Source organism: Melozone crissalis, unplaced genomic scaffold, assembly GCF_028551555.1.
Source record: "Melozone crissalis strain CALT ecotype California unplaced genomic scaffold, PUWL_Pcris_2 ptg000023l_1, whole genome shotgun sequence".
Lineage (NCBI taxonomy): Eukaryota > Metazoa > Chordata > Aves > Passeriformes > Passerellidae > Melozone > Melozone crissalis.
This window is the reverse complement of record NW_026535801.1, coordinates 33030115-33101341: the sequence shown is the minus strand read 5'-3', so window position 1 is coordinate 33101341 and position 71227 is coordinate 33030115. Positions and strand designations below refer to the sequence as shown.

The 71227-nt window shown below is 40.6% G+C and overlaps 3 protein-coding genes and 1 long non-coding RNA gene across 5 annotated transcripts in view; 3 read left to right on the top strand and 1 right to left on the bottom strand.

The window, feature by feature from the left end:
* DDX18 (DEAD-box helicase 18) overlaps nt 1-6872 on the top strand; it is a 9189-nt gene extending 2317 nt beyond the window's left edge. For both annotated transcript variants that reach the window (XM_054277895.1, XM_054277896.1), the window contains 10 exons: nt 258-358; nt 454-653; nt 741-855; nt 1705-1844; nt 2044-2205; nt 3103-3255; nt 3903-4016; nt 4495-4551; nt 5537-5714; nt 6729-6872. In XM_054277895.1, coding sequence (XP_054133870.1) covers nt 258-358; nt 454-653; nt 741-855; nt 1705-1844; nt 2044-2205; nt 3103-3255; nt 3903-4016; nt 4495-4551; nt 5537-5714; nt 6729-6871 — 1363 coding nt within the window. In that variant the 3' untranslated portion in view covers nt 6872. The remainder of the gene's footprint in view (nt 1-257; nt 359-453; nt 654-740; nt 856-1704; nt 1845-2043; nt 2206-3102; nt 3256-3902; nt 4017-4494; nt 4552-5536; nt 5715-6728) is intronic.
* Nucleotides 6873-13043: 6171 nt separating this feature from the next.
* On the top strand, nt 13044-21128 carry LOC128938271 (5-hydroxytryptamine receptor 5B-like). The gene is made up of 2 exons (XM_054278419.1): nt 13044-13955; nt 20763-21128. The coding sequence occupies exons 1-2, from the start codon at nt 13182-13184 to the stop codon at nt 21093-21095; spliced, it is 1107 nt and encodes a 368-aa protein (XP_054134394.1). The 5' UTR covers nt 13044-13181; the 3' UTR covers nt 21096-21128.
* Nucleotides 21129-25697: 4569 nt separating this feature from the next.
* On the top strand, nt 25698-27312 carry LOC128937826 (uncharacterized). Its single transcript, XR_008483109.1, has 2 exons — nt 25698-26383; nt 26941-27312. It is a non-coding gene; the product is annotated as an uncharacterized LOC128937826 (long non-coding RNA).
* CCDC93 (coiled-coil domain containing 93) lies at nt 26377-57981 on the bottom strand. Its single transcript, XM_054277671.1, has 23 exons — nt 57897-57981; nt 56772-56885; nt 55024-55118; nt 52411-52522; nt 49900-49998; nt 48827-48883; nt 47114-47214; nt 46205-46244; nt 44744-44836; nt 44206-44256; nt 43154-43240; nt 40019-40135; nt 38535-38597; nt 38280-38353; nt 37644-37725; nt 37211-37282; nt 36004-36075; nt 35620-35728; nt 33027-33109; nt 29966-30003; nt 28975-29059; nt 28204-28317; nt 26377-27004 (listed from the first exon to the last, which is right to left on the bottom strand). Exons 1-23 carry the CDS (start codon nt 57936-57938, stop codon nt 26951-26953), a joined length of 1854 nt encoding a protein of 617 aa, XP_054133646.1. The 5' UTR covers nt 57939-57981; the 3' UTR covers nt 26377-26950.
* Nucleotides 57982-71227: the final 13246 nt, after the last annotated feature.

Below are 71227 nucleotides of genomic sequence, written 5' to 3'. Positions count from 1 at the left end.
TTTGCTGGCAAGCTACATACATGAATCATAAAATCAAATCGTGGTATCATTAAGGTTGGAAAAGACCTCCATGGTCATTGAGGGCCTTTCACTGGCTGATTGCTGTGACCTGCCTCTGCCAGCAAGCTCCTACTACCAACTCCACTGGTCTTCTTAAAGCCATGTTAGTTTTTTACATTGTCAGCATGGATCAGAGTGAGATTGCTCTTCTCTTGGTATGGTCAACTAAAAACTTCTTTTTCTATTGCTGCTTACAGGGATATTTTAGCAGCTGCAAAAACAGGCAGTGGAAAAACACTCGCGTTTCTCATTCCTGCAGTAGAGCTCATCTACAAGCTGAAATTCATGCCTAGGAATGGTAAGACTTCATTTCACAGCTGAATTTTACTGCAAAGCAGCCATTTAGGGGGTTGGATGAGTTGTGAGTGACTCTCTGGTTGGTGTGTTTTTTAGGAACAGGTGTTATTATTCTTTCTCCTACCCGAGAGCTGGCTATGCAGACCTATGGAGTTCTTAAGGAACTCATGAATCATCATGTCCATACCTATGGTCTGATAATGGGAGGCAGTAACAGATCAGCAGAAGCACAGAAGCTTGGAAATGGAATCAATATCATTGTAGCCACACCAGGAAGACTGCTGGATCATATGCAGGTAGATACAATATTGATGTTTAATCTGGTTGTTAAAACAGGATAAAATTCCTTTCCCTGTGTGACTGTGAGTTTGTTAATCTTTTAGAACACTCCAGGTTTCATGTACAAGAACTTGCAGTGTTTGGTAATTGATGAGGCAGATCGAATCTTGGAGGTTGGATTTGAAGAAGAAATGAAACAGATCATAAAACTTTTACCAAGTAAGAAAAAATAATCTTTCTTTCCTGGAAATCACTTGACTAACATTATGTCTTCTTTCTGACTCTATTATTATAGGAGAAGTTATTAATTTTTATGGTTCTGTAAATGAACTTCATAGTGGTTTTCTTACTCTATTCTTTTGTTCTGCTAGCCAGTATATATTACTTATTCAACATCATTTATCTGAAGAACAGAGTTTTCAAATGCTCCTCAGAGATATAATTCTGTTCATATAAAATCCTTTAAGTTTAATATTTCCATTTTCTCATTCATCTTCCTTTGCCTGTTTATTTCCTGCAATTCATTATTTCCTAATAAGGTTTAAATTCAAGGAAAAAGGGCTTCTGACTTACAGTTCAATCTTTTTTGATACCTCCAAGACCAGTATCTGGAGGAAGTTTTAAGTATTTACCTTAAATTTTTCTTTTCCTAATTTTTCATTTCCTGATTTTTCATTCAACTATTCCTTGTAATTGATGTATTAAACACAATTTGAATCGTTTTTTCAAGCAAAAATATTGTAGTATTCGTGGAAATTAATTTAGAATTAGAAGTTTGATCTCGGGGGGTTTTTTGTGTCTGAATTAGATTGCAAATGATTATTAACATTTTTACAGAGAAAGAACACCGTGTTTTGATAGCAGTTAGGATTTTGGGGGTGGGGACAGATGAAATAAGCATGGTGTACACCCCATAATACAACCACACCTCTTTCTTTGTCAGTAGCAGTATGTTTGAATTAGAATTTAGTTGGAAGATTTACCCAGGGAAGTTTGCAGTCAGATTTTACAGAATCACTATTTGAATTATTCTTTAAAAAGTGAGGCTGCCTTTCAAATGTTTTCCAGAGCGCAGACAGACGATGCTTTTCTCTGCCACACAAACCAGAAAGGTGGAAGATCTGGCCAAGATCTCTCTGAAGAAAGAGCCCCTGTATGTTGGAGTTGATGATAACAAGGAGACAGCAACTGTAGATGGTCTGGAGCAGGTAAGACAAACAGTGAGAGGCTTCAGATCTCTGAACACACCAACCAACCTCTGTGGTTTTTTTACCTGGGATGTTTCAGATGTGTAACTGTTTGGTGAGGTTTTTTTCACAAAGTAGCCCTTCCCTGATGTAACTGTGTTCCTAAAACACAAGCTTGCTCCTTACTACTTTTATTTAACGATGTTTACAATTTTTGCAGGGTTATGTGGTCTGTCCATCTGAAAAAAGATTCCTTTTGCTCTTCACATTTCTCAAGAAGAACCGGAAGAAGAAACTGATGGTGTTTTTTTCTTCATGTATGTCAGTGAAGTACCACTATGAATTACTCAACTACATTGATCTGCCTGTTTTGGCCATTCATGTAAGTGTCTTATTCATTGATTTATTTTGAAGTATTCTGATAACATCTGTAAGCTGTTACTGGCTTTACATTTGCTGGTTTATTTCAGTCCAGTTTCTAATAAACAGCCTGCTCATAAAACTGATGATAGTGTTGATTAGTCTGTAGATGAAGGAGATGAAGCAAAGATTATATAATAACACTTCAGTAATCAGACTTGCTATTTTTTGAATCAGTGCTGAACACTAATACTAATTTATGCTCTCTGTGTAGCAACATTTTTGTTTCCTTCCGAGAAGTTACCTTTCACAAACACTAAAATTCAGTGTGTGGAGTGAATTCCTTGTCAGAGCAATCCAGAGTCTGATGCCTGAAGTGTTTGATGCTTTTTATAAGGCTGGGGTTATGTTTGCATTTATTATGCCAGTTCTTACCATTTGGATGAGCATTGTAAATTTTTTGTCAAAACCACAAAATGCACAGTTTAGAACAAAGAATTGACTGAAAGTCTATGAAACAGTTGCAACTATTTCAACTAATTTGTGATTACAAATGTCCTTCTTTATTTTGTTTTAGGGGGAAATGTCTTGCTATTCTTTGATAGAACTGTGACAAGTGTCAGTTTTGTTTGGTTGTTTGCTTTTATAACCTGTAATCTGTCTAACATAGTGCTAGACTTGCAAATGTCCTTTTTCTGAACTTGAAACATGCATGTTGTGCTCATGAGAATAATGTTTATACAATTTTTAATGTTTTGGGAGATACGTTGTAACCTCTGAAGGATGCCGGTTTATTTTTTTCTTTGTTTCTTCACTGCAAACGGTCCTGCTTGGTCTGTACAAAAGTATGGTTTGGAAAGATGTCTCAAATTACTTTTTGAGTTGATATTTCATCCCCAGTGTGTTTGTTTCCTTTCAGGGCAAGCAGAAACAGACCAAACGTACGACAACGTTTTTCCAGTTCTGTAATGCAGAGTCTGGGATACTGCTGTGCACTGATGTGGCTGCCAGAGGATTGGACATTCCTGAGGTTGACTGGATTGTCCAGTATGACCCTCCAGATGATCCAAAGGTAGGTTAGGGCAATAGGCAAGTGGCACAGCAAGAAATCAAATTCTGACTACAAACTTAGTCAGAGAAGAGCTGAACCTGCTGCTTGACAGAGGGCAGGATTCAGCCGTGGCCATATCCAGCTGCTGGTTTCTTTCACTGCCCTACACCAGCTCCTAGGAAATGCTGCTCCTAGCCAGGACCTTGGTTGCCTTCTTAAGAATTGCATTTTAAAATATTTGTGCTGTGAAATTAAAATCTAGTCAGCTAAAGAGCCAAACACTTCTCAATAGGAGGATGAGTTTACATATGCATCCTTGAGCTTTTCCAGTTGAAATTTGCTTGTTGTTTAAAATATTCTTACTTGAATAAAAGTCTACTGTAAACAAAGGAAATTCAAACATCTCTAAAATCAAGGATTAATTTTCAGTTACTGTGGACTAAGATTTTTTTTTCTTCAGTAAAAGACAAAATGCTTTAGTCAGGGGCTCTGCCTCATCCTGATGTTGCACCTTCAGCATTTATTTTCCCATATCCATGTGTCAGTGCCAAGAAAAAGTCTTACCAAATAGTGAATGCTGCATTACATTATATTGAGGTTAACTCTGGTGGTTTTTTTGTTGATGATTAGGACTGCCTGACCTTGTTGTCTGTCACTCTTTCCCAAAGGAATATATCCATCGTGTTGGTAGGACTGCCAGAGGGATAAATGGGAGAGGACACGCTCTGCTCATCTTGAGACCAGAAGAACTGGGCTTCCTTCGTTACCTGAAACAAGCCAGGGTAAACTTCTGACAATTTTTAAAGGCAAAACTTGCTGAACTTGCTGGTTTTTGTTTGGTTTGGGTTTGGTTTGGGTTTGGTTTGGTTTGGTTTGGTTTGGTTTTTCAACGATCAGTTTCATTGTGTTTAATTCCAAAAGAAGAGCAGTCTTCTTTTAAAGGTAATCATTTTAACACAACTGCACAGAGCTGCTTCACTGCTCTCCTTATGGACTTGTTTTGTGACTTTAATTAAAGTGATTTAACTTCTAAAGCAAAAGTGGTAAAGAATGGTGTCATACTGAGTGTCTCTATTACTCTGGCTTAAAGGAAGTGATAATACTGTCATATTGATGTAAAGGCACTTTCCAGATACAGCTGTGGTATTAAAAAATCTGTTATCTAGCAGATTGTTTTCTATTTGTCCTTGGTCTTAAAACACATTCACTGTATTTACACAGTGTAAATAATGTTGATACTTCATTTCTTCTGTTTTTAAGGTACCACTAAGTGAATTTGAATTTTCTTGGTCAAAAATCTCAGACATTCAGTCTCAGGTATGACATGTTTTTATACTTCAGCTACTTTGAATATCTTTATTATAATTTGCATGGAGAATGTTGCAGCCTATAATGACTACAAATCAAAAATATGTGTGCTTCTTTAAGAATGTTAGTATATAAGCCTATGTGTATTTTTAATTATCTGGTGTTAATAAAGCCCAACATCAGCTAAAATTATTTTGTGCTCTGAGCTACAAAAATAGCCAAAGAACACAAAGTGAGGGGAATAGCATAGATAATTCTGAAGAAGTGAGTTTCTATTGTTGACTACTTCTGTGAATCATTCTTTTGATAAGAGTCCTGTAAAATTTCTTTGTAGTAACTTGAATTTAAAATAGCAAGTACAGGAAGCAGTGAAAGCAGTCCTTACAGAGAGAGGTTCCTAATTAAGCATAATCAGGAAGAAGTGGTGCCTAATGTAACTTAGTTTTAGAATGCTGAGTTAATGTACATTAAACATCAAATGAAACACTGGGATCTAGTGAGCATTGGGAACTTGGTCCACAGCAAATAAAATGATAGTTTACCTGGTGTATCTGCATTTTTGGTTTAGAATTAATACTGCTGATTTCACAATGTATTGGCACCATGATAGATCAGACTGTACATGGAATTGCATGGAATGACACAATTCGGATGTCAGGCTGGCAGTTCTCATACACAGGGTTTTGTGGTGTGGCTGCAGGTGTATTGTCCTTGATTCACTTGTTTGGGACTACCCAGTTTAATATTTCTGTAAATTTTCATATTGCTGAGGCTTTGTTTGTACTCTACTTCAGGATTTTTTTTGTCCCTCTATTTGTTTATAAAAGCATTTTTACTCCTGAATATGCACTTTGATGTCACAGGGCAATTTTGCTGAAGTGAGGAGTGAATGTCATTGGCACTAATACTGTTTAAAATAGTCTGAATATAATGTATAGACTTTTAACAGCTACAATTGTTTATGTCTCTTATGGTTTTATTTTCCCCTCACCAGCTGGAAAAACTGATAGAGAAGAACTACTTCCTTCACAAGTCAGCCCAGGAGGCTTACAAAGCTTACATCAGAGCTTATGACTCCCATTCTCTGAAGCAGATCTACGATGTCAATAACTTGGATCTTCCCAAAGTCTGCCTTTCCTTTGGTTTTAAAGTTCCTCCGTTTGTTGACCTCAGTATCCTTTCACTGCAGTGTTTCAAAGCTGAGTTTCTGGGTTATAAATGTTCAGTGCCACTTGCTGAATTCCTGTGGTACCTCAAGTGTCGCAGACACTTTTTCACAGAAATCCTTTCTTTGGGATTTGTGCATCTTCTGGGAAGCAAAGGCCCCAGAAGAAGAATGTAAACAATGATTATCAGCTGCTGTGGAATGCAATAGGATGCACCTGTGATTGGTTCATGTTCCATGTGTACAATTAAGGGCCAATCACAGGGCAAGCTCTCTGGAAGACAGTGACAGAGAACTCTCTTGTTTTTAGATTCTTTTCTATTCTATTCTTAGCTTAGCAGCTCTGCAACTTCTCTTCTTATTCTTTTTAGTATAATTATAATGTGTTATATATCATATATCAATAAATCCAGCCTTCTGATCATCAAACAAGATTCTCATCCTTCTCTCACCCCAGCAACCTCCTCAGGTTGTTGTAATACTCAAGTTCTGCTGTTGTATTGTTGGGGTTGGAGTTTTTCTGCTAATAACCATAAAAATGCATCATGCTCCAGCAGCACTTTCTCAAAGAAAATGTAAATATTAACTGCAAAAATGCCTACAAGCATCTCTTTTAGCACATGTTCATGCTGTACAGGCTTTAATTGCTGTTGGGCAGACTGGAATGCATCCATGTTCCAAAGTATTGTTCTTCTCCATGAAAAATAATTTTCATTGAAATATACTTGCTTAAGTTTCTTAGTCATGGAATATTGGCATAGAGGGGCAAGAGCAGGAACTAGAAGACTGAATCTAAATTAAAAGTTGACAGTGGATGGAATTTGAAGCAGTAGTACATTGGACAGCTTAATTGGGCAGTTGGAGGAGTATTTAGAACCACAGGCACAAAGTTCTGGCTTTCTCTGTAATTAGGCAGCTCTACTTTTTCTCTGTTTTTTCTCACATCAATAACCCTTAGTAAACCCAAAATGCAATATTTCAAATAACTCCGTTTTAAATTCTTTAACCAATGAAATTTCAGATGTGAACAGCAACCATGGCAGAAGACTACAGAAGAGAGGTGGAGGTGGGGGATTTGGCTACCAGAAATCAAAGAGTGTCCACAAAGCAAAAATCTTCAAACACATCAGCAAGAAATCCGACAATCGGCAATTTTCTCGTTAATTCTGGTTATTAAATGCCTTGGGGTAGCCTACCTTGATCAAAACCATCTGCCAGTTACTTCTAATTTAAACAGCTCCTTTCCCATTTTTAGGTCTCTTTAAGGATTTTTTTCTTTTCTTGGAACATCTTTTATTTTTCCCTTCAGGAAGACTCTTCAGAACTGTGGCTAAAGGAGAATATGGCCAGAGAATTTTGCCATGCTGGTTGTAAGGAAGAAGATCATTTAAATTACCTGAGGTCAATACTACAGAGATTTTTATTAAAGAAACAGAGAATACCTTTAGGTTTTATAGAAGAATTTGCTTTACATTTACCCTTCTTTGTATGCATACCTCTGAAAATTGTTAAGAGTGGACAACATGAGGACATTGTGAGGTAAAAAGGTTTTGCTCACATGAATCATTGCAAGGGATTTTAATGCTACAGAACTCTGCTTTGGCCATCAAATATGCTGAAGAATATGGATTACTGAACCATGGATGAATAATTAAGGCTGTATGAGCTTGTGAATAATTTCAGACATGGTATCTGTATAACAACTACAGTGTCCAAAATAAAACAAATCTCTTACATCAGTTCTGATACATGATTAATACTGGTTAAATGTGATCTAATGGTAACACTGTACTGAAATACTTGGTTTTCCTTCATGTTTACATCTGAATTTATTAATCTGGGGATGTCTAGTGTACTCTGCAAATAATTAAGGAAAGCAGATAAATTTAAGCTCTCAACTGAGGTAGTTTTTTAAAGATGCTTCATAACCTTGATGCAGTGAGAAGTTCTGCAGTTGTGTCTTGTAAATTACAAAAGTGAATTGCTTTCAAGTCTTAGTATCAGATCAGCAATGAGCAAAGTCAAAGATACTGCCACAGGACTGGGGGGTGGAGACATTCAGTAAGTGAAAAAGTGCAATGGGGTATAAATATTCTAGAAGGGTATTTTGAAGGAGGAATACAAAAACTGAAATGGAAGAGGGTGGAATACACATTGCAGACAGGAAAATGTGGAGGCTTCAGTACAAGAATACATAAGTTGGGTAAAAAAGTAATTGTATTACAGATATTATTTCCATCTCTGCCATTTTAGCAGTGGTAACTGCTCTTAGAGGCTACAGTGGTGTTGAGAAGTGTTTAAAAAGTGTTCATGTGTCAAGGAAGGACTAAAATGTCACAAGATCCAGAAATGTGGGCTGTCTGTGATAACAGTAAAACGGCTTTTAATTACATTTTAAATGTAACCCAGGAGCAGTTACAAATACAAAGCATAAGTAGTTATTCCAGTATAAATTGGACTGTTATTTCTTAGGTCTTCAGAGGTAGCATGTCAGATTTAAAACTGATACATGCATTGAAGTAATTTTTAAAAAAAATCAGTGAACTTTCTTTTCATCCTTGGGGAAAGCAGATGGGGAGAAATATCAGGACTATTCTGTTTCTAATGCTTCCACCATTCAGAACTGAGCATTGTCTGGTTTTCCCTCTCTTGAAATGGCTGACTTTAGACCCTAATGGGCTTTTAAGATTTTTTATGTCAAAATAATTCTGTTACTAGAATTTGAATGTCTTGTGCTTCTAGGCTTGCAATGAAATAGCAAAATCTTCTCTGAAGTGTAAGCAGTGCTAAATATGATGCCTGTCTCATTGAGTTCTAATCTTTGATTCTGGGTTTTCTTAAAAATTTATAAATAATAGATGTCCAACTAATTTCCATGTCATTAATTTAATTTTATTTTCATTGTTTGCACATCCTAGGAGTTCTCTCTGAGACCTACATCATGATACAGTTTAAGGCTTCTGTTTATACCTGCCAGCTGTGCAGTTACTGTGTGGGAATTACCTTTCATTAAATCAAAAGAAACGCTGAGGGACTCATTAGATGAACTGCAAAATTAATTACTGGGAAAGAGATGTAAGCAAAGCTGCAGTAAACCAGTGTGAAGATCAGAGTGTGGTTATGTGGGTGTGAGCAGTGGCTGCAGTAGTGGAGTATTGGTTTGGAATAGGAAAAACTTGGGATATGGAGTCAGTGACCACCTCTGACCACACGCTCATGGCCAGAACTGGTTGGGCCTAAAAGTGCATCAAAATTCTGCCACTTGTAAAGTCAGGTACATGGAAAACTGAGAAAGAGCTTGCACAACTCCTCCCTGTGATACTTGGGTTGTATTTTCCTAATTTTCTAACACAAAGAAATCTTTGAAACAAGCTTCTGTAGGAGATGGAAGGGCTGGATGTTATTGCTCTAGAGTAATAGTAGCTTACACTGAAGGAGAAAAAAGCTAACACTGTTACTGAACACAGAGGTGTAATGCTACCCTGCCTGTAGTAGCTACTAAGTCATCTCTATTTTCCTGATAACAGAAATTCATGAGCTGACACTTAATGGGAATCAAAAGCTTCCTGTCCAGTGCAGCTGCAATTACCTTTTGGTTTGTTTATGAAATCGTAAATGACAAACAGTTTCTGATGAAATATCTGTGTACTGGGCAGCATCTGTTCCACCATGGTATTGCAAGAAGTGCAAAAGATTGTCAAACTGGCATTCTAAGGTTTCCTTTGCAGCTTCCCCTGTTATCAGTCTTGTGTGCAGTTAATAGACCTCAGCCCTCAGGCTCTCAAGGCTTGGCTCATAGCAGTGACCAATGGCTCAGGGACTGAGAAATTGCTTTCTTCCTCTGAGAACCTTGACAAAGAAATTGGGCTCTTTCAACCACTTAAGGGGGTGATCAAAACTCTGCTGCTTGAACTGGAAGATGTTTCTGACAGTTCCTGGAACAGGCCCATAAAGGAGCACTCTGCCACCGAGTTACTGCTCATAATTGTGAAAAATCTTGTCATGAGCTGAGTTTCCTGTGCCATAAAGCTGCAGAGTGACAGACAAGCACAATGCTGGTCAGAAAGGGTTGCCATCAAATTTGTCAGGGTGAATGTCACAGGTAGAAGGCACCTTTATTGACACTGCAGAGCAAGAGTAGTTGAGAATTCAGTAAGATATCTACTGAGGTCTGCTGTAAATAAGAATTGTGTTTATATTTTTGCAGTAATCAGCCTTTGTGATTGATGTATGACTTGACAACTCAATTTAAGTAAGCTACCAAAGCTCTGATGATTTGCTTTCAACCAGGGAAAGCAACTCACAGGAAGGGTGAAAAGGCCTGTGTGATTTAAAAAATAATATTCTAGTGGAAGTCCCACAGTGAAGGAAGACATGGTGCTGACAGGATACTGCACAGGTCTGTGACTTTGGGTTTTAGTTCTACCACTGCCCTGCTTGGGAGATCACTGTCCAGTCACTTCAAGTGCCCAAAACTTAGAAGGGATTTTACAGAGCCCTGAAAACAGCCAGAAAAGAGCCAGTTGTTAGCCCTTGAAAGGTGGGTTGGTTGCTGGGTTTGGTTGCTGGGTTTGGGTTTTTAATTTTTTCAAATTTAAAGTAATGCTGAAAGAAGCCTGTAATCAAGGGGCTAAGCATACAGAATAAAGTCTCTCACTGCTCCTGGCTTTTGCTCTATTGGCTTGATTTTCTCAGGATTTTAGAATTCATGCAATGCTTACTGAGGCTTTTGTTTGTCTGATGCTTTTAGATTTATAGAAGGTGTTAAACCCTGACAATGAGAATCCAGCCTCTTGAGCTGGAATGCTCTTAGCTGCTAAAAAATGTGCTGGCTTGCATCAAAGTCATAAATACCATGATGTTGCTTCTGTCAAATCTCTTTATTGCACAGCCATGTGGGGAAGAGATTGCTTTTGGCTTTTCCTCTTAGCCACCACGATAAACTTTTGATATGGAGTTGTGAGGAGAGGTGGAGGAAAGATGCCATTAGGAGAAGGGAAGACAAATGGAAAATCAGGGTCCTGTCTGGAAACACATTCACTTTGCTATATGGGTGTCATCCAGCTTAAGAACTGCATCCACTTTTCAAAAACAACCCCAAAACCTTAGCATACTCCTCAAGAGCAGTCCATCTTCCAGACTGTGCAACACTGAAAACATAACCATCTACTATTTTTTCCCAGTTGGTCAGAATTTAAAGAAAAAAAAAAGGAAAATTGTAGGCTCTGCAAAATCTTGTATAACAGTTACAAAACTTGCAAATTCTCCTCTCTATTGTGGCTGTCAGCTAAAGATGCTGAGACACCCAGGGCTTTGTGGGCTCCTTTGTGAGTGGCTGCAATCACCTATGAATGTTTTCATTATTAATAAAATCAATACTGCCTGGCATCTATGTGACATCTAGATTCTCCATCACATTTTCAATCGTGAAAGTATGGAACCAACCATCAAAGGACTTTGGAAGGCTTGTTTTTTGTCTTGAGCTGAAATTTTCTGTAGATTTCTCAAATCAATTGCAGGATTTATATAACTGACTTTTCTTAAAAATGCTTTAGAAAGGGGGCTGATTTTCTACTAAAGAGGATGGAATAAAACTGCATCTGCTAAAACCTTTTTTAGCACTTCTGAATCTAAAACAAAAAATGGAAAATATGTAAAGAGTCAAGTTCAGTGCAGTCCCTTTATAATGGTCTAAAAATAATCTGCCTGTAATGGATAAAAACAGACTTCTGGAAAATGTAACATTAAATTTTATATATTTGCTAAAAATAGAGCATCACTTCACAAAATGGGCTGGAATTCTGTTATCTCTGGATGAATCATCACCCTCCAGAGCTGTTACTAAGCTGTGTGCTGTCCTTGGAAGTGCTTGGAAATGATGTGACAGTGCTGGCCTGGGCAGCTGCTCCCTGGGGAGCACAGACACCTCCTCACACAGCTCAGCACAGGGGAGCTTGGACACGAATTACAAGGATGCAGGGAGGGCTAAGCCAAGTTAAGAACTTTCAGACTGACAGAAAGAAATATTATGACAAGACTGAGTCCAAAAAGATTCAGTTAAAGATTGAGTCCTGAAGTGATGTTTGGTGAAGTGATGAGGACTAGGAAATATGTTTTACAATTCCTCCCCTTCTGTCACAAGTCCTTATCTCATCAATTCTCAGGTCAACAGGGAAAAGTGAGAACAGATGCAAAGGAAGATGTGAAATATTTAGACTTACAAGAGATTGCTATTTTCCATCCTTTTGTGTTTTGCATCCCTCAGACTTCTCAAAAGCGCCACAAAGCACCAAACATCCAGAAAGGAAATATGACATTCCCTTGTATTCACTGCTAATTCTATTGTCCATCTCCAAGCTCTTGGTCACATATTTGATTGTTTATTTTAAGAGCAATGAAATGGTTGGTGGGAGCACTGAGGGAACATGGCAGGAAAGGGCTGTGAAGAGAAGAGGGTGTCCTGTAGCCTCATGGGGTCCATGGGGAGAAGGGGATGTCCTGTCACCACCTGGGGCTGTGGGGACACAGACTATTGCTGTCAGCTTGGTCCTGGTGAGGCCACATCTGAGCACTGTGTCCAAATCAGGGCTCCTCTGTACAAGAAAGGCAAGGAGCTACTGGAGAGGGTCCAGCAGAGGCCACAAAGGTCATGGGGAGGTCTGGAGCATCTCTTTTAAGAGGAGAGACTGTGAGAGCTGGGCCTGGTTAGTGTGGAGAAGACAGGACAGAGAGGGGATCTCATTAATGCACATTAGGATCTCAAGGGCAGGTGCAAAGAGCATGGTGCCAGACTCTTTTCAGTGGTGCCCAGCGACACCACTGAAAAACTAAAACACAAGAAGTTAAACCTCAACATGAGGAAGAACTTCTTCACACTGAGGGTGGCAGCGCACTAAAAGCTGCCCGGGGAGGGCGTGGAGTCTCCCTCTCCGGAGACATCCCAAACCCACCTGGATGCGTTCCTGCCTGAAGTGACCTTGCCCGGGCAGGGCGGTGGGACGGGGTGATCCCCAGAGGTTCCTTCCAGCCCCGGCAGCTCGGATATCCCGGGAGCAGCGCGCGTTTCAGCCCTCACGGGGCCGCGGGCAGCAGCCGGGGACGCGCCGCCTCCCGCCCCACACGGCCCGGCCGCGCCGCCGCCCCTGAGGCGGCCGCTGGGGCGGGGCGGCAGCGGTGGTGCCGCCTGCGCGCCCGCCCGCGCTGCCCATGCCGGAGCCTCGCCGTGCTTCCGTCCCTTCTCCAGCCTCCCTCCCTTTCCAGCCTCCCTCCCTTCTCCAGTCGCCCGGGATGGGCGTGCGGGGCGGCGGGCGCGGGCGGGAGCCGCAGGCAGCGCTGGTGCGGCGGCACATGTGGGGCGGCCGCTGAGCGGAGGCGCGTCCCGGTGTGGGGCTCCCGCTCTCCGGCAGCGGGGCTGGGGACGGTACCGGCGGCTTGGGAAGGGGCAGCGGTGAGGGGTCGAGCCCTGATCCCGGGCATGGCGGAGTCCCTGAGCCCCTGCTCCCCACGGGGCCAGTGCCAGCCCAGCATGGGCGCCAATACCTCGTCTGCCAACGTTGACGCCAACGCCTCCTCCTCGGTGGTGGGCGGCAGCGCGTGGAGGGGCCGGGAGCCCTTCTCCATCTTCACCGTCCTCATCCTCACCCTGCTGGTGCTCCTGACAGTGGCCACCTTCCTCTGGAACCTGCTCGTGCTGGCGACCATCCTGCGAGTGAAGGCCTTCCACCGGGTGCCCCACAACCTGGTGGCCTCCACGGCGGTGTCGGACGTGCTGGTGGCGGCCCTGGTGATGCCGCTGAGCCTGGTGAAGGAGCTGTCGGCCGAGCGGCGCTGGCGGCTGGGCCGGGAGCTGTGCCTCGTGTGGGTGTGCTTCGACATGCTGTGCTGCACGGCCAGCATCTGGAACGTGACGGCCATCGCCCTGGACCGCTACTGGTCCGTCACCCGGCAGCTGCAGTACACGCTGCTCGCCCGCCGCCGCATCTCCAACGTGATGATCGCTCTCACCTGGCTGCTGTCCGCCGCCATCTCCCTTGCCCCGCTGCTGGGCTGGGGCGAGACCTACAGCCCCGAGCAGGAGCGCTGCCAGCTCAGCCAGGAGCCGTCCTACACCATCGTCTCCACGGGCGGAGCCTTCTACCTGCCCCTCTGCGTGGTGCTCTTCGTCTACTGGAAGATCTATAAGGCGTCCAAGTTGCACATGGGGGCCCGCAGGAGGAACGCCGTGCTGCCGCTGCCCGAGGCTGCCCAGGTAAGGCCGGGCAAGGGGAGGGAACCCTCGCTGCTCCCCCGGGCCCTGCGCTCCTGCTTCTCCTCAGCTCCGGGCCTCACCGCAGCCAGAAGGCTGCGAGGTGCCCTGGGGTTCCCTGTGTGTTTGAGTTTGTCACGGACTGGACGTGAGCATCAATTAGCCAGTCAAAAAGTGCAGCTCCTGGAGAAGAGCTTTGTTCTCATTTTTTCCTTGTGTTATAAGAGTAAGGGACAGATGCACTCACTGCTAGTCGGGAGAGATGTTTGAAAATTGTCTGTTTGTTCTGAATTTGCCATTCCTTGGGTATGGGTTTTTTTCCTCTTTATGTTTTCTAAAGCAGTGGTGGGGGAAACCAAAGTTCTAGCAAAACCAAAATAAGCATTGATTTGTCTAAAAAAAGACAAACAGATCCCCAGGTCCTGTACCAAGATAAATGCACATTTTTCTACCAGCACAGGCTTTGTGTGTCTGAATACATTCTGGTAAGCAAATTAAGCACTATACACGATATAAACTTATATATTGATGTGCTTGGGCTGTTTTTCCATGAATGCTGCTCACTGCATAGTGTTGAAGCAATGAGCAATCGTTTCTGGTTTAAAATTACCTGCTGGCTTCAAAACCATGTTCTTATCCCAAAGATTGCCTATAACCCTGCAGTGCCCTAGCTGTTTGGGAGGTCTCATTCATTTTAGGGATACACCTTGCTGACAGGAAAGCTGTGTTCCTTCAGAAGGGTTGGGGTTGGCTGCTTGTGCTCCATAAGTCAGGCTCTCTGCATGATGCTGCTGTCACCCATTCCATACCTCCACTGTGCTTGGCTGTGCTCTCTGTAAACTTTCCCTGCTTGCTGTCACACACTCTTATTCTCAATCCTGCCAGCCTCTCTGTTTTTGTGATTATATGTTGCACTTCCTAAGCCAAATCCTTTCCCAGTAGCCAGAGATGAGCTGTGTGGATCTTAGAGATACCTACAGAGAACATTTCTGTTCCATTGGGGTTAATCCTGCAGACCCTCATTCCCTGCAAAATCCTATCTTAGATTTGGAGGCAAGGAAGCTCATTATGATGGTCACAAGTAAGAGTCTGTGGGTTGTGTCCCCAGTTAATTGCATAATTGCAGTGGCAATAATTACATAATGTGCTGGTAATTATGTGTGATTAGACTTGCAGATTTGGATCATAATGTCTTGAAGCTATTTCTAATATACATTGATTTATGAAGTTATCTTCTATGAAAAAGCAAAAAATTTGTTAGAAAAGTAGAGAATGTCTCCTCTAGTGACATTTTTTTTCCCTACGATCTTCAGCCCCTAGTTTGCACCAAATTTCCTCCAAATTGTTTTAAGTACAATGAAAGTATTGCTTGGAGTTAATGTATAATCTCTTCAAGCACAAGAGCCAGCTGATTGTTTGTAGTGTGTTTGCATGCTCTGTCTTTTACATACACACATACCCATACAGGACTAGTTATCTGGAATCTAAAATTCCAGGAAGAGAAACGAGCTGAGGCATTGCTGCTCGAGGCAGTGGAGAGACAACATCACATGACAGTTTCAGCAAGGCAGAGTCTGGCTGCAAAATGTCATGGTTCTGTCTGCAGGAGGCCCTGAGCTTGGCTGCCAGGTGAGTGCTTTTTGTGATGCAAGGGCTGGGGGCTGGTTTAGGCTGCACTGGCAAAAGGGCTCTGTCACAGCGAGCCACACACCCATTTTGGAGGGGATATTGCAATGCCAGCAGATGCTCAAGCCACTAGGTCTTCTTTCTCATTGGTGTGATTTACATATCAACTGTGATTGACTTCTCCTGACAAGGATTATTGAGTCTGCAATTGGCGTGTAGTGGCAACTTCCTCTATTGTCCCAGCAGCTCCATTTGCTGACTTAAATTAAAAGACTTCTGTGATTCAGATGCAAACTTTACTCTTCACCTGAAGGAAGAGCTCATGGGGCACATGTGTAATGAACTCGTGGATCAAGCAAGCTGGCATTCAGGATGCATTTCTTGTTTTCTTTCTAAATTAAGATGCTGAGATTTACTCACTGAGTGTTATCCTGATCCTTTTTAAGCTTGTGGTAGTAGCATCCATCACTTTCACAAGAAGAGTAGCAGTTCCCCAGTGAATTCTGGAGGGGAATCTTCACACATATCACTACTGTTCTTTGGCAAAACCCTGTTGTTTTTTAACATGCAAACACAAAGGTAACATTGCCAGACTTTGCGAGGGTGATTTGACAGAGCATCAGCTCTGTCCTCTCTGATGGGGCAAATTCTGCTCTGCTTCTCATGCTTTGCCCATCAGCTCATTCTGATTTTCCCATTCTTTCTCCCTTGATGTCTCTCCTCCCTCTACTTTCTTCCATCTCCATTCTCAGAGAATGCTCACCTGTCATGCTCACCCTGGCAGCATTTTCCTTCTGTCCCTGTGACTCTGGATGTGAATCCCCTCTGCATCTATGCCAGTCCTCACTCCAGGCTGCCCTGCACCAGCTGATCTGGGGAATATTAGCAGGGAGTTTTTGGCAGACGATGCCCAAGGCTGGCAGTGCTTCCCAGTCTGGAGGTGAGCACTAACAGCAGTGATCCCTGCTGGGAGAGATGTCTGTGTTGCACTCAGAAATGAGCTGTCAGGTGGTGCTGGAACTGCACAGCAGGGCTGCACTTGGTGGCCTGAGGTACAACCAGCTGGTTAATTCTGGTAAGTCTAAGGACAGAAAAGGTCTGAGCTCATAGCACTCGGGTGCCAGTAAGGGAGTCTTGGAAAAACCAGAGCACCAAGTGGAGCAGTGAGGGTGATACATTGATGTTTGTCAGCCAGCAGAGTCAGGCACCAAAGTGCTTTGCAGGTTCCCTGTATATATATATATATATATATATATATGTTTGTGTGTGTATGTATATAATGGTTTTGTTTTTTTCACAGAGAAAGGGCATTCCTTTCAAATTGGGAGTTGGCATGCATACCTTATGTTCTTACAGATCTGCAGAATAGAATAGGTACAAAATAACTCTTCTGAGTCATTCTTTGGTTAAAATTTTACTTGTGTTTTTGAAAAATACTTTTCAAAACCTTTGAAAAAATTCAGGTGAGGGAGATGGATGTGAAACATCTGAGATGCTTCTGGTTTTAGTGATAGCTTGGTTTTTGCTCTCCTTTGAAATAAAATAATTGCCAAATTGGGATCCTAAATTAAACTGGTGCTTTTATAATTTTTGGTTTGCCAATTATGAAACTCCCTAAAAAGTGAATTCTGCAGGCAACACTGACGTGGGTGACCCTCATTAAAAACCTAGTGACATATCATCAGTGACAGAGAGCTATGCTCTGTCACACCTGGTTGACAGCAGGCAATAATTCTCTTTCTAAACAGTGCAATTGAAATAAATGAGACTGCTTGAAAAGCAGCAGATACTGCTGGATAGTTCCCTTTTAAATCAATGAAATCACTTGTGGCATAGGGATAGCCCAGCAAAATGAGGATGATGGGATCTGAATGTCTGCATTACTTACATGTAACAATTGCAAAATCAGTCTTAAATTTTCATGTGAAGAGTTAAAAATCAAGTTCTGTTGATGATTGGTGAAGGTTTTGTTGGGTCTTTTTTATTTTGTCTTTTTTTTTTTTTATTTCTTCCCTCTCAAAGTACTTATATAGTATATGAAAACATTAGGCATGATCCAAACCTTAGAGTTTTGTGAGAGTCCTTCCCCCTTTGGATAACATCAGGCCCCAGAGCTCCAGAGGTGCTGTGTTGTTCTGCACCTTGACCCATTCGGCTTCTCCAACTCACTTAACCAGTCAGGACAATGTGGGAGAAAAAAACCCAGATTCTCCTTTTTTGAAGGGATCTCAGACCCTTTTTTTCTTATTTGTGCCTCTGCACAAGTAGAAGAGATGGGTCAGGAAACAAAGTTCATCTGTCCAGAACAGGTGCAAAAAATGTTCAGAAAAGAGTGAGGGAGGAAGCAAAGTGGGATGTGTAGTGATTTCCTAGGAGAAATACAGTTAGTCCTGCTTACAGCAGAAGAGAATCCTGAGAGAGAAAGCTGGTGTTCTTCTCCCTGTCCAATGAGCTGTTTGTCATGTTGGTGGAGCATCCAAGACAGTGTAGACCTTTCTTTGTTTTGATCCTTTGTTGTGCAGTTATCTTCTTGTGCTCTTGTTCAAAGAGCAGTTAAGTGTGCCAGGGCTGCACTGAGGCAGCAATGACCTTTGCTGCACCACACTGTGATAGGCAAAACTCTACATTTGTGGTGCTAAGGCAGGTTTGATTGATGTTTGTCATTACTGTTGTTTTGTTATTGCAGGCCCTGCAGGTGCAGGACAGACACACACAGAGCACCTGCCACAAAGGATCACTAATAGCAATCATTAAAGCTGTAAGGAACATTTTAAATCAAGGGATTTTGTCAGAAGCTTCTTGGTGGCATGTTTTCTGTGACATTCTAGGAACACAGGAATTGGGAACACACAGCTCTGGGAACATGTATCCATTTAGGATTTGTCTGGGGACAGACAAACAAGAGAAGAGGCATTGAACTGTAATTGCTGATCAGTGTACAGAAGAATAAATTCTGGAACTACAACCAAACTCCTTTGTGACTGTAGAAGGATTTGTACTTGAGCTCATTTCCTTCATTTACTTTTTATTAGTCTCACAGAACAGCAGTTATCTCTGCAGTTCTCACAGCCCATTGTCCTGGAAATAGCTGATTTCACGAGTTCTGAACCAAATTCTGGCCTCAGAGGAGCAGTCCTTTCATGCCAGCTCTTTCCCCAGTGCTCCTGGAGCAGTGCCCGGGCAGATGGAAGGAAATCTGTGCCCGAGGCAGAGTGTGCTGCTGGACACTGAGTGAGAGCAGTGTGCAGCACTGCAGAGATGGCTCCAGCATAACCCAAGGCATCTCCATGGACTGCTCTGATTTACACTCTGTGACCACCTCTTCTGCTGTCACAGCCTGCCTGCTAGTGCATCAGTACACCCAAAATGGGGGCACAGGTTCTGTACTTGTCCCTTGTTCTGTGTGCTATGGGGATAAAGGGCAGCTGTTGGGACTTACATTGGAAACTGGAGTCATGAGAAGCCTCTGGGGCTGGCACTGGCAACTGCAGATTTGATACAGTTAGAGCTGCATTTAGTTCTAGCCAGTAATTTGCAAAACATACCATGATCTAATAATTTACAAAACGTACCATGATCTAGTTTCACTTGCTGTTTTGTTTTCAGAGGCCTGACCTAACAGCTATGGAAGTTCATAAAAATTCCTCTGACTTCAGTAGGGGCTTGACCAGGCTGTAAATGCAAGCTTCATTGTGGAAAACATCTGAGGGCTGAGGTATCTCCTAGCAAAGGAAAGGAAATAACCTTTTCTTACAATATGCAATTAAGTGACAGAAGGGTCACTGCTAGGAAATTCTGCAGTCAGAAGTAGTGAGAAGGCTCTGATTTGATTTTGGGATTTGATGATGGCACACAGCAAGCTCCATCTTCTGAGCAAGAGTTGAAGGTTAACTACAGCACCAAACTGTGCCTGGTGCTCATGAGGAAGTCCTTTGTATGGCTGTTCCCAAGAGGCACTGAGGTAACTGCTCCTCAGGGCTGAGACATCATCTTTCAGGGTTGCTGTCACAGATTTGTCCTCGTGTCATACATTCATCCCTTTTTGCAGAGTGTGATTAAGGACGTGCAGAGCAAGTCCTTCTGCAGACAAATGGTGTGATCCTTGCTACATGAGGGGTGTCTCATTTTAATTGTCAGAACAGATGTGATTTTCATTTCCCTCCATTATTTGCCTGTGCCCATAATCTGCTGCCCTTACGTTCTGCAGCCCTGGCTCGTGTCTGAGGGTGCAGACAGGGACATCCATCCTGAAGAGGGATTGTTCAGCCACTGCAGTGCTTCACTGTCTGAATTGCTGTGCTCATACTCAGTACAGGCTCTCCTTCTGTTACAGAGGCAGCACATGCATGTGCAATATGTAGCTTATTTAACAATGGCCCATATCTGGAGTGCCTGTGAATTACCACTCAGGCAAATTTAACAGCTTAAAGCTGTTACTTTTATTGCACTCTCTTCATAACTGTAGTGCCTAGAAGAACTTTAATATCACAGACACTTCCATCTTCAGATTAAAATCTCTGAGGAGTGTCTTCATCTGGTCAGACTCAAAGCACACAAATAAATTCTGCCCAGAAGCTGTTTGCCCTCAGTGAGAGGAGACAAGAAGCACTGTTGACAGCCTGGAGTACCTGAAATTTTTTCCTCTCTTGTATAACCTCTACTGAAGCCAGAGTTTGAACTGAAGGTCAATTGAAATGGTGTTTTTCTGGCAATGGTGTACTTTTTGAGAAAGTACAGAATCACAGAATGGTTGGACTTGGGAGGGAGCTCTGGAGATGATCTGGTGCAAGCCCTGCTGAAGCAATTCACCTAGAGCAGGTGTGAAGGCCACGTGGCAGCATGAGTCTGGTGCAGGGATAGGCAGCAGACACAGGCCTTTGTTTGCCTGCCTTAACAACCTCATTTCCCCTAGGTTTGAAGGCATCCAAGACAATAAATTGAAAAAGAGTTCCACAACACACATGGTACCAGGTCCTCTTTATTTAGCTCTGCTTGTCAACTACACTTGACAGCTTTTCCATTGTAATGAGTTTGGCACTCTGGGACATTTTCTTTCTTTTAGCATGGAAGGAATGAAGTCCAGGCCTTTTGTGGTAGGTGCACAGATGTTGTGCTGTCATTTAAAAGAAATACTTCACTCAAACAAACTGTCTTGGTAAGAAACTGTGTTTGCTTCTGTTTGAGGTGAAGGAAGCTTCGCAGGAACCACAGATGGTGTTTACAGCTCGTCGTGCAGCTATCACTTTCCAGACAGATGGAGAAACATGGAGAGAACAGAAAGACAAAAAAGCAGCTCTGATGGTTGGCATCTTAATTGGAGTTTTTGTACTGTGCTGGATCCCTTTCTTCATCACAGAATTAATAAGTCCCCTCTGTTCCTGTAACATCCCACCCATCTGGAAAAGCATCTTTCTTTGGCTTGGCTACTCAAATTCTTTCTTTAATCCTCTCATTTATACAGCATTTAACAAAAATTACAACAATGCCTTCAAGAACCTTTTTGTAAAGCAAAGATAAAAGGGGACACAGAGGAGAAAACGATTATTGCATAATAGATTTCTTGAGGGAAACATGCCTGTGATATGAACAGTTACCATGCACAAGAGCTACTTGAGAGGATTTAGCGGCAGTGAAAAAGAAGGTGGAAGATGTCCGGATATAAACCTACTGAGAGTTTACAGTCTCCCCTTAGAAATACAGATGTGCTACGCCAGTGTTTGGCAGGGAAGGTGGAAGCAGGGGAAGGTGGAGCAGCCTCCCGTCTGCTCTTCAATCGGCACAGGCTGAGTGAGGTGTGTGCAGTGCCAGGGCTGTCACACCCGGCACGGCTGGCACACCCAGCACGGCTGTCACACCCGGCACGGCTGGCACACCCAGCACGGCTGTCACACCCAGTACGGCTGGCACACCCGGCACGGCTGGCACACCCGGCACGGCTGGCACACCCAGCACGGCTGTCACACCCAGCGCGGCTGTCACACCCGGCACGGCTGGCACACCCGGCACGGCTGTCACACCCGGCACGGCTGGCACACCCGGCACGGCTGGCACACCCGGCGTGGCTGATCCCGCCCAGCGCGGCTGTCACACCCAGCACGGCTGTCACACCCGGCACGGCTGGCACACCCGGCGTGGCTGATCCCGCCCAGCGCGGCTGTCACACCCGGCACGGCTGATCCCGCCCGGCACGGCTGTCACACCCAGCACGGCTGGCACACCTGGCACGGCTGTCACACCCGGCACGGCTGTCACACCCGGCACGGCTGGCACACCCGGCACGGCTGGCACACCCGGCACGGCTGATCCCGCCCAGCGCGGCTGTCACACCCGGCAAGGCTGATCCCGCCCGGCACGGCTGGCACACCCGGCACGGCTGTCACACCCAGCGCGGCTGGCACACCCAGCACGGCTGATCCCGCCCGGCACGGCTGGCACACCCGGCACGGCTGGCACACCCAGCACGGCTGATCCCGCCCGGCACGGCTGGCACACCCGGCACGGCTGGCACACCCGGCACGGCTGATCCCGCCCAGCCAGCCCCGGGGCCCTGCCGGAGCTCTCCTCATTAGCAAAGGCACCGTGGGAGCTGCTAACTGAGCAGTACTGACATGTTGGTGATATGAACAGGATGCTGGATTCGGGTTTGAGATTTATTTGGGAGGGAATAAACGTGCTGCAGGCAATCAGTCCTTGAGTTGATGTGAAATTAAAGAGGATGACCAGCTCAGACACACAACCGGCCACGACTGAGGGGCTGTGTGCTCTGCAAGCAGCAGGGCTTGATGGGCACACTTGGTCAGACAGGGGTCACCTGTGTCCCCTGGGCTTAAGTGAAACTTAAGAGGCAAGCACAGAATTATTCAGAGCCCCTGAGAATGTGTTCTCACAGGAGGATCTCGTGAGGATTTTTCACTTGTGTTGTCCTCTCTCACTCTGCCAGGCTCAGACTCTCCCTGTTTTATGGAACCCAGGTGAGCTCAAGATAGACACCAACACCTCCAAGTGAATGGGGGCTGTGTGAATGGTTATTTCATGCTGCCATAAACTGAGCAGGCATCTGTGTTTCAAACTCCACACAGGGTGCTCAGTCACGCCAGGTGTGCTGCAGCAATGTGTGGCTGCTTGGCAGTGGTGGGTGAGAGCCTGAGGCCCTGGCACCATCCATGTGCTCAGCACCCAACCTGGGTGAAGGCCACAATTTGTCAGCTGGCATCAACTTTCTCCTATTGTAACAAAGGCTTGATGCCATCAGGTGTAAGAGACTCCCCAAAACCCAAAGAGACTCAAACCTAAGCCTGAAATCATTTTCCCAAGATCTGACAAACATCCCTGACCCAACAATATATACAGAAATAATCTATTTCCTTGCATCCTGCCAAGTCCATCTTGCTCCATATTTGTCTCTCTGGTGGGTTTTACTTCCTCCCCTGCTCTGAGTGGGAGAGCTGACACATCTCTGAGTATTTCTAGCATGGCACAGAGTCCCAGGAAGCTGAAGGGAGCTTGGCTGCATGTCAGGAGCACAGGCAGTGCTGTACCTCACACCTGCAGTGCTGTGACAGTCCAGTGTGACCTGCTGTGCCCACAGCCACCTGTGTGTCTTGCATTCCTGCAGAGGATGCTTCTCTCCATTTCAGTGGGAATTCAGGAGTTTTAATTACTAGAATTTCAAAGAGTTGTTAGACAGTGACTCAGACTTAAATGCTGATTTAAATAACTTTTCCTTGTGACTCTCAACTTGCCTGCATATGGAGTAGCTACCATTCAAACCAGTTTGGAGGCTTAATTAAACCAGAAGGAAGGCACATATGTAAGAGACTGAATGTTACTAAAACCTGCAGCCTCATTCAGAACCACTGATGAATTTTTCAAGTCACTTGATTTTTTTTCATGTAAGAGTCACCGCTCTAAAACCTTTAAAATGCAAACAGATGACATGGAAGGAGGAAATGCAGAGGTCATCTTGAGCTGGTGTTGAAAAGCACACAAATCTTCTGCATGTGGCACTCCTGAAGTTTCTAATAATCATGTTTTGGACAAATTTTAGTGCCTGTAGTCCCTGAGGCTGGTAAGCCAAGCCATCACTGCCACACAAATCCAATGCCAGTGCTGGTGCCCTGGCTCATCCCAGTCTGGCTGCAGTGATCTCCAGCTTCCAGGGGCAGCACAGGCTGTGCAGGCACTTCTGCCATGGCTCTGGAGCTTGGAGGACACCACAGAGCTGCGAGGCCCCTGTGCAGTCCCTGCAGCCACACATGCAGGGCACTGCTGCAGACACTGACCTGCAGCACAGTGCACTGGCACAGCTCTCCTCCTCCTCAAGGATGGATTTAGCTCCCTTAGGAGGCGAGGCTGGGCCTCTGGGATTGTGCTGTGAGGAGCTCTGGAGCTCAGCAGGCAGTGCTGTGTCCACCCAAGCCTCTGTGCCAGCAGTGTTACAGTGATGGGCTCACACAGCCGGCCTCCCCACACACCCAGAGGCAGCGAGAGGCAAGCAGAGCTTTCATTTCATTGCAGTGGATTTAGAAAGCTCTCAACAAAATCAGCTTCCCACACTGGCTCTAAATGCAGACTGCATTTAGAAGAGTGGCAGCACAGATTCGAGATTTAAAATTCTGGCGTTTAATCACAGCTTGCTGTGGGGCAAAGAAAATATGTATCAGTGGTTGCTGCCTAACTTGCTGCATGCTGCCATGTGAACTAAGATTAATGACATAATATCTTGACTATCCAAACAGAAAAAAACCCCAAATACTCTAAAGGGACATAATTTGGCACAGCTTAGATACTGTGTATTTATTTCCCCAATACAAGCTGCCAATTTGAGTACACCAATCATCTCTGCTTGTAAGCAGTGGACTACTAGTTTTAAATTTTATTTCCTGACACTGAATTTGCTCTCAGAAAAATTTACTGAACCCTATTGTTTGACAGAAGGGCAGAGTTGCATCCTGCAGCAAGGTTCTGAGAATCCTGCATCAGCTGCATTGTGGGAACCCAGGATGTGCAGAAATGAAAGGGCTTTGGAAGATGAGTGTGAGCAGACAATGCTAATAACCCTAACAAAGAAATTAGGTTTTGCTGCCAGTCCTGTAAATGTTACTTTGCAAGCCTTACAAGGTAACAGCAAATGAGTTCAGGGCAAGACCTTTCTCTTTCAACAAGGAAATCCAGCAATACTGAAGGAAAATTCTGAGAATTCCTTGCTTGCAACCAGCTGAGATGGAGGCAGATTCTCCTTCCTCTCAGTTCCTCCCCAGGTCTGAGGAGAAATGGCACCCAACACACAGAGCCTGTGCCAGAAAGCAAAAACAACTGATGGAAGTGTTTTCACACCCTCACCTGCTCCTTTCTTCTCCTTTTCACATGGGCCTCACACCAAAGGTTGTGGCCATCTGCCCTGGGCTCCATCTACAGCAGGCAGTGAGTTATGATTTGGACTCTGATTTATCCTTTGTGAGCAATAACTGCATTCTACAAACCTCAGAATTATATCTTAGTCAAAATCACACAAATCCTAGTCAGAGCAATGGATCTCACATTTTTATATTCCTTGTGGAAGTTTCCAGGTTACTGTGTTTGTAGCAGATAAGCATAAATTTTAACATTACACTGAAAAAATAATCATATAATTTATTGTACATGCAAGTTCATTATTTACGCTACTATTTACCAGACCTATGAAATTTTTCTTGATGCTAAAAAGCAATTGTGATTAAAATGATAAATCCCAAAGTGAAATACCCATTCAGTTATTTTTTTAGAGTTGCATGGAACACAAACACAGCACGACTTGAATTCCCAAGCAGGTCTCCTTGGTGCCAAAGCTGAGTTATTCAATTTACAAACTGGAATGAGCTTTCTATTGTTTTTATAGAGGGCAAATTGTAGACAGATATAATGCCTTCTATATCGAAGCTGACTGCAGAAAATCTGCAAGCAGCACTCAGTGCAGGTTTCCTTCTTTGAAGGAAGGCCGAGTGTAAATTTTTCCTTCTTTGAAGGGACTTGGAATGTGATTTTGCCAGTCCTGGGCAGACTGACTTTTTGAACCAAGAGGAGCAGCCCAGATCTATTCCCTCACTGACCAGTGGGGGGGAGCAAGGTTTGAATGAAGGTTTTCATTCTGTTTGTGCTGAAGGAGCAGGACATCACAAACACAGTGACTCATTTAACTATGGACACAGTTCATCTTTTAATGCACTTGTGATTCAGGAGCCTGGGAAAGCTTCTGAGGCAAGTTCCACCTTAAAAACACAATATCAGAATGCCACTGGATTCCAAACATCCTTTATTTTATATCTGCTGCCATAGACAGTAATTGAACAGTGCTGTCATCAGTGTCAGTGGGAAAAGGAACGTGGGTCTTCTTCTCCTGAAGATGTCATGTACATTAAGAAGCCAGTCCAAAATCCTGGAGTTAAGTACAAAAAGCAACTGTTTGAATTATAAAATACTGTATATACAGATATAAAAACGTCTCAGAAAGTGTCCCACAAAGTTTCTGAACTCTCAAGAGCAAGTCTTCAGCAGGGTAAGTAGGTTGTTGTCTTCAAAGGTGAGCATCAGTTCATTAGAGCAGAATGTCTCAATCTTTATCTTCCTATATTACAGGTGACAGACTCTGATTTTCATCCCAGCCAGGGATAACGTGGTGATCCTAGTATTGAAGTGTTTGTTTCCTGGAGCTATTAATTTTACAAGCACACTCTCTATATATAAAAATGAAATTTCAAAGAAATTTATACAACAGCTAGACTTTATAAAAATATAGATCTATAATTTTACACCAGGAATTATCCAAGGTAAGTTTTCATTTTCTTAGCCATTAGAAATTAATTGTTATCCTCTGGAATCCTATATATATGGCTAGAGCATAAACTAAAATAATGTGAAGTCATTAGCTGGAAAAGTGAGTTTGAAGGGGTTTTTTGGGCCAAAATTAACAAAGTACTGCATTCTGCAGTGCTCATCCTATGGGGTGGTGGACATATTACACAGTACATGTAAACTTATTCCAGAATTTTCACTTAATTCAGTGTTAAAATCCAAATTAAAAAAAAACTCCCACTGTCCTTACTGTAGGAAAAAAAGAACCCCAAACCCAAATAAATAAAATTAGACATTTCTATTTTGCTGTACTGTGTTAAGTCTTTACTGTGTAGTGGAGGCAATAATGAATAATACAGCCATGTGATGAGGGAATGTAAACTGAACACATACTGGAAAAACCAGACTTTTACAGCTGTGTGTATATATATTTTTTATATATATCTATATATATACATCTACATTGCAGTTATAACTGTCACCTCCCAAAAGAGATTCAATGGACTGAACAATCTTCTCTAAATTTCCCCAGCTGGAGCTCTTCAGGAAGAACTGGCTTTCAGCTTGGACAGCAGCATCTCATTCTTACGGCATTCCTGTTAACAGAGAGCAAACAAGTGAGGAGGAATTGCTCAAACTCTGCCACCTGTATCTCCACATCAACAGAACCAAACCCTTTCTTTCAGTTTGAAACATCTCCACAATCCAAAGCAGCCTGGAGTGAGTGATGAGGTGAAGATAATATTGATTCATCCATAATGTTATTCCAATGGCAATATTAATTAAATTTATGACATGCAAGCCAGAAGGAACACTGCTTGACCACCCACCTGAAGTTTCCGGATGTAGCTAAAGCAAATTTTGCTTTTTACTTATAAGTAGAATAAATCTGAAATGGGCCTTACTTGTAGGTGATCTGGAACTTCTCAGGACAGTTTGCAAAAGAGTCAGTGCTCAGGGAACAACTCTCAGTCAGGAAATATATTCACACAAGTACACCTGTGTTCAGTACCACAACCATGACTTTTTTATTTTTAAGGGTAGCAGAGTTGAGCAGGAATTCCCTCACATGGCAATGGAAGAAAATAGGTAAAAAACCTAACAATAAATCTACTTAAATTCTGCAAGTAGGATGTAAAATTTGGCACGTCAGAGTAGCTGAACAGCCCCTGTCATTCTGTCTGAAGCAGGAAGGAACTGTCTCAGAACAAAGCAGGAATAATTACACAAAGATATTTTTCCTCAAACATATGAAGCCAAATGACAATTTGGCCTGCAGCATTCCTTTTCATTCATTCATTCATTCATTCTCATGGAGACAGCAAGTAACAGAAGCCCATGATGATTAAAAGCTTGGGAAAGGCTAAATCAATGAAGTGTTATACAGTGCTTTCACAATCATTAGGCAACAAGGCTGGTTCCTGAAGATTAATGACCAAGATCCTGCATTTCCTCCTCATTCACTCACATTTCCACACCCCTCTTTGCTCCAATAACTAACTGCTCACAGACCTTCAGGAGATTCCACTTGAAAACCTAAATATACCTTTAAAAAACTTAAATATACTTGCTTGATAACCTCTCCCTGTAACATGAAGAGGTGCCAATCTAGCAGTGAAAGAACTCCCAGAATCAAATTCAGAGTCCAAGATTCACATGGAGAAAACAACTAAGGTACATCATGAACATGGTGTGATAAGCATCATATCAGGAAATCTTGTGGATATGTTAATGCACAAATACATCAAAATGGGTCACTGAACATGACAGTTGAATGCAGCAAAAGTGTTCTTACCTCTTTAAATTCTTTCACTGTTTTGAAGTAAAGCCTCTGTTTCTCTAGAAGCTCTAAGTATTCATCATTCAATTGGTCTCTTCTCATTTTGTTTTCTTGCTTTTTCTTTTCCATCTGTTGGCATGCAGGAAGGGTAAGAGATCAGATGTATGGGATACACATGGACACAGTGCATAAGGAACAGCTATCTGTAACACACTAGGGGAGACAGACACTTCATAAATGATAGCCCTGGCTCGTGCTTGAAATGCAGAGAACATTTAGGTCAGCTCTTAAAAATTAAGAGCCTAATGCTGAAGTCTCAGTATCAGTGGCACTGTAGGTGCAGCTGGGAAAAGGGCACAAGATGGTTGGGATTCTGAGGTGCTGCTGACCCTTTTCAGCAGCAGAAAGCTTCCATCAGCTCCCACAGTCAGAAACCGTGCCTGAGGTGCAGGTCTGACTGCACCCACACAGTCCAAATGGAAGAGTTCTCACTGATTTCAGTGGCATTCAGTTGTCTCAGGCATTTAAATCACTACAGTGCCAGTAATGAAGTTGAGGGATATAAGATTCCTGTCAGGACAGAGGTGTTACAACACCTCTCTCATACTCTATTCATTGACATTTAGTGGTGAGAAGTTTCTGACAAAAGTGAAAAGAAATAATCCTTTTTAGTTGCTTGCCTAATTTGCACCTCATGTAATGGACAGTAATTGTGCATAGAAAGATCCAAGAGGCTTTGCTGAGATAATTCCCAGGTTCTAGCCAAGAAAGTGAGGGGAGTCAGACCTTCATTCGATTCTGTTTGATGCCTTCCACAATCTGCTCCATCTGCCGCAAAAACTGCTCCCGAGATCCGGACGACGCCATGGCTCTGGAAAGGAGAAAATGGAACACCTGACAGGAATGTGGGACACTGTGTCTCAGCTGCTGCTGTCTTGCACATCCACCCATGTCTAAAGTTCTCATTGCTTTGTGTTCTGTGTAAAAATTCATCCTTTTAATCACTGGTACCACTGACACTAAAGCTGATCAGCTGCCAAAGAGGTGGGCACAGAGAGCTCAGAGCTCATCACAGGTGTGCTCCTGTCAGCTCAAGTCAGCTCCTTGCTCTCATGTGCTGTACAGAGGTCAACTGCTAATAACTAAATAAAAACATAATTTTTTAAGCAAAGCCTCTGTTGTGAATAGTAAGAAGGGGAATAGAGGTCTAGGAGAACAGCAAATGTACAATTTCACACTGTAATAGGGAAAGCCTAGAAGTCATTTTAGACCTCCAAATCATTATTTTAGACCTTGAAATCATTAGAGAAAAATAAACACTGGCTGATTCACACACTGATCTTTGACCATGAACTTCCAAGCCAACCACAATTTTACACAGACTCCACAATATATCAAAATCTCCAAATACAGAGGTAGTTTATAATAAACATGTCTGAAACATGTCCCAGTCTAATGTTTTGTACATAATGTAATAACCACAACTCCACTAAAAGGAGGAAAATACTTTAAAAAAATCCAGGAAAATTATGACTGAATTTCCACATCTAAAGAGTCAGATATTGAAAACATATGTTTGCTATAAAAGTTACATAATTCCAAGTCTGTGATTCCCCAAACTGGCTTAAACAGAGTTAATAAACTATTCTATAAATCAGTTTATGACTATAAAATCTTCTAAGAAATTTTTAGTTTCCATAACTGCTGCCCACTCCCATTTGCCCAACCAACTCTACCACTCTTTGCAACTATTATGAGATAAATAACCATAACTTACTGGTGGAAGTTGTCATGGATAGAATTCAGTAAGTTCACCTGTGAGTTGGAAAAAGAAAAGAAAATACACATTTGTCTTTTCTGCACAGACAATAAGATGAATTTTATTTTTAAAAAAGTTACTATATAGATAATGCCCTCAAAAGCAGACAGATCTACAAAAATCACCTTGAGTTTTCTTTCAGAAGATAAACTACAATCCTTTTGATTTAGTAAAATCTGTCCCACTGGTTGAATGACAGAAGCAGAAGTGCTGGACCACAATTGATATTTTTAATTTTACTGGCACTCAGTTATAGCACCGAGAGTTTTCCAGCATGATGCCTTCCCAAACTAAAGCAATAAAGTAAAATGGCCTGTACATGTGCTTAGCATGTGTTGGAATTTGACAAAAAAGCAGATGCTGGTCCAGTGTTCAGCAGTGACTGCTGACATGTGCACAAGCACATCACAAATAAACAGGAAAAAACACTTTTGCTTTTGATATGGGAACCACTCAACACAAACTATTTCCACACAGGGCTCTGAAGACTCTCCAAGCAGTGCAGTGAATTCCTGCACTGCTTTCATTGTGCAGATGAGGTTTACAGATTCCCTACCAGCCAGGCACCATTACTCACTTTGTAATGTGTATTTTACTGAGTGCTAAAAGGTGAACTAACAAAAAGTACAGAATGGCATTTCAGAGGTGTGGCTTCCCCTACAAGACAGTAGCATTGCACCCAATGAAGACAAAAATAAACATTTATAACATTTACTCCCAGGAATATTTTGCTGCTTGTATAAATTCCCCCAACTAATAAAACTATATGGAATACATCCTATGTAACTGCCTTTGATTTTTTTTCCTTTTTTACATATTGCCTAGAGCATTAAAATTCAAAACTGGAAATTAATGTGATCCTTTCTCTCAGCTTTGAATACATCTTGCAAGTCTCCTGTGGTTAAGCCTTCCAAGCAGTTTCTCCTTTTGATGAGTGCTTGAAGAGTTCTGCACTAAGCAAACCCAAGGTCTGCAAACAGAATCACCTGCCCCACTGCCACAGAAAGCTGAATTCATCTCCTAAATCTAAAATCCTCCACCTGAAAGACAGAAATAAGCAGGCATGGCAGAATCTGTAGGTGTTTCTGATCTTCCCTTGGATAAATTCAAACAAATTCTGAACAGACTCCCAAGCAGCCAAGGTGCTTAAGAATTCTGTAATTTACAGCAGTGAAAATATTGCATTACTCATCAATATTTGCCATGTTCACAGCCCTGCCTCAAGATACTTCCATTAAGCCTGTGCTTGAGAACATAATTACAGTTTATACAGATATATATCTATATATACACACATTCAAGCCAGGAAAAGTAGCCCTGCCCAGCAGTGCTGCACAACCATGGCATAGGAAGAATGTGGATGTGTCACACTACAGTGAAATCAGCACACACACCCCAAAATTGAAAGACATTATGAAAAAAATTACTGTTAAAGCCTTTAAAAAAAATGCATCTTTCTGAAAACAGGGTTAAATATGAGCCATGATCACAGAAACCTTTCATGTCAGAACTAAAACCCTCATAGCCAAAATTCAACTGTACAATGGTTCTTACTATTGTTGTTTTAAAGCAAAGATGCTCAGTGTGTTTTACAAAAGGGCTGGTTTGGGGAGGAAAAAGGGGAAAAAATCTCCCCAAAACCCAGGAACAAGACAAAGTGAAAGTATATTCTAGAAATCTTTGTGAAGCAGAGATGCCAAAGACATGTTTTATACATTATTAGACAATATTTACTTGCTGAAACTTTGGGTCTAATATTAAATGCATCCCAAGGAAATCTCAATAATATTACACATTTAATTAAGTTATGATGGCATCAGAAGACATTCAGAATTCCCCCTGTGAACACCAAAGGCATTGAATTATTTTAGCAAGAGTAGTCCCAGTTTATACAACAGTGAAGTAAATCTGTTCTACATTCTGTTTCTCTATTCTCTATAATCTACTTTTTATGCCCCATTTCAAAACCATTCTCTCTATAATTTTTAAATTTTCAGGTTTACCCTCAAAAAAACCCCCCAAAAATAAAACAAAACCCCCAACAAATAAGTCTGTATTAAATACTAATGTAGGGGAGAAATTAAGTTATATAATATAGCTTGTACTTCATACATTTTTAAAAATATGGTATATGACTCTTCTGAATGGAAAAATGAAAACTACCTAACGTGGATTAGAATCAGCTGCTCAAGGGAAGGAAATGGTTGCTCATGATCTCTAAAACAGGATGTGAAAGGACACTGAAAAAGGGTCTTTACATAGTCAGAAATTAGACCACTGCTTGTCTCACAAACTAAAGAAATATATCTAAATAATGCAAAACTCACTATCTGTTCTTATTTTATTAGAATACACAGAGAAACCTGAGGTATAAAAACACTTTGTACTTTAAAAGTAAAGTTATAATTTGTATTTCCTCTTGTTTCCTCCTATTTCTCCATCTTTACTGAAATCAGACACTTGTCATTGCAAAAAAAGAAGACTGAAATTGCTCAGTTATGCCCAAGATAGAAGTGAACTCTACATAGATGGAAAAGAGGAGAGGTAAAAACCATTCTGTCATGAAAACTACTCTTCTGACCCAGTGAAATCACCAGCAAATAAAGTGTAGGCAGCTCAGACCCTGAGAACTAAATTTGATGCTGCTGACAGCAGCTTAAATTTGCTCTCCAAAGTCACTGACTGTGGTCTGGGTTCATAATAAAAGGTATTGACTAAAAAGAGAAAAAAGGGTAATTTGGTGCTATGATTACAGAGATATTTGCTGATCAAATGCTATTCATGTTTCAAGAGCACAGTGAGTGTTCAAACATGCTGTACTAACAGCAATTCTTTTACAACACAGACCATTGCCCCTCCAAGATTACAAATAATCTTATGATTCTGTTGTTCCATTTTTGTTTACAAAGACCAGTAAGTTTGCTCTGACAGGACTGAATATGGAGAAAGCCAAGCAAAAACTTTTTATTTCCTTCCCCACAGACTGAATACTTGGAAAATAGTAATAACATTTTCTTACCTCCTTTTCCAAATATACTTTCTTATCATCCAGTGTATTATATAGAGTAAAAAACTGCTTGGTTTCTTTGTGAGTTGCTGAGACTGCAAACAAAAAATAAGAGGGTAGAATAATAAAAGAATACGAGGTAAAATGGAATCTGTAAAAATACTCTGTAGGCTTTCTATAACATATTTTCCACTATCAATAATGGAACACAGTCACTAATGTACATGCAGAGGGAACATCCTCCCAGTGTTTCTCTCAGCAGGGCTTCAGCTTTCATCTCTTATAAGAACAACACAGCTCAGTGTCTAAATTAAGCCCCAACTGCTGGCAGCCCTTTCTGCCAGCCCATGTTGGCACCATCAGGTGCCTGTCTGTGCTGTACCCTGACACCCCCAGGCAGCTGTGCTGCTCACAGTGGCCTTGCCTGGGCTGTGGGAGGGGCACAGGCTCAGCAGGGACAGGGAAGAGCAGATAATCTTGGGAGGACTGTGTGGGGAAAAAGTGCATTAGACTATAAATGTCAAGCTACGCATGTGCAAGATACCCAACAAAGATTTTGCTGTCTTAAAGTCTTTTTATCTTATAATCTATGTGTGGTGATAGAATTAAGTAATACTTTCTGGTTTAGGTGGTTACAGCAGATGTTGGTCAGAGCTCAGCTGGGAAGGCAAGGCTCACACATGCCTTCCCTTTGGGCTTACAAGATGATACTTAAATCTTCTGAGTCCTCCTCTAGCCTTTAGTTCTTCAATGCCTGAGGAAGTCCAATATATTTGTGACTCCCAAGGAAAGAGTTCCACAGGCAGCAAAAGTAATTCTGGCTAGAAACCACAAGCTGGAGAAAATGTATGGGTTAAAAATGATGAACCTCAGTGAAATCTTGCTCATTAGTCTGGGATTTGCAGAACTGCTGCCAAATGAAAGAGGCCTTTCCCAAACCATTTCCTTCATGCACCTCCTTCTGCTCTTCCAGCAGCTCTGGTAGTCACAACTCTTTCATGAGTGGATTCCACAAAACAACTCAGAAAACCTTTCAATATTTCACCTGTGTTGGAAAGTTGTGCCAACTTGTGGAGCCTTATGGGCACACACCAGAACCCAAGCCGGGTAAAAAAAAGGGGAAGAAGAAAAGGGAACCAATTGGCTCATGGATTCTCTTAAACATTTTCAATGGAAGAGGCTCAGTTAGGTCAAAACCAAAACACTGAATATAGCTGAAAAAGATTCTGGTGTAAAAATCACAAAATCACTATGGTTTGAGGTTAGTGCTGAAGATTGTCCTGTCTAACCCCTTGAAGCAAAGTGAAAAAAATCCATGTTTTGGCAACTGAAGGTCACCTGAATCTGGCTGAGGGAAAAGCCTCTAAGTACCTCTAAAAATACAACAATGCACAGAAAAACTGGCTTGAGACTCCCAGCTCATTTCTCTAGAAGCTTAGCCTGTGCAATGCAGGTTCCCAGCCATGACTGAGCAGTGTGTTATCCTGAGATACTACTCACACTTTGTACTTTAGAAAACAAAGTCCCATAAAAGCATCTTAAATCCACCCCCAAAGCTGCCCAAGTCTCTTTGATGCTAATCTCTCTGTACTTCAGATATAAAGGAAGCTCCATCTTTTGAGCAGGTATCTGACCAGATATGATAGAGAATTAGACATGACAGAGACTGTGCAGAAAATTCAAGGAAAAACAACAAAGCTCTTTATAGCTGGACTTGATTAAATAAACTGCATGGCACAGCAAAGGGGGGAAGAAGCACTGGACTTGTACTCACATCTATTCCATGTATTTGCACAATACCTGTGGAGGACAGCACAGAACTGTGCCACTGGAGATGCCTCACCAGGGCAGGGGATTTGGATCCCACTCAGATAACCAGTTTGGAACTGCTCACCCTTCCAGAGCTTGCTTCACACATTTATTTAATAAATGCTGAATATCTCTGAATCATTAGCTAGGTTTTCTTATGCTAACACACAAGTTAGTTAAATATACACCAGTAAGCATACCGGTCTGTTACCAGTTTAGTGGAACAACTTTGAAATTCTACTCCATTTGCACCTTTTCCAATTTTATAATTTCTGATCATAACAGCTAAAGACAATTTGTATTCTGCTACTACCAAGATATAGCAGGATTGTGTTAATTAAAAATGAAAGAAGTCAATCCCCTCAAGAAACTGTTTTTACTTGGTAGTTCTTGACATAGTTTGGTTCAGAACCAGTTATGTCATGTCAGTGGAAACAATAAAAGCAATCTAATGGTAAGGCAAATTAATTAAACACGATTCAACCTCACAGCAACTTCATTTGTAAATGGTGAATTAAGGAGTTTCAGAACATACTGGCTATTAACCTAAATGACAGAACCTGCTGCAGACAAAATTTAGTCCAGAAATCTTGTGCACTGAGTTTCACCCTCAGGCGTATTCTTAAAGCCCAGCTTACAAAACCTCAAAAATATGATGTGTAATATGAACACCAAAAACCTTTAAAATACCACCAAATTGGCAGGTGCTGTTGTTACATGCCATATGCTTAAAATGCAACTGCCCTCCTTTCAGGGCTTTAGCCTTCAGCAGGATGGTCCTGCTTGATATACATACCCTGACTGTAAAGTTCAATAAATCTCTTCTGATACTGTGTGAGCTCAGCTCGGCTGGGAACTTCATCAATCTTGCGCTGTAAAATGGCTATTTCTCTGTTTCTTCGTGCCTGAATAGAAAGTTAGGAGGGGAGAAAACAAAGCCTCTTCTTGTTCTCTTCTTAAAATGGATGAAGCCCCCCCCAGCAATACTTTGTTATTAAATAATTGATTTTAAAAACAAAAAGCTTTGGCTGAGGATCAATTTTTTTTTTTTTTCTTTTTGCAATTGATTTGTGACAGAAACAATTGTTAAAATTAGCACAACAAGACAATGTATTAGAAATTCCAAGATAAGACAAACATCAGCAATTTTGCACAAGTAAGGACACAAAGAGTAACTCACCAGTAGCAGGCGGATCTTTTGAAGTTTCTCTTTCTCAGCTTTGTACTGCTGTTCTATAATCTTACTTGGCTCCTGGAAGTTGAGAACCCAAAACAATTGTGTATTACAGTAGCATAGGAGAGCTGCAGTGCAAAAATGGGCAGATTTGGTTTGTTTTCTGGTTTTGCCTATCTTTGGCTCCCACAATAACACCACATTTATTGTTTGGGGTTTTTAAAATAATAATTCATTATCTGTATTAAAAGCCTGACATCATTTACTCTAAACAAGAACATTTAAACGGTTTTTAACTTTTGATATTTTAGTTTTTAAGAGTTATCAATAGCTTTTGCACTGCTTTACAACAGTGATACATGAATGAACTGAAGATACAAATCCAAAGACTGTCAGTACCCCTTGTCTGAGTGTTTATACTTTGATTCACTGGTGGGGTTAAGAATAAACAAGGCACCTGAACAGAACATAAAGCCTCTGACATGTGTTCTAAACTTCCTGCAGTGTGGGCTTCTAAATTTGAAGATCCAGTAAGCTATGCTAGATAGGTTTTTTTTCCTTGCTGAAAAATTTAAGATTTCAGTTTGCACTTTAATTTTTTTCATGCTGCGTTGAAGAGGACAGCAGCATCATTGAAGTTGTAATCTGCCTTGTTCCAGAGGTATGAATGCATCAAATGTTTACCCACTGAAAATAAAGTCATTGAAGCTTTTCCTTTTCTGTTCATTCATTATTCATTGCTATCAGTCTGGATGCACTTGTGTTAAAGTCTAACTTCTGACAGCTGCTCACTGCATGCAGTGCACCAAGCCACTGAAAGCTTGTGTTTTCATCCTTCAGATAACCCCACTTCTAAGAAAAAACAACCAAACCAGACATTCTTTCTGAGGAAGACATGTTTCTGTCAGAGATATGCACAGCTTTTAGCACAACACCCAGAGATTCTTCTCTGGTACTACAGAGAAAGAAGAAAAACGCACAAAAGCATCTACAAGCAGAGCCCCATGGATTCTGTGAAAAGAACAGATAATGCTGTTGCTGTTTGCACACTCCTGTATTTCTAGGATTATCAGCCTGAACTGTGGCTTTACAGAGCTTTTTAAATATTCCAGCAGACACTTTAAGGCTTACAAGAATGTCCCAGAAGTCAGAAAGACTTAAACAAACATTCCAAAATGCAATTTGGAAATAAGAACTTAGGCTTTTGCTTTACCTGTTCCTCCCCATCTTCCGCTGCTTCGGCTTTCAGAGTCTCAATATCTTGTTGTAGTCTCTCCATTTCTTCCTTTAAACAAACAAAAGTTGATTTTTTTTTTAACTGAGACATCTTCTCTTAAGAGAGGTGAGGGAAGGATCTTGACAACGCAACTTCTAACAAAATTTCAGAGCTGACCACACACACTATTTAAATTTGGAAGAATAAACAATATTCCCTGCTTCAGGATATCATGGAAGGCCACACCAGCTCAGATCCTTCCTCACTCCTCCCTGCTCCAGGAGTGCTAATATTCAATATAAACCTGGAGGGAGCAGTACCTGGGGGGTGGGACAGATGACAGACAAGGACACACAGCACAACAACACACCAGGAAAGTGCTTATTTACCAAGTTTTAAATGAATCCTTCCAGGAGATACTGGAACTTACCCTACAATGTGCTTTGAACTCTTGCTCCTGGCTCTTCAGGTTTTCATTCATGGCCACCAGTGCTCTCAGACTCTGTAATATGCTAAATTTGAAGATCCAGTAAACTATGTTAGATTTTTAGTTTCTAATTTAAACAGATGGACAATTAATATACATCAAAACAAGCTTAGTTCTAAATAAATTTACAATAAAATCTGGATAAATTAAAACCCCAAATATCAGCACTGATATACCAAGGTCAAAATAAATATGGAATGTTACACTGACTATTCTGATGGCTCTGTTACGTTTTAACCTCATTACTGTGAAAGTTTTGAGAGACTTCCATTTAATTTATGTGAGATGAAGGCTTCAAATATGAACAAAATAAATCAAGAAGGCCTCATCTACTTGTCAGATGTGTCTAGGGTTCTTCAGCTTTAAACACCTACAATTATTTTGAACTACTGACTGACACTTTTCATTCTGACTGAATCCTATTGCAATGTTTCCCTGTCTCTGGAAAGCAAGCTGGAGAATAATTTAATTTTTAAATTTTAGTTATTTGTTAAGGTTGACAAACCAAGAATCATTGAATGATTCATTTTAAAACCATTATTTTTCAGAATTTCAAAGGTAACAAAGGAAGAAACTTACCTAGAATCTGCTTGGGATTCTATTGTTTCTAAGGCTGCCAATTCCTTGTCCAGCTTTTCACTGTAACTCTTAACCTAAGGGTTACAATTAATAATAAATTGATACTTAATTGATTAATAATAAATTGACTTTCCTACACCAGGAGATTGGTGAGCTAAGCTGGCAAACACCTTCACTGTTTAATACATCCCTTCACAAACAGAACTTCTCAAAAAAGTTTCAGCTACAAACAGCACAGAAAAAACCAAAGATTACCTCTGTTAACGTCTCTTTTGCTTTGGTACATTTTTCCTGCAGATCAGCATATTTAGCTTGCAACTGTTACAAAAGAGAAAAAAAAAGAGTTGGATTCTATATTCACACTAATTACACCTGTAATGGAGAACAGAGAATATTTGAGCTGCTCATAATGGTTGTCTGTCAAACAGCAGGCCAAGCATAACAAACACTGTCTTGTCTTGTCAGCTACTCTTGCAACTGATTGCAAGAATTCTGAGTGAACAGTTAATTACTAATAGCAAACATTTACCACCTGATCCTTTAGGTCCATAAAGTCCTAGAATAAACAACAGCTTTTCCAAATTAGAGGCCAACAGAATTGGACAGAATCTCTGCTAAACTGCTCCAACTTTTCTAGCCTGGCTGTACTGGCCTAGTTTCACACCAAGCTAAGAATGAGTCCCATTTTATACTTCTCCAAATAAGTCAGGGCAATTCAAGACTTACACAGAAGCACCATGGCACCAAACCACAGAGACTTCCACACCAAATAACCAAGCTGCTTTATGGTTCTCTTCTGTGTAACTATGAAAAGTCTAATAAGGCAGCAAGCAAAATATGTATTATAAACAAGTATTAGATACTTCACTTGTCAATTAATTTACAGAAGCTAATTTTAGAAGAACATCCTTATTTAAATTCCCTATGATTTAAGGTAAGATTGCAAATAGTAAAACCAAAACAGGACATGGTTTACAAAAGTGGAGCAAAAGTGAGCAAACAAAAAATGCACACGTAGCTCAGTTCCACTTCCTTTCATACTGTTTTAGTGTGCTGTTCACAACACACAGCTGTGACTTAATGCTCCACTCTTCCCTTTCCAAATTTATAAAAATAAAGCTTTCTCATTGTTTTTCATATTTTTTTTATCAAGAGTTCACCAACAAATTTTATTCTAACTAACTAAAAAATTTTAAGTCTGCAGTCCACATCTCATGAAAACTGACATGAATTTTTAGTTTTGAGAAATCTTGCCAAAACTTACTGCAGTATTGAAGCCAGAACTCCATAAATATTTCTTAAAAGACATGGTTCTTGACTGTCACTGATTTCAAAAGCTGCTTTTGGCAAGTGGTAAATGAAATTCAGCCAGGAAATTCTTACTTTAGTAAAGTGATAAAAGGATTATATTTGGCTTACAGCTGTCAGTACATTTTTTCCCCATATAAAAACAGCACTGAGATTGTTATGTACTGAAAACAAGCTGCACAGAATTAAAGGGCCCTCAGCTGTTAAAATGGCAAAATCATGGTTCTTCCCAAAATTAAGGCTGAGCAAACTGCCCCCAGGAACACAAACTGTTCTCACAATCCAAGGGCAATGCAAGCAGAGGAATCAGTGTTCAGCATGACAAATTGCTGGTGCAGAAGATACCCTGCAGGTATTTTCTGGATGGGAAAAACTTTGTGATCAACCACTTTTATCAATGTTTTCTTCTTTACTACACACACAACACTTACCTCTTCGAGGAGTTTGGTTTTCTGCAAGATCTGCTTGTTGAGAGATGCCACCTTCCTTCTGTGCTGCTGGGCAGCTCCAAGCCTTTCTGGTCTCTCCTCAGCAGAAAGCTCAGATTGCTGAAAAACAATAACAACAGCCTTTTGGACCTCACAGCATTGTTTTCTGCTTCTTCAGAAGCTCAGGAAATACCAAAGTGGGACACACCTGTGATATTCCTTATCAAGAACTGTGTCTATCCAAAAGAATGACTTACTGATTTACCTCCCATCAAAATAAGCAAGCAGCTGAACAACTGAATTATATTCCAAAATTTGCAAGTAAAGTAAGCTAAAAAAGTCAGTTGCCCTGGGACAGGTGGGAAATCCTACAGTGTACTAGAAGATAGATTTTTCTTTTTTTTTTTTCGCATCAGCATTATGGTTAAATCCAGTAGAGTTCTTCAATGGAAAAAATACAAGCATACTAAAAAACACCTTAAGCCATGGTGTTCACTGAACTTCTTCAACCAGAGATGTTCCACACTCCAACAAGCTGCTCCAGGATTTTCAGAAGCCTTGAACAATAGTGTATTCTGAAATAGAGGCTTGGCTGCATCTCCATGCTGAATGACAATGACATACTCAGTGTGGCAGATGCATTTACCACTCTGGGGTTGTTTTTTTTTGGTTTTTTTGTGTGTGCATGTGTATTGCTGACACCAGCCTTTGAGAACTACTCCATCCAGCATGCATTGCCAAGAGTGTCTCATAAATGATAACAGAGACAGCAATCTGGATCCAGCCTCCTCTTCTCTCTGAATTGTGAAAGCAAAGCTGACAGAAACATTCTTTACAAAAAATAACATTTAGAATAAAAATTGTATATTTGCAGTAGACAAAAGAATCATTAAAAAGCAGTGATATCTTGATCTCTAAGGGATTATTTGCCTAAGATTATTTGTACCTTTTGAAAGTCTTCACTTTGATACTTACATCCATCTGTTTTCCTAATTTGCCTCATGCACTCAGACTTTTTTTCACTTAATCCATTTTCCAATGTTTCACTAGAAAACCAGTTCATTTTCAAGTACCTCAAGTGCTAATTTATAGTCTGTCAAAGACTTCAATACTAAGTGCTTTTTGAATAATTACCCAATGTTGACAACTGCTACAATGCATAATCAGCTAAAATGCTACAAGGAATGTGATATATTCTTCACTCATATCTGCTCCTGGTTCCACTCCAGGCAGATGGGTAAGCAGCTTAATTTTAAATGAAAATAAGAGGCAAATCCTGTCTTCCCCCTCTACATTTTCTATGTAATTCATATTGAAGAGCAGCTTAATGATGTTATGTTTTTACATTCACAGCAAGAGAAGCCCAATTCTGATGGCTTAACCCAACAATTCAGAGGCTTTCTTTGCTTTTGTTGTTAGGAAAGAAAGAAATGCCTCTAAGGAACACCTGTGACCCTGAACTACTCAACAAATATACAGTCTTACTTATTCCTCTCATTAATTAGTCAAATCACATTCCTTCATCATCTTATGCATTTCAAAACCTTATCCTCACCACCACATTTAGCCTCTCACATGCATAAGATACAAATAGAGAAAAATGGAAATGCAAGAGAAACAAACATGAGCTAAATTATTCTGAGGCTGATGTTTGCAGAAATAATAAAAATCTATGTAGCACAGCTTTGCTATTAAAAAAAAAGTGGATCATATTTCAAGAAGTGAACTTTACAGCTTGCTTTTTGAAAATGGGAAAGAACCATCAATAATGTCTCTGACTGTTTAAAGATGATCAATTTGCTATTAATTAATGATTTTCTGCCAGTATTTTCAGAGGGTAAGGAATGACACTACAGTCCTTCCTCCAGTTCACTCAGCAGGTTAACATGGCAGCAGAATGGAGGGGCAAATGCAGGAAATTCTAAGCATTGATCTTCTGCAAAAATGCCTCATGTAAGAAAGGTCCTGGCCCATGGCAACATCAGACCTAGAATGTGGCTTGTCAAGGATCTTTACTGGGCTTGTGGTAAGACAAAACTCTGGTAAACAAACTCTGCTGTGTTTCTCAGGCTATGTACAGTTACCAGGGGCTAAGATTATTAGAATTATATCTAAACATTACTGATGCTTCAATAAACTCTTTGATAACATCCTTAATTCTCTTCCTGGTGCATGCATACGTGCACAGAAATTCTATTTTTTTATCACATCCCATAGATTTGAAAAGTGATCTATTTTTGGTTTGACTTGAATCAGTTCTTACTTTTCAGAGTATTAATCATTGCTCAACTATAATAGTCAAGGTCCTGCTCCCTGTTCTCAGAACAGAAGAAATGTAACATTGAAATATGACCCTTGGGCTTCTATTCTTCCTATCTTTTATAATAAAGAAAGGCCAAGAATTTGCTGTTGAGCTATAGGGTTTATCTCCAAAATGGGAAAGCTCCATACCTCAAATGTGTCAACAAAAAGGAAGAAATATGAGAAGACTGTTGGACAAGTAAGAGCAACCTATAACTCATATCTGGCAGTGATGTATTGGATGCATTAATTGCTTGAAGAGCCAGATTTTCTTTTCACATTACTGCAGAAAACAATCACAGCTGAACACAGCAACTGGAGCAAACACACACATTTAATTGCTCTGACTTCTCAAAGCAACAAAGGTTTGGGTTTGATGAGATTCAAAACTTGAGATCCAGAGCATGACTGAGAACTGGAGTCCAGTGCAAACATCTGGAAATCTGAGTGCAGGAGGCCTAGACTTTTCTCTGAGCAGGCCCACAGAGCTGTATTTCTGTGCTTAACACTGAACATTTTAAAGCATATCAAGAATTTAGGCCTCTAGTTTGAATTGATAAAACTCAGGGCCCTCTTCATCCATGAAAGGATTTAGGCAGATCTTAAACCCAAATTAGTCACAAATGCAATTCAGGGACTTGTACTATCACACCAAAAGCCTGGGTATGTTTAAAGTCTCTTTGAAGTACTTTCCTGAACTCTGGCTGTGCTGCTGCCCACAGCATGTATTAAAAAGTGTGTTCAAGAGAATCATGGCAATGAAGCTGGCAGCTTAAAGCCTAAATTAAAATGCTATCAAACACCATGTGATTAAACCCACTCAGGTAACACACTTACCTTCTCAGCATATTCAGACACAATTTGTTTGATCTCATCTGACTGGAGTCCAACAATCTGGCCAACTGTGCTTGCTGTCAGTTTGCCCTGCAATTGTATCAAGAAAATGCCTGGAGCTTTGGAACTGCCTGTACTTTTACATGATAATTTCCAATAAATTCTAATTTTAAACAGAAATTTGCACAATGAGTAAAAATTCCTATCATAAGAAAAGTCCAGGAAACATTCCACCCCCCAAACCTAACCTTGCTGATAGAAATGTCTCACTTAAATCCTTTTAGCAAATTATTCTTATTTCAGAAACTTAACTTTTATTCTTTATACTGAATTTTGCATTTGCTTAATAAACCTCTAAACATGCAGGAATGTGCAAGAATTCACCTTTAAACTGCATGCATGTATAAAACCAGTTTTCAAGCAGAACTGAATTCTACAATGGATTTCAGTAGAAAGCATGTCAGTCAGCTCTGAGACTAGACTAATTACTACCTTTTCTTTCATGACTCCAGCATCAACAGAAACAATGTTTAACAGCTGAAATTATTTCCAGTCCTTTCACCCAGAAATCAAAGAATAGACTACAAATTCCACTATTTCATTAAATACAACGAATTAAGAAGATACATATCCAGTATTTTCTGTGTCCTAGACTAATGTTGTATTTATAAGTGCTTTGAAAAGAACCTAGAAAGGCACAGTTTTCCAGCACTCTCCCCAGTAATCATCTGAATAATTTCACAAGATGAATGAAGTAAGATAGTGCATCTTGGATAGCTGCAGAGTGATGTCTTTCCCCTGAAATTCTTGTAGAAACCATTTGGAATAGGCATTTATTTATATTATCATTATCATTTCAAGGCAAATGATGAACTAATTAGCCTTGTAAAATTTACTGTCTTCCTAATTCAACCCTTTTTATGCACTCTCCTTATGAAAATTTAAACACAGTCATTCCATGACTTCAGATCTGAATCAGCAGCCTGATTTTAAGAATAATTACCACAATCAACCATAATTTAAAGAAAGCTGTATCAGTTTTAAATGCTACTGACCTCTTCTGTTGCCATTGCAGCCATGCCAGTCATCAGAGTTTTAATGCGAAGCTACAGCAAAATATGAAGAATTATACATAACAATTTAACTTCTAACATTTTGTTATCTTTCTGCCAGGGACATATACATAAAATTAGTATCATATACTGTAATCATGCATAAAATCATGTAATTTTAAAACATGCAACAGGGCCCTAAGTCTGTGAAAAGAAGAGGTGGCTAAAGTTACCAAATGTAAGGAAAATTTCTTGTAACAGTAAACTTCCACTTAGACTATTCCACTCCCACTGTCAACCAAAAATCAATCTTTTTAAAAAATGCTCAGATTCAAGAAATAATAAAGAGGTTATAGGTGTTAAATACCAAAAAGCATTAATTTTGTGGATCAATTTCAAGCTCTGTATTCTCCTGTGGGAAGCAACTTTCACTTTAACTAACCATGGAAATTGTCCTTCTTTTGGAGAATGACTGGGCAGTGAAAATTGAAATCTCTCCCCCAGGTTAGTAACTCCCATGCCTGCTGTGCCTGGGGCTCACCTCCTCAGCAGCCTGAAGGTCATCTTCATCAGAAGGCTCAGCCTTCCCTGCTGCTGCAAGCCCTGGAGGTAGCACTGCTTTTTTATCTTCAGCCTTTTAAAGAAAAATTAAGACATTAAAATATTGGAACTAGGTATAATAAAGTGTTAAGAAAGACATGAAGGAGAAAACTGGAATGTAGCTATTCTGTTTATATGAATACATTTCAGCAACTGGAACATCCTCACCCTCCAAATCATGCCAATTGAAATGTAAGCCTTCCTGATTTCTCACAAGTATTCCAACTGTGTCTCTGGCTTATCTGGTTATCTTATCTGAAGATTCCTTATTGCACAGCCTTCTGAGAGCTGCTAACCTCAGGAGACAACCCAGAATATGATGCCTTCTACACAGGACAGGAATGAATTTTTTTAATAAATTTTGCAACTTTATTTTGTTTGTGTAACAAACATATAACATAAAAATTACAAACATGCCTGAAGAATTTGTACCACTGAAGTAAAGAGAACTGGGGACAGCCAGACTCAGTTTCTAGGTCACCCTACCACACCACTAACATATTTCACTGTCCATCTCTGCCTTTCTGGGGGCTCAGCTTCCACAATATCTAATATACAATATCCCAAAGGCAACAGAACTTTTGAAGAAACAAAATAAACTCTGTAAACATGACTAGTGGTTACTCTGAAGGGAAAACAGGCATGCCTAGATGGAGATATATCTCCATTTAAAAAAAATAAATGTGACATTTGTATGTGGAATACTGAGATGATGAAGAAGAGCAACTTTAATCTACTCAATGTATTGCTGGGTCCATGATGTGTTTAATGCATCACCTTCATTATCTCTGTAATAAAGACTTGTAGCCAAATTAATATCTGCACTGAAATCACAAAACTGCAGGTACCCTGCATTTTATGGACATTTTAAGATGCCATAATCATCAAAAGCACAGCAAGGATGCTAATTTTCCAGAAGGACAATGATTTATTTATAATTTTATTTATTTATAGGTTTCCCTATCACAATAAACAGTGTTTTGTACTAAATGTCTACAGTATTTCTTACCAAGTTGAATGGTTCTTTAAAAAGAAAGACCCTTTAATGATCACATTATGGAACACTCAGATGAAAAATAAAAACAGACAAAATATGTCATTACCTAACAATAAAAGTCAAACCAAAACAAACCCAATGCCCAAACCCTCTTTCTTCTAAACAAAAAATAAGTTTGCAAAATGTGATCTGTAAGCAGAGATGAATGAAATCCTTTAAAAAGGGTAATCAATTCCACCTTTCATGGCATGCTGATTTTTAATTGCACTTAGCCATTTTTAAAATCTGTTAACAGTAGAAGTTATAGCTGTCTATTCTGCTGTATTTTAAGATTTAACAGTAACCAACACTTCAACAATGCAGTTCTTCCCACAGTTTGAGTATTTTAAATTAGTATATTTTTACCTGTTCTGTTTTTCCTGCTTGCCTGCTAAATCCATATCTCCTAAAAGAACAATAGAAACATGAAGGAAAAATACTATTGTTTATAACTTCCACAAATACATTAAGTTTTTATCAATTTTCAACATAAGATATGCACCAAGAGCCAGGATCAAATTAGTTTTGAAATGTTTTGAGTAAACTAAATAAGCAGGTACTGGAGCATATATACAGAAGGGTTTCAGATCCATTATCTGAATATTCCATATCCCATCAAGATTTGCAAATCTTGACTTTCCATAAAAAATTATCATGTAAAGCTCATGAGAGGAAAAGGCAATGCTCTCTTCCCATTTTAAAGTTAATCCTGAGCCATTACACTACAGTTCATGTTACTGTTAAAAGGAAAGTACTCAAAACAGTGAGACAAAAAGAAAAATCGAAAAATCTATGGCTATGGGGGAAAAGAAGCCCCAGAAGATACAAAATGGAATTCAGATGTAATCTTTACTTGTTAAGTATTAAGAGCTCAGACAGCAGACAAGATGTCCTTACCACTAAACTGTGAAAGGAAAACTGGAAATAGAAACTAGAAATAGAAGCTCTGTAACTTCATTTTTATGTGTTTGGAGAGCTCTCAGTAAACCAGAGGGACTTTCAGAGATAATGGAAAACTGAAAGCCTTGGTAACTTTGTCTCTGAATGAAAGTTTGCAGCAAAGTGAGAAGACAAAACATTCAACCATGAGTCAGCCACCACATGAGAATGACAAAAAGAAAAAACAGCAACTGCAGGTCCTTTTTCACCAAATTTTCAGAGGATTGCTTGCAAAAACCTAATATTGATTGACACACTATCAGAAGGATGATGTATTTAAGCTGCTTTTATAAAAAACACAATAAAACCAAGAGAGAGCTAAATGAAGCCTTTCACCTGCCATATTCCAGAAGTGTGGCATGAACCTTTGATTCCTCATCCAGCAGCTCCTCAGCTCCTGTCTGACGTTTGTATTTTCTCTGGGGTTTGTAAACCTCCTGCAAGACAGTGAAAAAGTCTCAAGAAGTTTGGTAGTAAAATGACTTTTATCTCCTGCTATCCAAGTGTAACCCATTAGTTCAACAACAGCCCATTAAACAAAACAAGAATTCACAATTTCTATTTTGTACTGATAGAGCTGCTTCAAATTTAAAAACAGAAGGGAGAACATTTCGTTTTAAATCTGGTTTTCCATTCCACACAAACTATTATTTTGAACAAACAATTCCTACACCATAACACTGCTGCAATGGCTTTCCATCTTTTCAAAGATGTGATCCCAAAGTGGAGATTTCAAACAAGTACAAATTGATAGAGGGTAAGCTAATGTATGTAAGCTAATAAAACAGAATACATGTCTCGCTGGAAAGGCAAGTGCTTCTAGCTGGAGTAAAAGACTCACTATAAGTCTGCTAATAATTTAAAACCCAATCAAAACATGGAGAACAACACTTCAGAAACTGTAATTGAAATTTCCAAAGAAAGGACAATTATTCAAATAGATTAACAAAGGAGCTACATTGGTCATCACCTGGAGACTTTCATTGCAATGTTATTCTACAAACACATCTGTAATTCAACCACATATATTACACTCAGGTCATTTGTACAGAAAAACAACTACCTCCCTCCAAAACCTGCCAAAAGAGTAAGGTGACTTGTCTGGCCCATTACACAACCTCTCATGTGGCTCCTTACACCAGCACTGAGCACCTCCATCTGTGCATGAAGAGCTCAGAGTGCCTGGCTAGAGCTGTCTGAAAAAACAGGGATTTTCTCAGGAGAGCAGGGTTTCAGTATTTATTGAAGAGCCTTGAAAATGTCCCATTCCAAGCAAATCCAGATTTCTCCTCTCTTGTCAAATGCTGCCCTGGAATTTATCAAGATGGTCCAAAAAACCCAAAGCAGTAGCAAACTACTGTGAGTCAGAAATGGGGAATTGATGGTCCCAAGCAAGAGGAAATTAGAAAGCAAGGACAGAAACTGCAGTTGCCAGCCAGACATCTGAATTCAGGTGTGAGAGTGAGAGAGCTTAGGTATTTTACTATTTTACCTCTCTGTAGCATTCATGAACAAGCTTTCAAAAATATATACAAACAGTCTATCCAACAGTTAGGAGATTTGCATGAGAAAAGGGAGAACACAGGTGAGATCACCTTTCCCAACCAACATCTGCTACTTGAAGAAAGCATTTCTGAAGCAGGGTGTTTACTTTCATTGCTAATTACAAGTGAAAAAGTCAAGTTCTGAAATGCAGATAATTGAGATCATCACCATATTAACCAATTTCAAGGCAAATAGCACAACTGCTGACAGCTTCAAACATGCATTTAAATCTGCTGAGGGTTTCATAGTCTGTAGGCCACCCTGTGAGTTTTGCTTGACAGTGTGGGATTCCATACAGTCCATGCAGGCAGTGGATGTGGTTTATCTCCTCATACAGTGCCCACCTATCAATGTGATATATTGGCATTTGAGACCTGCCTCAAGGATGAAGATCAACATGTAACTTAATTGGGATCTTCTCATCAGAAAACCCAATTAACCACATCCATTTCATTACTAATACCACTCACTTGGCCATAAAAAAAAGAAATCTAACATACTTACAAAGATATCAGTAACTGTTTTGAGTGCCTTCTCTTTTCTTTGCATGAATTCATCATCCTGAAAAACATTAGTGGAAGTAATTAAAACACCAGGAATGGACACTAAATGTCCAACATTCTAATGATTCTGTGAAACAAAGCTGTCAAACAGTTTCTGAGTTGCCCAGTGATTTGGTGAATTGTTAGTGATTTGCTGTAACAAGAAAAGTACTTGCTTCTGCCTTCAGATGAGAGATAGTTCATCACAACTGTGTCCAGATCAGCAGCCTGGCTGCTCTCTGCTCAGGCAGGACCTGACACAAAAGCAGTCCCAGCCCACTACTGGGATCTCCAATCTTTAATACACTAGTAAGAAATGAAGCTGGGATAGGCTTGATGTGGAAAAGAGAAGTTTCCTCTACTGTTTAGTTTCTAAGCATTAAAGAGAATTATTTCTAAAAAAAATCAAAATCAAAAGCATGCCAAGTTAATTAAATCTGTCTATCCCAATACTAGGGACATCTGCCTTTAATCCTTAGGTTCTAAATGTTAAAATGGAATTGCCTTGAGATATGTAAGAACAGAACTGATGGCTTTGCACTACAGGCACATATCCAAGCTCATTCAATCTCTCCTCCTCTATGAGGGAAACTTCATCTCATTGCTGAAGAAAAGATCAGTTATTGAATGAAATTTTTTACAAATTTGGTGTTCAGAAGCAAATTTTGGGGTTTGGATACAGGAAGACAAGAGCTGCCTTTCAACACTCTGAAAGAAACCCCAAATTATAGAGTATTAACAGCATATTCATTCTCAATTAACTACATTAGGTTCTCCACAGCATGCTGGGTGCTTCTGAACACAAAGACATAAAAATACCAAATACTGCATTAGGCAAAAGTTAACCAGAATCTACAAAATTTCTGTCACAATAATGCTTCATTTTTTTCCCAGATAAATTTGTAGAGGATTCCTTTAACACTCACTCACAAAACAATGGCACTTTACTCTGGTGAAGTGTGCAGATATCAGAGCTGTGAGGATGGTACTGCAGCTGAACATCTGACATAGAAACAAGAACTGCCTCAATCTTACCTCTGGCAGCCTGTGAGTTTTCTGAAACTGTGATATAGAGTAAGAACGGACATAATCTCCCATTTCTTCCCTTGTTTCTATTGCACGTTTCACCAGCCACTGAAAAAAAATTGTATTAGCTGAAAACAAAACAATAACAGCAGCAAGCACCACTGCTGCCTTATTTTTTAATACATGATAAAAGCTAAAAGCACATTTTTAAGCATGGAAACAAGAGCATGTGATTTATTTGTAAACATGGCAACTCTTTGGCCTAACCCTAACAAAAAGGGTCAGTATTTGCAACTTTATAAACATTTCTTTTTCCTTTGTGCATATGTTTCTTGTATGAAATTCTCCTACTGTAGATCACTCACTGGTTTAAAAGACTACAGCTCCACCAGGAACAGACAGATCTTCGAGCCTATGAAGTGCTCATGAAGAACCACATGCCTGTGCAAGAAAAAAGGCTTCTTCTGACATTTATAAGACCACACAAAAAGCCACAAAATACTGAAGTACATTTTAAACAATGTTGGAGAAGATAAATCTTGCAGACTGTTGACAGCCTGTGCAGGAGGTCACAGAAGAGATGAGATCAGTTGTGGGATCCAAGTTTGAACCAACAACTGTTTCCTGTGCTATAACCATGAACCCCTGGAAAGTGAGGAGAACATGATGACAACAGGAGATGAAAATGAAGAATATTAATTACCAAGAACATCCCAACACAATTTGCCTGTGATCATATGCAGAATTTATTAGGAAGAACAATGACATTTCTACCAATGGAATATTTCTAAGACTTTTAATTTTTTTTTAAATTTCTGCTACAGTTTATGGCAGTGAGCCAACTCAGCCTAATTTCTTCCTGTAGGGAAGGATCCATCTAAATTCTTGCACAGTGCAAGAGCTAATGGGACACAATGCCAGATTTAAGAGCAAGCATTTGTAGTATTTGAAAACTGATTTGAAATTTACAGATACCAAGTGGAATCTCGATTTTACCAGGGCATTGAATAAAATGCCATTATCAAATACACAAATCCTACATGGTGTAGTCAGCATTTCATATTTTGCATGGTCTTTTTCAGAACAGTATTCTGGTGACACCAAAAAGTTTTCCTGAAAGTCTGTCTTGGATGGGATGAAATGAGGAACCTGCAGTATGTGGAGCAGGCAGAACTGCACAGGGAGCTGACAGAAAGCCACAATTTTTAAACCAAGATCCTCCACATACCAAAAACTAAGCCCATCAAAAAATACTTGTATGGGTCAGCTGTACCACCTACTGGCCAGCTACAAATACTGGGAGTCACTGCCCTCAGAGAAACCTAGAGGCAGATTTCCTCCCTGTTTAGAATTAATAGTTCTTCTTTCCAGAAGCAATATCCCACACCAGGATTTGTGACAGAAAAGAGGTGACAGAAAAGAACACCTAGTGCTATTGTTTTTACAGGAGGAGGAATATATATCTTATGAAAGAAGCCTAGTGTTTGATAAATGTAACCATTCATTGCCATCCAGTGACCAGGGCAAGAAACTCACCTGGGTTGAGTTTTTTTTTTTCTTCTGTATAGGAAATAAGGGTTCAGAAGCAAAAACACACATTAGGAAGATACAAATTTTCCACAGCCTGAAAGCTGTGTAAGAGCAGCACATACCACAGAATGTTTTGTGGGGAGTGCAGTTAAGTGTGGTTTTCCTCAGGACCTTCCAAGTAGAAGAGGAAAAAGCACCAGGAAGTTTTCCCCACTTCTTACAGATTGAAATTTAGATTCTTCTTACTTGCTAAATTCCTTCACAGGCACAGGGTAAGGAGATATTTAATGGAAAAGAAGCTTGCTTAACAGTCTTCATTTTCCCTATCTGTCAAAGATACCTTTCTGTGTGTAGATGAAAGGAAAATCAAAAAATGCCAAGGATTCTCAAAATACCACATGTAACTGGAACACATCAAGTGTTAGCTTAAATCTCAATAAACTTGAGAATGAGGCACATGGTGAGTCAGTGGTGCTCAGCAAATACACAGTAAGAGGATCACTTGTCAGAGCACAGTTTTAAGTGATAGGAAATAAGGATAAATTAATCTTACAGAAATGACCCCAATGACTTTTGCCTTATTCATATCCTTCTGATTCATGGTTTATCTGTGTAACTTACTCCATAAGTTAAACACAGACTGGAAGGCATTTGTTCTATTTCCTAATCTGCCAAAGCAGACTATCAGATTCCACAACAAGATTAAATTCAGGTTTCTTTCAGCAGGCATTCCACAATAGGCACAATCTGACTCCACTGCAAAGAATTCAGAGTTTGTTTTGTTTACTTTCTAAATGTGGATCAAACAATGCTTCAAAATTCCATCTTCCATAATGTCACTTCATTCTTTAAAAACATCAAACTACTTCTCTGTGCTTATTTATTCCAAAGTTAAATAAAGATCCAAATAATTCAAAGCTTTGTTCTATTTTTTTATGCAAGTTTTATGGCCTTTTTCAGCAAAGTATCAATACACCACAAAATTATTACCTGTACAACAGGAAATATATGAATGAAATCCAGTCCCTGGATCTGATGTGGTTCCAAACGATGTGGACACTTCATTTTTGGTAATACTGACACGATTTTTTCAGTTAAGGCACTATTATAAAAACAACAAAAAGACAGATGTATACATGCTACAATTTTCTTTTGTAAATTACAGATTCTTTTTGCAAACACAGTAAGTCAAAGATTCCCTCTAGTAACTTCCACTATAGATAATGAAAAGCAATCAAACCCATTTCCAAAACAGCTTTTACAGGCACTATTTATATCATCAGTCTGTGAAGAGGTGATTAAGCCCCACTTACAGGCTCCTACCTTGGAAATTCATTTAACTACTACAGAAAACTTCAAAATCTGCATGTCTGGACAGATAAAATATCCATTTAAAACACATCACCACAAACATCTTTGCATGTTATAGGCTACACCCAACATGAATAAACAGCAGCTTTAAGAACAGTTACATTAAGTAAGAGATGTACACTCCCAGGAAGTCCAGAAACAAATGTAAGGACTTAAAACTTTATTTAGCAGAACTCTCAAAATAAATATTGATGTTACACCTGAAACTTTCTGAATTTAAATACATAGTGCACTTAAAAGCTAAATACACAGTGCACTTCACATACTTTTCAAGTGACTAAAACTGAATTTGCTGGCAGCAATCTCATTCTAGAGCTCAGTAAGAGCTGGTTAAGTGAAAGGATTACCCTGCCACAAGGGATCCATCTGTAAGAAATTCATCCTGTTTCCACTGAATACCTAATTTTAGGGCAAGAATTTTTTTTGCCGTCAATGTTTGCAAGTACATTTTTAAAGCAGGTGAAACCACTGAGGATGAGAATTTTACTTGGAAAACCAAAGCTATTTTCCCATGAAGGAATAAAAATTAACTGCTCCAGTACTGAGCTCACTGATATTTAGCACTGTCCAAATGGACAACTAAGGTCCTGGAAGAACAAAAGGGGATCAAGAGATATGAGAGTGACCAAAATCTGGGAATAGAGCTTGAAACATTTTACTTCCTAAAGGGAAGTGAAGCACAATCAAAGCAAATGCAATTAAAACAAAAAACTATTTATCCTAATGTATGCTTCCATGTTTATTTGAGCCCAGCAATTAAATAACAGGACACCATCACAATAGTGTAACACCATCACTTTGGAATTATACTGAGAAAACACAGTTTAACTTTGCTTTATCTTGAAAACACCACAGAAGAAGCCCTGAGCCTCTACCAACACAAACATTACATGGACATCAAAACAGCCCATGTTCCTGGGTTCTGAACACTTTAGATTTACAAATAAATCATTGTTGCTGTTTTGGGAGAGGAGCCTGATTTTTGTTTTGCCAGTTTTGCATCCAGTCAGCTGGAAAAATAACAGAACATTTTGAGAACAACTTAACCAGTTCCTACCATGTTGTTTTTAAGGAAGGCAAGGACAAAAAACTACCACTACCATTTTCATTCCTCTACTTAATTCTTTGCACTCAGCAATGCTTTATGTACTTAGTTATCTATGATGTAGTTAGTTATCTATGTAGTTAGTTATCTATGTCTTTGAGTGTCTCAAATTGCAATACCCACAAATATTTCTTTTGAAAACCCTTGCCAATTCTCTACGATTTTCAAGAAAACACAGAAAGATGCTCTTTTTAACTACACTAAGTAAATAAGTCTCTTAATAAGCCACTAACTTATCAGGCTAAACTCATTTCCTGCAAATTTTAATTATGCCTCTTTTATCAAATATAAATAAAGAAATAATGGAGTTTAGAATGTGTTCCCTTTCCCAGCATAAACAATGTCTATAAACTCTCTGGCACAGGAATTAGTTGGCTTATGAGCAAATTCCATGCATAAGAAATGAATCAAAACAAAATGTTCTCATTGGGTCACCCTGAGGAAGGAAATCCTCCTCCTCAGTATGGGGCAGATACCTATTTTGGCAACAGTGAAATGCTTTAAATTCTGTTTGCTGATGCTACAATTCTAACCCAGAACCATCAAAGGGAGTCAGGGGTTATTTACACAGCAGAGCTGCAGACACAGGGAACTCAGGGAAGGCCTTCTAATGTTGCACTGCAGCTTCCAGCAGCGTGGTCTCCCTCTGCCCTTTGCTTTGGCCTCTGCATCATCCCCTTGTGCCAGCACAAGCATCTGTACAGCTGCACAGAGAACTGGATCCAGGAATTCATTCATGTTAAAACTATTTTCTTTTTTTTTTTTCCTTTTGGGTTTTGGTTTTTCAGGTTTTTTTTGGTAGGTTTTAATTTGGATCAGTTCCCAATTCAGTTCAGTGTGGAACCACATAAATGCTTTCAGTGCTTAGTAGGGATATAAGAGCATGGCAGCCCAAATGGAACAGCCCTGCCTTTTTTGAAATAAGCTTCTTTCTGGATTTAGAATTTGTGGAACTACAGTCTGAGAAACCCAGAAACCTGTGCCTTTTGTAAACAGGCAGTCCTCAAAAGCAGGAAATTGGAACTAAAACTCTTAGAAACACAGCAGGTAACTTCCCCCTCCCCACTCAGGTTTTATTTTCTAAGAAAAAGAAGAAAGATTCCCCACTTGCCATTTAATCAACTTACATTTTTTGACCAATAGTAGAGTTTTCCTGAAATAACAGATCCACGTCGATATCAAAGCTGCAGGTAGTGATACACCAGGTCATGCCTCCCACCACCTGGCAAAGGAGCAACAGCATGGTCAGGGCCATTCTAAACTGAACAGGTAAACACAAATACATTTCCAGGCTTTATTTATTTTAGAAACTGCATCTCAGTAATCTCACCACCCTCAGTATTCTCTCTGCTGAGACAGACTCAGATAACACAAACATACCAACTTCATACAATACTGTACACAACATATGTGTACAAGAAGACAAAAACCAACCCAGCAGTTACTGACAACCTCAATTCCTCTCTTAGCTTTATATATTAGTTTCGAAACAGCTCTCAGATTGAAAAAAGTAAACCAACCAACCAAAAGGATAAAACACAACAATATGTTAAATGTCATGACATCTAAAAAGTGACCATATCAAAGTTTTATTAAGGATCATCATTACTGCAGTCTTATATTTACCTTTTTATATACATCTTTGCTACTATTATTTCTTGCTTGCTGACACAGGCAACACAAAGTGCTAGACACAGCATCAGCACACAGGAAATCCCCAGCTCTGCAGAAATCTCTATTTCAGGCCCTATTCTGACATGGGCATATTTAAACTCCTGAGCCATTTCATCAACTTTACATAAATATTTAAAGACAACCTTGCATAAACATGTGTAAAATAACCTAAATGTGTGCAAAGGCAAAGAAGAGAAAAAGGGATTTAAAATATGGAATAACTTGCCATTATCACACAGCAAATTAGGAACCTTGGTTTCTAACAAGGTTTCTGCCATATTCCCCCTCTCACACTCCCCTCTATGATAACCCACATATCCCTTTTGCATTAGCAGTGTGATCATTTTCAGTAGCAAGGCTCATTTTGGTGAGGTTGGGCACTGCAATGGAATGGTAACTTTGCAATTGTATTTAAGTACCTGTAAGTGATTTCTACACACAAATGCAATAATGCTACATCCAAAGCAGTCTCCTTGAAATTTCTCTGTCTCCTGAGCAGCGACTCTTAGCAATACCAAGGAGTTTGAATAAAATAAAATTGCATTGCAAAGTGAGGCTGTGCTATGATCAAAGAGAGAGCAGAAAACAGAAGAATCCATTTCAAGGCTGCTGTAGTTCTGTGTTTTCAAACCTTGGTTCAGGAATTTCTCACAGTGTCAGCATTAAAGCAATTCAGAAATCTCTCTTCAACCTGAACTTTGCTCACTGTCAGCATCACACATTTCCTGTCTACAACAATGAAAGGTTAACAAATATGACATTCTAAAGATATGTAAAAACAGCCCAAAAATAATCTCACCAGGCTAACTGTTCCTTTCTTACACAGACACTTCCTCATTTCTCATCAATGCTGTATTAATAATTACCATGCTATATCCAAAGCCTAGCTATTCCAGCTGCTGCTGGGAGAGAGAGGAAAATTCCCTGCACACAACTCTAGCATAGACCACAGCACCCAAAAAAAGCAGACAGCAGTAAGTTTGCATCCAATTTTCACCTTTAAAACAGGCCTTGCTGCACAAAATTGTCTTTCAAGACTGAGGAGGTCCTGTCTGTCTGAAACTAGGTCATTTGCAGAATTATTCACACAGAGAAGCCTCATAAATTGCAACTGTCTTATAGAGAATTGCTAAGCAAACCAGCAAAACATATAAGCCTCTTATACTTGAAAGAGGGGTTTAAAATATTGTAATGGCCTCACCTTGTCAAAGGGTGATAACCCCTTGATTCTTGCTCGAAAATACCCAGCAGCCACCAACAGTTCCAAGATTTCAGTCAACTTGATGTTTTGTTCCTCATCTTCTCTTGTTTCCACCTGACAAACAAACAGCAAAACACTAATTCAGTTTTTCTCATTCATTTGAGGAGTGAGCATTTTCCGAGCCTTGGCACAGACCACGTACCAGGAGAAACCTGCCTTCCATTAGCAACCTGGTTGTTAATTTGAAAGACATTAAAGAAACAGGTAGCACATGTGATGTTAAGTCCATTTAGAAATATTTTCACCCAGTTAAATACTTTAATCTGCTTTTGCTGTTCAAACTCCTGGTCCACTGCTTGCCCCTAGCTACTAAGATTGTCCTATTGCCATAAGCCAGTTAACTTATTCTCCATTTCAAACATTTCTTTCAATTTCAGGCTTCATAAACTCACACACCTCAATTTAACCTCTGTCCCAGCCGAAACCAGGACACGCTTCTCTAATCCTTCTACAAAACCAGGAGGAGACGCTCACACGGAATTCCACTTTTTGGGCAATGCAATTTCAGAGCACGGCAGTAACAAAGGTGAACTGTGACGGGCAGCCCGGACAGCCCCGGTGCTCCGAAGCCTCACCAGCACAGCCAGCCCGTCCCAGGGCTTTTGTCCCCCGCTTAGAGGACGGAACCCCCCAGCTCCGGGGATACACGCGATTTCCCAGAGGCAGAGCGCTCCCCAGCAGCTCGGCCCTAGGCCGGAGAGCCGCTCACAGGGCTCCGGTGTGCCGAGGGCTGCACGGCCCCACCTGCACACCCTGCCCGCCTCCACCCCTCTGGGCACCCTCCTCCTCCTCCCCGCTGCCTGCCACGGGAACCCGGCCAGCCGGGCTTGCAGCGGGCACACGGGAGGCGATGGAGCACCGAAGGTGACCGCACAGCGCTGCCGGCAGCCCCGCAGGCCTCCCCGCGTCCCCCGCGCCCAGCGCGCTGAGCGGCACCGACCCCTGCGCTGCCGGCGAGGGCCGGGAACCGGGGCAGGAGCGGGCGGCGATCCCAGGGACGCCGGTGCAGCGGGGCCTCGGCAGCGCCCGGGGGACGGGGGGCTGGGAGAGACGCGGCTCCGGTACCTCCTGCGGGGCCTGGCGCTCCTGTCCCCGCGGGACCCCCATCGCGCTCCGCCGCCGGCCGCGCCGCTGTCACGTCCGCTCCCCGCCGCCGCAGCGCCCCGGCGAAGGGGTGTTCCCGGCCGGCGGCTGCCGGGTTCCCCCGCCCCCGCTCAATGGTTCGCCCGCACCCTCCTTGCGTACAAGCGCATCCGGGCCGTGCCATTCGCGGCCGAGGGGTGCCGGGGAAGGAGGGCGGCGGCTCATGTGACTGCCTGGCTGCGCGGAGCGCAACGGCCGCGGCCCCGCCCGCGGGCTGCGCCCTTGGGGGCGCCCCCGGGTGCCCCCGTGCCCGCGGCCCCTCAGAGCGCGGCTCCTCCCCGCCGGATCTGGGCGCTTCCCCTCCGCGGTGCTGCCCTTCGGCCGCCGCTCTCTTCTCCTTTTTTTTCCTTTTGCAAGGGGTCCTGAGGCCTCCCGCCAGCATGGAGGGCAATTTACTGAGTGCTCTGACTGCGAGGCGCCTCACGGCCGCTCATGCTCCGCTGGGCGCTGACACTTGTTCATTGCCAGCCGTGTTTCCTTTGGTGACCTAAGAGCTGAAGTGGGGTTTCATTCTGTTTTTTCTCCTCTGCACACAGGTCAGAGAATCACTGAATCCATTAAGTTGAAAAAAACCTCTGAGATCAGCAGGTCCAACATCGAACACCACCATGCCAACTGGATCTTGGCATCAAGAGACTTTTCAGGCTTTCCTTGAACACTTCCAGGGATGGCGGCTTTATTCATGAATAAAATCATACTAATGCACAGGGACTTGATGGGCAGAATAGCCAGATAGCAAACCATGGCAGTATTCAATGGGTAGCATTCTTGGTGATGGCTTAGGAAATACCTGACAAGGGTGTCTTTTCAAGTCTATCACAGGTATTCTGTTTCCAGACTCTTTGCCACACACAGAATATATTAAAAAAAAAAAAAACAAAAAAAAAAAACACCCTTGCACTCAGCTGTGGCTGGAAGCATCTCAATAAGGTGAAGGAACAGTAGTGCAGCATTCCCATCCTTTGGAGGGCAGCAGAGCATACGTGAGCCAGTCCATTATGACTGCTGCCCTGACAGAGTGATCAAAATAAATAAATAAATACTACTACTACTAATAATAATAATATTAAAGCAAAATTAGGCCATACTAATAACAATTAATAAGAGCAAAAATAGGCCAGACCAGCTCAGGCCATGTACTGGTGTAACCACAGGCCACATCTTAAACAGAGTTTCAGAACATTGTTCCACAGCCCCAGAGGTTACTGTGGTCACCACAGCAATATGGGCTTTCTGTGTTTTGTCTGCCTTCTCCTCACAGAGAACTGTATGGCTCTAATTTGACTGCCATGCAGAGGAAGACTGAAGCCCACAGAAAGCAAAGAGAAGGGTTGAAACAGGAGAGTGTTAGGAAGGGATGTAGATGACCTTCAAACGCAGCAGCAAGTGCAGAAATAAACAAAAATGATGAATAAAAAGCCAAACTAGGGGCTTAAGTAGTAAGTGAGTATCAGACAAGGGAGGGAACTAACCTACCCTGGGAAACGGAGCTGTTTGTCTGACTTTTTAAAGCACAGTAAGGCAAAGGAGGGAGACATGGCTAATTAACTGCTATGAACTTTATAACTCATGCAGCTGGCCCCCAAAATCCAAAGCTGGCTTGAAATGATGTACTTACAGAAATGTAATAGGTTCTTTTAATTTGCTTTATGTCTATGAGACAACAAAGACTGGAAAATTTTTTTCCTTTATAGGCTGGAATTTTCCTTCATCTGGTATGTAGTTAGGAAAGAAAAGAGTGAGGCATGAAAATACAAAAATCTATGGTCATTACAAGTCATCTTGGATCACTTAAACCTCAATAAAATACTTTGCAAAAGCACTGCTTCCCAACACCTAATTGTGATGCAAATTCACTCAGTTACTCAGACAGAGCTGCTGTCCCCTATGACATTTGGATAATCAATCTTCTAAATATCAATTAGTTTTAAAAGGAGTCCCAAGAGAGGTACCATTTAAAAAAGAAAAACCTCCTTTCCTTCAAATTTTTCAATTTTGTGCATGCAAATCTCTAGCAGTTTCAATTTAGGCTTAGTTTTCCCTTTCCCTACTTTATTTTGATCTGTGAAGGTAAGTGAGCTCTGGTTCTTGGTGCAGCTGCTTTCAGCAATCCTGTCTTGATTTTTGTATTTCGTTAGTCTTGATCCCACACAGCTGAGTTAAAAAGCTTCCTCATTTTTTGTATAGCCATGTGATTCATTTGGCTGCTCAGCCTGGACTTGTGACAACATTAAACTCAGTCACCGCTGAAAATGTAGCAGTAGATCTCACTTTAAGCACATATTTGTTTCTTCTTGTAATAAAAATAAAAACATGAGATGGAGTTGTAACAGCAACAGCAAGGGCTCCACTGTTTGTAGAGCAGACACAGTTAGATAAAGTAATTTAAGTAACTTTCCAATGTTCTCTATTCTGAGAAGGCCTAAAAGAGATTTATTTCCATTTTGCATGATAGATAAAATAAAGTATATATAACTTCCTGTGCAATACTCCTTTGTACAGCATTTCTTGTTAGGGTGCAATGTTTTTATAAAGGACACCATAAAACAAAGTGTCTTGGAGTAAATCTTGGAGTAAATGGACAGGATCTCAGTGGTTGCATCAGGCCATGGACCTTGGTACTGCCATGGCTGCATTTTGCAGTTGGATTCCTTCTTACTGGAGAAGCTGAAGCCACTTGTAAGGAACTAAGCCCAAGCCTTCCAAACTCAGTATCAGATTTTGCATTGTTTTCTGGGGCTCATTTCTTGGGTGGGCTCTTTTTTCAACCCCATTTAGTTGCCTGGCAGCCCCAGCACAGAGATCACTTCCATCCTGCTCCCTAATGAAATGATTCCTGTGATAAAGATTTTCATCCAAGTTTCTGGAATCAGCAGTACTGTTGACTACAGCACAAGAATCTTCCTCTGCATGCATTTGCTCTTTTAATTAGTTGTCTTGGTTGTATCCCATCTCCTTACAGTTGCTCAGTTCCCCTTCATCTCTTTCCTGAGATGTAGGCATAGAGAACCATTCAGGGGCAATTGCAAATTCCTAGTTATCCTCAGTGAAAGTGAGACTGTGCACTGTGAAATGAAAAAGTCACAGACCTGTTACAGTGGCCACTGTGTTAGGGGCTGCAGCAGACCATTGCATCCCATCAGACCAACTGATATTCTTTACAAGGCATTGTGCCCTTTCAGCACTCAAATATAACAGGAAATAGTGGAGTTTTAAACATGCTCACTGTTGTACCTGTGGGTGACATTTAGAAGGTCCAGTCCAGCCTGTTCAGTCTCTGAACAATTCCTATTTTCAGCACTTAATAGTTTAAAACATACAGGCAGACATCTTTTTCTTGAAAATTACGTTGGTGTAATTTTTAATGTTGTTTTGTAAGATTGGCAATATGAACACAAACATTTTTAGCTCACTTACTTGGAAGAGGAAAGACTTTGTGGTCTATGGAATTTGTAGAGGAAAAGGTAATCTGATAGTGGAAATATTGAGATTCTAGTAAGAAAAAAAAAAATCACAGCTCCCTCATGACAGAACTTGACAGAATAGGTGGCCTCTCCACATTTTCATGTGCCACATCTAGAAGTCTGCCTGGAGAGTAATGAAAATATTCTAAGTATGTGATGAATATAAAGTTTTTACCAGACTTCTCTTTCTGCAGTGTCATGATTTTGATCGCATGACTCAAAGACTGCAGTCACCATATGCAAGTAGCCAATCATTTTGGGTATTTCAATTTTTGAGAGGCTGGATTTTCAGAGCTACTGTGCTCTCTTTGAAAACCAGGCTGCTGAGGACTTTCTCAGTTTCTACATTAGTGGGCATAAAAAAATCCAGGCAAGGACAGGCACAGCACACCTTGACACAGAGCAGTCACCCACAGAGAGGTTTGTTTGGGACAGTGCACAACTTTTCTGAAAGTCTCAGGTAATCTGTAGCTGGTGTGCTCAAAATAAATTAATCTCCAGGAGAATGAAGTGGGTCTTTCCAACTCACATATCATCCATGGAACAGCTAATTAAATCTGATTCACTGAGCCTCAGCCTGAGAAGGAACAAACAAAATGAGAACCTTTGCACTGTAAGTGCATCACAGACTCCTTGATTTGAGCCAGGATATTAAATTTCAGATCACAGTTCTGTGAAGAAATGCTATCCTTCATTTTTATATTTAGACTGAGCAAATCTGATATGCAATTGTTGGAAAACCAAGTGCTCAGGAACTTAGAATAATTTGTGAAAGGTAAAACTTCTCCACACAGAATCACTTGTAAGATTTACTTGAAGTTCAAAGAATAAGAGACTACAGATTGTTGGATTACTGATTTACAAATGCTTACAAACGGGCACAGAGTTGTATATTTTCACTGTGGCATTCTTAGGCAAAATATATAGATTTAGACTTTACCTTCTACATGCCATAATACTATGACACATCCTTCACTTAAAATAGTTGTAAGAATGAACAGTTAATTTCCCAATGGAGTGAGAGAGTCTGAAACAGTAACAGACTTCTCACAGGTACACCTCACTCCCGAGAGAATGATGATCTAAGATGGAGGAGTTTTTTTAGCTTTTCTTCTTCCATGTTGATTTTTTGAACAAGAATTGAAAAGGCAGATATATGGTAAGAGAAGCAAGATAAAATATCAGTGATGTAGAGATAAAAAAGACAAAACTGTAGAGATTTGAGGTGAACACTGAAAGTGTAACCTTGGACAGAGTTAAGCAAAAAGGAAAATAGCCTGCAGGAAAAAAAAGGCTGTGTACCATCTAGATACATGTCAGAACCCAAGAAATTCCTCTGGCTGCCCTAGAAGACTCAAAACCCTGCCGGGGGCTCAGAGACCGTAGCACAGAGCCCAAGACCCCTGTGCCTGTGATTTAGCCCTTAGAAAAAACAATTACCAAACTTTATATGAAGAATTACAAGTCAAGAAAGTTTAAGTAGAATAATAGTTAGTTTGTCACAATGTGAAAAATAGATTTTTGAAGTTTTTAGCATGGAGACTCAAAGTCCCAAGATAGAAGAATTTGAGCATGCCTTGTCCTTTTTCCTTCTTCTTCCTAGCCTCCATCTTCTAAGTGATGTTAGCATTTTTAGATTAGTTTAAAGTAGAAGCTTAGTAGAAGTCTGACATAGGTGGTAAGTATTGAGAAGTTATTGTAAATAGTGTACATGTAGTTTTTAGTAGAAAAAGACAACACTGCCCCAAAGACAACAGTGTGCCTCAACCCGACCTGCCAGACAGACCTGCATTAGGTCAGAGAAAGAATGTTATATATAAGAAATAATAAACAACCTTGAGAATGAGAACAGAAAAATTCTGGCTCCTTCTTCGACTGCTGGGCTAGGAAAAGAAGCTTGTACGTATTCTCAGAGTCACTCTGACCAGCAGAGATTTTGAGAGACATCCAGTTTAACATCAGCAATTTATACATGTGGGCATTTTGAAATTAAAAACCCCTACCAAGCAATGTTTTTTAGGAATTTTAGCCTGACTGCAACCTAACCCTAAATGAAGAGCAAACTTTTCTGTCATTGACTACCACTCCCTCCATCTTCAGACTGCTTTTAAACAGGGGATTCTGGCGTAATCCAGAACTGCCAGTAGAACCACGCGTCATTTTAAGAATCAAACCTTGCTTGCACTCAGGCAGCCACTGACAAATGGTGGGAGAGCACCCTCTGGTGCCAGCAGGCACAGGCTGAGCTCCGCTGCCAGCGGGAAATGCATTCCCCAGCACGGGCGCTGCTCCGGAAAGCCGCCTGGATGGGCTTCATTTAGTAGCTTTTAATTCATTATTCGAGTATACATAGGGTATATGTCATCAGGGATGACAGTGACCTTACTTTTGCCTCTTAAATCACCCAGTTCTTGTAATTTGAATCAAACATTTTCTGAATTGTTCTGAGACATTTTTTAGGAGGCTTTGGAGCAGGTTTTATGGGCACCATGAAATGCAGTCCCAAGTTTTATTGCGCTGGACAGTTCAAGGCTTTTCAGAGTGTGATCCAAGTGTTTTCTTACAGTGTTCAAGAAACTTGGCTGAACTGTCTTTTCAAAGATTTTCCACAGAAGCAATTATTAAGAAAAATGAATTACCTTTTGCTGTTCTAGCTATTCAGAAGTAAGGAAAAAGGATGGATCTTAACCTAACTATTATTTGCAAATCATAGCTCATTTCAGCACAAATAGAAGCCAAATATGCTAACAAATAAAATACATGATTTTTCTGAATGGATTCTTCATCTCAATGCTGATGGCACCCGTTTCATTAAAATCCAAGGGCAAGCTAATATGAGCTTCATCAGGAGTTAATAAAAGCAGTTAGTGTTTATAATAACTTTAGGAAACACTTTCTGGAATTTTAGTCTGCAAAGAACTGATTTTCTAAGGCTGGGGTTTGTGCAGACTGATTCTCTCACACTTCAAAAGCTGTGCAAAGCCCCTAAACATCAGGGAACCTTGCCAAAAACTAGGTAAAGGTAAAAAATATTGAAACCACTGAAGTTCTTAATTGTAATTCAGTATGTAACTAATGAAAAAATGGTCATGTAATTACCAAGTTATTTTATAATTTATCATATGAATCTGGTCCACATAATATTGATTTAATATTTTATGTAGTAAGATAATACAGAGTTACATCTCCAAAGTGTAAAGATAGCCCTCAGAATGTCACCTAGCCTAAAACTGAGTAAGTCAGCACAGAGCATCTCATGATTACCATGAAGGAAAAGTGATATGTTGTGCTTCCTCCCAGCATCTCACAACAGTGGGTGGAAAAATTGAAGAAAACCTTTGTTTCTTAATTAAAACAGGGACCTTCACCTAATCCCTTGATTCTGGGAGCTGGGCTATAAACAAACATCAAATATTGGAAGGCTTATAATAAAAATAAGAATTGTCAATGCCTTATTATGCAACTTCACATCCTTTATGCAGGGCCACTCAGGAGAAAGATTTACCTCTAAGATTGTCAGCATTTTTCTTATCAGTCACCTCAAAAGCAGCAGCATGGCTGACTCCAGTGACTATGTTGGATTTTTTTACAATTCAAGACTAATGAAGTCTTTTGTTGTAGAATTCTCCTAGCAATTCCTCCACTGTCTCCAGTAGTTCATATCCTCATGATTTTGAAAGGCTGGGAGTAATAGATTTGGAGTTACACTGCTTATCTCCAAAGCATGCCCTCTTATCAGGAACTATGCCTTCTAGAAACAAGGTGGAAAAGGATGCTTTGTAATTTCCATGACTTTTTGAAATTAGGAGGAAAGTTCCTACAGGTACGCACACACCTGGGGCACACCTGGACACAGCACCAAGTGCTGCCCAGCACAGTTTGTTTGGAATGGCTGTTAAAGCCACAGCTCAGTCACAAGGCAAATGTTACAAACTCCTGCAAGCTCTGCTGCCCACTGCTGCTGCCTTCCTTCTTGGGGTCCATGTTAGTTTTACTCACTGTGAGAAATAGACATGCAGCTACATCCTGGTTCCTAAAACTGTCTCTGAGAGGGAATATAACCTCTTCCAGCTTCCCATCCCTTGGCCTTGCTCTGACAGCTTACCATACTCCAGGCTGTGATGTCCTGTGGTTGTAGAGATGTGTTGCTTCTCTTACTCAGACTTTCTGTAAACTAAAAAGCCATGCCAAACTCTTCATTTCCTACTGATGGACTCAGCAGAAATGACTTCCTTCCACTTTGGGAACCCTGGGGCTGGTGGGAAGCTGAGCAGTGAGCACAGAGCAGTGCTGTAACTGGAGCCATGGGGAGCAAAAATGACTGAACCCAGGGACTGCTTCTAGGGAGGAGATGAAGTCACTCCCATTAATTCAGGACTATCACTTCCACCAAAGGAATAATTAACCTTTTACCTTGCCTACTGTTATACTGAGCTTAAAGCCATTTCTCTGTCTTCCTCTCTTCTGCTGAAACTACCTCCCAGTTCCCTTTTTACTGCATATTTAAAGAAAAATCTGACAGTACATTTTCCTTTTTGTCAGTCTTTGCTGCCCTAACTGGCTGTCATCTAGTCAATCCATTGACTATACTCTTCCCTTTGTACAGCAAAAAAAAAATCCTGCAATTTTTTGATTTAGAAAGTAGGATGAATCGAGTGCATATGCTCTATCAGAACATCACATCAGGATTCTCCTGCCTTTATTTCTGGAAGTGTGTATGAAGTGAAGCAGCATGTTTCACAGTGGCTCAGAGAAAACAGGTCTGTGCTGGTCTGTGAGAGACAGAACAGCCAAGGCTGCTTTCAGGGAGACAAAGTGAACTGGGAGCTCCAAAGTGAGAAGGACAGAGGTGGCTCTTGTGCCATGCAGTAAGTCAGAACTACCAAGTACCACAAACTTGCAAACACACAGAATTTCAAATGTTAAACCAGTTCTCAAGAGATTTAGCTCATGAATTCTGCCTCCACATATGCTGGGTGGTTGTGCAGAAGAATGGATGTTCTAGTACAGCATCCATTTGTTTCATAGGAGAAACTGAGGAAACAAAGATATGCATGGGAAAGAATTAGATTCAGAACAAGTATTTAAAATGATTTATGGAGAAATAAAGCATAAAGGAAAAAAAAGCAAAATCTCAGGCCTTAGACCATGGTGAACTCTAGCTCAACTTTTTTGCAGTGTTTTATATAACCTTTCATTTTCAGTCATTTGTTCCATGTCTCATACTGAGGTTTTTCAGGAGATCTGGACATGAGTTTGACTGTCACTGCATTCTGCCCACCAGAACCTACTCCTGTGCTAACAGTTACCAGATGCTGGACAAGACTTTTTCACATACATCTTGCTGCCCTGAGGGATGTTCTACTAAGGAACCAGCACGTTGGTGTTCCATTCTTATGCTTCTTCACTGAACTCCATTCACTCCATCAAATTCACTCCAAACTCCATCAAATTCACCCCATTTATAAAGCAGAATAAAATTTTCTAACTGCCTGGTCTGCACTTAACACAGCATCTGAAAATTGAGCTACATTTTTTCAGTTCATAACTTGGCTTTGATAGCAACAGATATTCTGAGATCAGGACTGAAATTTAATTTTATTGTTTGGACTTAAGAGGACAAGCAAGACTATATCTTGCTTTTTCTACATCTGTACTGATCATCAGCCCTTTTAGTAATTAAAAAAAGAAAATCAGAAAAGGAAGGAGATTGAAAGCATTGCCATGAGGAAAGATTTAATATCAGAGTAGTAAACTGCCACTGACAAGAGCCTATTCTTGACATTGCAGAATAAAAAATTACTGTTTGCAATAAATGTGTATAACTGTAATATCATTTACCTTTCAAGGCCATTAGGTTAACTATCTGAACACAACATTTATGTCAATCTTCAAATATCACTGTAATTTTGCTAGCAGTCTCAGCCAAAGCCTGCTGTGGTCAAAGGAAAGTTTTGTTGTTTTCTAATGAATCAGGCCAAAGAATTAAGTCATTGAGTAAGAGCTGGAAACATGTACATAGGAAGCAATAGAAAATGTCATGCTTTTACAGACTTCCTGTCTCTAGCTGCACCCATCAGTAGCAGAATATATTCCTCTTTTGACATCTTTTTCCATAAGCAGACTATTTTTTCAATTCATAGCCTAAATATACATATATATTTCTGGGGTTTTTTGAGTGGATGCTGTTCAGTATTCAGATGTTGAGTGTATTTTTTTTTCCTGGATGCAACCCGTTATCCACACTGAGTGTTATTTTTCAGATGCAGTGAAAATGCCAGGATGAAGTAACTGTTCTGGAAGGAACTTCTAGACATACAGAATGACAGAAGCTCATGATCCATCTGCTCCAGCACACTCTGCCTGATAAACTGATGGTTCTTCCACTGCACAAAATGAGAGATGGCATAATTACTGATTACTTTTCAAGCCCTTATTCTATGTACTTTTATGCTGGGTGGAAAAGATGGGATTTTACAGGATCTGTTTGAAGGAGCATAGGGCAATAGTACTGTCAAAAAGAACATGAGCAAAAGTGAGAGGAAGATGCAGAAGGAAAACATGCCCAAAGAATGGTGGCATGACTTAGCTTGGTGCTGCTGGATTATTCACAAGGTGTGACAGGGATAAAACACTCCCTGGGATGAGATAAGGATGCACAGGACACAAACCAAATGAAAAACAATTTCCTTCCTGTCCTTTACAACACAGTAGAATTGTGTAAGAGTTGGAAGTGCTTTGGCAAGCCAAACCTGGGCACATCCCAGCCATTTCCCAGGCCTGCAGGCCAGGTTCTCTTCCTTAACAGCAGATGGCAGTGAAGTTAAACAAATCAGTGGAAATAAATCGAGAAAATATGTTTTTCCTGGTGGCTGGTGTTGCTGCTGATAGGTCAGAGAGCTCTGGGCATATTCAGACAGTGCAAGGTTGATTTCCAATGCAGAGATCTCCTGTAACACATTCAGGAGGCAGAAAATATTAATTCATCCATAGCTGTTTGTAGTCCAAGTAGTTTGTTTGTGATGTCTTTGGTGACAGTAGAACAGAGAGAATCTGTTATAGTTTCTTTCTTACATCCTTCTTTCTTTCATACATTTAAAATCTATGCATAGCTGAACTTATGAGGATGAAGCTCAGCTTCAAGTGAGTGAATTTCTACTCTTTATTATGCCTTGTGCTTCCTTTGAGACAATGAAGATGCAGCACCATGGGTTGCTTTAAAACTTTTATATTGCCAATTATTTTTTGCTGCCAAAAAACTGTGTGAAAGGGTTATTAAGGCCACAAGAATAGAGATTGAGAGTAAACTTTTACAGTCTTGCCTTAAATTAGTCTTGACTTAAATTAGTCTCACTTCTGGTGGCAGGATGGGAGAGGGGGCTGTTTGTTTTCCAATCTCCATCGGGCAAATGATGGAACTGCCAGTCCAGATATTCGATTGAAGCTTCAAGTTCCTTGCCTAAAGTGAAAAAGGGATGAAAATATATTAGGGATATCTACATAATGTCATTAATAGCTTCGTTCCATGGCAGTGCCATGAAAAAAGAGTGCTTTTGTGGTCTGTGATTTCCAGTCAGATGCTAGACCACCAAATAAACAGAGCATCTACTTCCCTTATTTACTGCTCAGTGCTCAATCCACCTGAGGAAACCCAGGAGGACTCTCCCTCCCTCACAGACCAAGGTAACCACTCAGTCCTGCAGGATCATGCAGAGCACTGAGGAGTGCCATGAATATGTACCTCAAAGGCCCAGAATTCATTTCCAAACCCCTTCAAGACCGAGCCAGCTCTGGGTGAAGCCTTGGCTGTTCTCAGTGCTGACCTGAGTGTCACTACTGGGACAGCAGGAGCAGAGGAACCAGGGGAACCTTTCTTGCCCTGCTCTTTTGGATCACTAATGCTCTGCCACACAGACTGGGACTCTGCAGCCCTGTTCCTAAAGAGGTGCCAGGCCAGTGGGACTGCTCAGAGAAGAGAGGGCTGCTCCCAGGAGTTGGACGGTTTGATGCCTTTTTGTGGCATCCGTAGCATATATTCTCTTTTCAAGCTCGTATTCACACATCCAATAGTCTCAATATGCTTTTAATCTTCCTGTTGTATTAAAACTTCTAGTTAAAAAATTCACATGACACCCCAGAAGACATATTTATAACAAGCAAGGGCACAGGCCTCAATCACTTGTGAAGAAGCAGCCCTTCATAATCTGTCAGTCAATCCATGCACAAAATGCACAGAGCATCAATTTCTTTTTAGGTTATTCACTGTGACTTCTGTATCTGCCAATAAATCTCAAATACAGGTCAAAGAATATGTAGCTCAAGTAAATCTATAAATGTAGCAGAAAAGCTTCACTAACTACCTCAGATTGCCAAAGCTGAGGTCATTTCCTTGTTGTGAAAAATACCGAGTCCATAAATTATTTTTATCACCTCTGGGGCAATGCAAACAGTTTCCCACAGATGCTGAAAGTATGATATGCTTTTTATTTGATATCAGAACACCACTTTTACACAGCTCTTAAAATACAAGGTCCAAGATTCTGCTTGTGCTTTAAGGCCCCAATTCAGCAACATATTAAAACAGATGCTTCAGGTCCTGACATTAAACACGTGCCAAAGTACTTTGTTGCATAGTCACAAATTGCTGAATGGAAGCCTAAAGACTAAACCTATTTCCCATGAAATTCTGGATTTACCTTCTGTTTTCCTTCAAGGAAAACAAGGCATTTATTCAAACGTAATATACATAAACATTCAAAAATATTAAAAAATGCTCATCTTTCAGAGCTCACTGGGTGAGCCATAGCTCTGGAAGCAAACCTTGGACAAAAAATTGATGTAGCATTTTTTACAACAGTTTAACTGGTGTTTACTTAAGATTTAGTTGATGCTTATTTCCACAAATAAAATAAAAATACTTTGAACATGTGAAGACATAGGCATGAATGGTGAATGTCCTACAGAGAACTTTGGAGAAAACACCACTGAATTAACTTACAGTACATTTGTTAAACATGAGCAGCTCTAATAATGACATTTCATTTAACAATGCCCTTTGTCTTTTCAGTTCATCAGTTACCTATTTCAGTAATGAACTGCAGTCATACCATTCTGATTTTCTCCTAATGTAAAGGCTGAGATCACTTCACTTGCAGTGAAGCGTGATGCTATTATTCTGTTTGTGGCTTAGGAAAAAAGCTATAGAATATATCACAATTGCAATTGGCTAACAAATATTAAAGCCTGTGATCAGTAAGGATACCAATAACTTTGTTTAGCTATTAATGGAAACAAGTAAAATTAAAAAAAAAATAGAAATGGTTGAAAATGCTCAGAATATCTGTTTCATGAGCAGAGGAGCAAGAATTCATCTGGGAAAAAAATGAACCGCGCATTAAACGTTATTTTAATTTTTTATCAAGAATCCATGCATAGAACTTAGCATCAACATTTTCAGATAGGATGGATATTCTCAGTTGCAAAAATAAAATGGAGTTGCCTGCCTATGTAAGAAGGATTTTCTAAAGAACTAGAAGAAGTCAGATTAAGTGGATAATATCCCACTTTGCACTATGTAAACACAAGAGAGATAAAAAATATCATAGGTCTACTTGATATGATCCATAAGTCTTACAAGGGGTAATGGAGCTTGCTTTTACTCATTTGCCTATCTCTTTTTTTGGGTTTCTTAGATTTCAAAAGCTTTTTCATTGCCTTTCTAGCTGCAAGAGAGATATTTTACCCAGGCTGCTGTTTTCACTTTTCTATTCATCATGACCCATTAAAAAT

Coding starts and splice junctions, on each gene's coding strand:
- CCDC93 (XM_054277671.1), bottom strand. CDS start 57,938: ATGGGGGTCCCGCGGGGACAGGAGCGCCAGGCCCCGCAGGAG. Junction 44,837..46,204: donor AAGCAGGAAAAACAGAACAG/GTAAAAATATAC, acceptor TTTCTTTAAAAG/GCTGAAGATAAAAAAGCAGT. Junction 33,110..35,619: donor TATTGAACTTTACAGTCAGG/GTATGTATATCA, acceptor TTTTGTTTGCAG/TCTCAGCAACTCACAAAGAA.
- LOC128938271 (XM_054278419.1), top strand. CDS start 13,182: ATGGCGGAGTCCCTGAGCCCCTGCTCCCCACGGGGCCAGTGCCAGCCC. Junction 13,956..20,762: donor CGCTGCCCGAGGCTGCCCAG/GTAAGGCCGGGC, acceptor CTTCTGTTTGAG/GTGAAGGAAGCTTCGCAGGA.